Source organism: Thermobia domestica, chromosome 18, assembly GCF_964235325.1.
Source record: "Thermobia domestica chromosome 18, izTheDome1.hap1.1, whole genome shotgun sequence".
Lineage (NCBI taxonomy): Eukaryota > Metazoa > Arthropoda > Insecta > Zygentoma > Lepismatidae > Thermobia > Thermobia domestica.
This window is the reverse complement of record NC_137471.1, coordinates 130,362,166-130,434,254: the sequence shown is the minus strand read 5'-3', so window position 1 is coordinate 130,434,254 and position 72,089 is coordinate 130,362,166. Positions and strand designations below refer to the sequence as shown.

Here is a 72,089-nt window from a genome sequence, read left to right as displayed (position 1 = left end):
CGATGTGCAATCCTCCCAGCACCAGAATTTGATGGTCTTCGCCATATAACTCTGGCCGATTCCATTGAATTCGTTTCCCCAAGGTAAATAGTGGTTGATCCATTACAAGAACCGAAACTTGTCCTTTGTTGACTTTCTCTTTAAGTTCTCGTAGAACATTGATTTCGTGCCGTATCATGGTAACAGATTTAGAGTCTTCCTTATACAACGGAAGCAGGCAGCATATACTTGGCATTTGCAGAGTTTCAGTTTTCGAGGCATGGTGTACAGACCAAGTGCAATAGTGTCGTTTTCTAAGCATGCCTCAAACCGACACTCCCAGTTTTTTTCTTTCTTCTGTGAAAAATCCATTTCGCGGAAGAACTTTCTCTACAAACTGCGGATTCTGTTGAGGTAAAACTGGTTCCTTATTAGTGATATAAGCAGGAGGTACTAAAGCAGGGATGCAAATAACCACTCGTCCACTCTCCCGCGGCGAGTGGTTCATCGGTGCGGGCGAGTATTTATCATAACCAAGGTAAGTAAATGATTTCTATTGTGGGATGTAGGCTAGTAGCTTTTTTCTTGGGTGAGTAAAATTTTGTTGCTTATTTGCATCTCTGTACTAGAGCATAATTATCGGGGAGAGCAGGAGCAGTTCTCATTTTTATATTCACTTATCCAGTGAGACATGGTCACGTCGAATGCCAGGGTTATCTTTAGAAGGATGCTGGAAAACAGAAATGCTCGTACCATGAAAAGAATCCTTTTATGTTGTGCTAGAAGGATTGTAGTCAATATTATCTAATGCTGCAACGGTTAAAATACCTTGACAAAGATTGGAAGGACAAATCCATTTCGTCACTTTGATTTATCAAGCACTGAGAAAGACTTGAAGATATTTCCTGTGCACGTGTAGACGAATTGCCTTGTGAATGCAGTTCATTTATGAGAGATTTTTTACGAGTTTTAGCATACACGCTCAGCCCAACATAGAGAGGAAGAGGTGGCTCGCGATTGCTTTATGCTTTGCTGCTTCTGTTTCAATATCGCCTGCTTTCTGATAGAAGTTATAAAATATAGGTTGCCTTGCTATCAGGCGATAAACTTGAAGTTGCTTGATTTGCGTTACTATCAGGGATGGCAGATGAATCATAAGTAACATATTAACAGCAGCTATTAGTGAAGGAGGAACAGAATCTTCATGGCAGTGATTCTCATTTTTTTCTGCAAAATGACTCTTGTGGTTTGCCATATCCTTTCGAAGCATCTTAACAACACGACTTAGTGCCATAGCATCTTCATCAATGTCTTTCTCCAGCTCACTTATGTTGGATCCTTCTGAAAGCAAAACATCTCTGCCGGACAAATGAGGTGTTAACTCTGGCCTGTGACGAAGAATCCTTTCAGGAAATTTTGTACTATGAACTTCTATTTTTTCTGATTCAGGCTTCTTCATAATCGTCTTTAACCGTGTTTTGTACAATTTAAAAACATCGTTTATTTTGATTCGATTACTTCTTGGTAACACAAGAATTGTGGAGGCGCCTCAAACTTTTCTTTTTTGTGGGATTCCGAACTATTTCAGCCAAAACATTACACGGGATTTACGCCATTCTTACCTTAAATTGAAATACTTCGAGAATAGTGCAGTTGTTATTACTCCAAGTTTTCTAAACACTCAGTTCTATCCGATTCTTTTGACGTATTTCGAAACGTGATTTGGAGTTCATTCCTTCCCATACTTACACTGTAGGGCAGAAGGATGGGGGAAAGAAAAATGATTATTACTTTGTCGTACTTGTTTATAAATCTAGATATTTCAATAAATAATTCGAAAAAGACTTAACTTTATGGATGATAATTTATGGCCATCATATTGAATTCATGTAACCGGGCTCGGTCAGGCTGTCTTGTGCTCTGGTGAAAATGGGACTTATGAAGAACACATCATAAGAGAATGATTTGTTTCGTACAATGCAGCATCCATCAGTGATGTTTGATTACGGTAAATGAACTCTCGCTCGACATTTGAGAAAATAAATCGACTCAATGCGAATCTTTAAATTGTCATAACGTCGTTGTTTATCAATCAATCTTAATGAAATATACACCATACGAAAGATAATGTAACACTCTTTAAAATGGTATACCACATCTTTTTCGATAATCCCAGCCGTTTACTTGCAATTTTAAAAAATATGAGTAAACTCCATCATAAGAAATGTAAAGTTCCAAATTAAATAATTTCTGTAGGTGTTAATTTCAGTGTTAGGTAAAAACTTTTGTTAATTTATTAGACTCTGTTATCTTCTACGTCGTTTAGTTTTTGAATCGTGAAGATTGGACTATTAGTTAAGGAGATATATGCCTCTAAAACCAACACTATGAATTCGCAGAGGCGGCCATCTTTGATAGCCGTCATATTGGATTCTGGCCACCTGTCGGTGTGGGGCCACTTCGATTCCTGCTTAGTTGGATCAGGGGAACAACATATCCGAGTGGCACCTTTTTAACACAAAGTGCAGGGTTTTGCCCTTTTTTTTGCCTTAAGCTCCCCTACTAGTGGTTTAGTGGTAGAGCGTTCACCTATGATGCATGGTTCCCGGGTTGAACTTCCCAAAACGCCATGTCTTTGTCTAATACCATGACCAAATTTTGATAACTTTTTGGCTCCCTTGTCTGACCCCCCCTTCCCACAGATCACAGATAGACAGATATACAATTTATTTAAAACTATCATATGATATTATCAATGGCTAATACATACATATCTTCGTTTCGTCTTGTTCTGAGACCATGGCCAAATTTTGATACCTTTCAGGCAGGGGTCCTCGTTGGCTCAGTGGTAAAGCGTTCACCTATGGTGCATGGTGGGGTCCCGGGTTCAAAATCCTGTTTCCGACAAGTGAACTTTGTTGTGGACAAACGCCGTGTACGGGGAAGGTCATAGGTTCAAAATTCTGTTCCAATCAAGTGAACTTTGTGGTGGACAAAAACCGTGTACGTGAATTTCCTCCAACTATCTCCTTTCCAACATTACATTCATTTCTCATCACCGTCTCTATTAGCATAGCGACGTAAGTGTGGGACGTAAAACTTAAAGATTTCCTATTAGCCTAATTGTCATAAGAGTGGGACGTAAAACTCAGATTTCATTTCATTGTTTCTATCGTTCGATCTTAGCTCGGGGATTGGGGGTATCGGTGGTTCAGTGGTAGAGTGTTCACCTCTGGTGTATGGGGGGTCACAGGTTCAAAATCCTGTTCCCATCAAGTGAACTTTGTGGTGCACAAAAACCGTATACATGGAAGCTCGCAGGTTCAAAATCCTGTTCCAATCAAGAGAACTTTGTGGTGGACAAACACCGTGTACGTGAATTTCCTCCCACTTTCTCCGTTCCAACATTTCATTCATTTCTCATCATCACCGTCTCTATTAGCATAGCCGACATAACTGTGGGACGTAAAACTTAAAGATTTACCATTAGCCTAATCGTCATAAGAGTGGGACATAAAATTCATATTTCATTTCAATTTTTCTCTCGTTCGATCTTAGCTCGGGGGGTTGGGGGTGTCGGTGGTTCAGTGGTAGAGTGTTCACCTTTGGTGTATGGGGGTCACAGGTTCAAAATCCTGTTACCATCAAGTGAACTTTGTGGTGGACAAACACCTTATACATGGAAGGTCGTAGGTTCAAAATCCTGTTCCAATCAAATGAACTTTGTGGTGGACAAACACCGTGTACGTCAATTTCCTCCCACTTTCTCCGTTCCAACATTTCATTCATTTCTCATCATCACCGTCTCTATTACCATAGCCGACATAACTGTGGTACGTAAAACTCAAAGATTTTCAAACGTGGAACGTAAAACTCAAAGATTTCCCATTAGCCTTGTTGGCATAAGCGTGGGACGTAAAACTCATAGGTTTCATTTCATTGTTCAAAGATTTCATTTACAGACAGAAAGACAGACAGGTATGCATATTATCAATATTAAAACACTTAATATACCTCTTCTTTTTATAATATTTTAACGTTAAATTATAAGTAATACGGCTTTACCAGTACATTTACTATCTGCGTTATACAAGTCTCCAGACATTTCTTACGTCAGCTGATATCTAATTGCAATGCGAGTCAGAAAACATTCAAGAATTCCATCTTATCATTTTCTCAGAATTCAACGTGGAGGAACAGAAGCATCATACATCATACAGACTCGCTTATATGTATGTGTTTTTTACGTTAGAATTTCATCTCATTATCAAACACGGAAACGCAAAGTAAATACACTGTCTGGAGTACATTTATAGTTAAATGAAGACCTAACATATTGTTTTATTCTTTCAGGAATAATCATAGACCGTAATATTTTAATAATATATTTTTTACTTACCTATTTTAATAAAATCTTCTGATGATAACACTTATTCACAGCTCTAGACATCCAACGGATCAACCACGCACAAAGACACACACTCACTATTACAAACATGAAGTGAAAAACAACGGACTAATTACAGCGTTGAACACCAATGTTTTTTCGCGGAAGAGGATCCACACACACAGGTTTACTCTTCTAACTCTGAATCACAAATGTTCTCTGTGTACAAACACACACACACACACGTGTTTGCCTTAAAGAAACATGTCACAAGTTCGATCATGCCTACCATAATCGAAAACATCTCGTTACGATTTCAATACATAAGGTAATATCTTTCACATCAAGACTTGGGAAAGTCATGTTTCATTTTGTTTATACAGGTATCTCTATAGGACTGTATTTCAATTCTAAATTTCGATGACGTAGTTTTTTGTGCTATGGGAATATATTGCAATATCTCATCACGGCTTTAACAGAAGCAGCAAATTCATTTGGCATAATCTGATCTTTGATTTCTCTACATAAGTGATTCTAATTACTTGTCATAACAGGCATCATCAGTGAATATCCATATAACACTTTTCACATGTAATACAACATCCTATGTTTAAAAAAACATTATGATATGCTATGAGAAGCTTCTCCTATTAGAACATGCTCAATCGATGGAATCCAACACTTTTTAAAAGAATCATGAACTGCACTATTGGTCTTATCAACTCATTTTCCTGAGTTGAGGTCTGGGGGGATGGGTGTATGGGTATGTGTTTCGTTATGAGACTCATATATTGTTTCTTATCCCACGTTTTTTAAAAAATCGTGAAATACAATATTTACCTTAGCAACTAAGGCCAATTTCGTACAATCTGCTGAGAAGCTTTGATCATTTGAATATCACGTCTTCAGTTCATAACCTACAGGCACTTCGTGGGAATAGGACCAAGGGGCTAAGCAACACGATTTTGTATGGGTATGTGCTTCGTTATAAGACTCATATATTGTTTCTAATCCCACGTTTTTTAAAAAATCATGAAATATAATATTTATTTTAGCAACTAAGACCAATTTCATACAATCTGCTGAGAAGCTTCGATCATTTGATTATCATGCCTTCAGTTCATAACATACAGGCATTTCGTGGGAATAGGACCAAGGGGCTAAATCGCTTATGCTCTTTGGCTTTCCAGGAGGAGAAGGGGGTGGCGGGGATACAAATAACTACACAATATAAGATGAGGAGACGAAAAATGTCATGTTTCATCTTGTTTCTACATCTGGTAGGCATCCAAGACTATGACCATACGTATATCAGCTTAGCAACAGCGTCCAGGGAACGTTCCCATGGAAAAATTTTGAAAATTTTCCAACGTCCGACCCAAGTAAATTCTTCCTACTATGACAACCACTGCAAACATAGGGAAGAAAACAAGGGACGACACAGAAAAGCAGCCAACATATTAAATGAAATGAAATGAAATCTGTAAGTTTTACGTCCCACGGTTATGCCGGTTAGGCTAAAGGAGACGGTGATAATGAGAGATGAGTGAAATGGTGGAATGAAGAAAGTGGGAGGAAACGGGAGAACCCCGAGAAAACCCACGAGCACGGTGTTTATCCACCACAAAGTTCACTTGGCGGAGGCTGGGATCGAACCCGGGACCCGAAGCACCAGAGGTGAACGCTCTACCACTGAGCCACCGCGCCCCCCAGCCAACATATTAAGAAGTGGAAACAATCTTAAACCAAATGAACAAAAAGGCCCCAGGCGAAGATGAGATAACAATAGAATTAATAAAAATGGCAGGCGTTACAATTAAGAGAGAAATCCATGAACTGGTTCAGCGCATCTGAGAAGAAGAAGGAATGCCTAAGGATTGGCAAGGAGGAGTTATCTGCCCAATACACAAGAAAGGAGACCGCACAGAATACAGCAATTACAGGCCGATAATGTTACTGAGCATGCTGTGCAAAATTTTAACGAACATTATTACCAAAAGAATAAAAAATACACAAAAACAATAATCAAAGAATACCAGTGAGGATTTAGACCTGGAAGAGGCACGACTGATCAGCTATTCGTTCTAGAGCAAATTATAGAAAAACATTACAAATACGGACTTCACCTTATAATTCTATTTGTTGACTATCGCAGAGCCTTTGACAGTGTAAATAGAAATCAAATCATTAAGGTGATGCAGCAAATGTACTTTCCCGATAAGCTGATTAATTTAACACAAATGATAATGCGCCAAACAAGCGCTAAGGTAAGAATAGGGAATGCTGTAAGTCGAGAATTTTAGTATTACAAAGGAGTCAAGCAAGGAGAAGGGCTATCCATCACGCTCTTTATTATAGCACTGCACGCAGCTGTACAGGAAGTAGACAAAAGAGGCTCAATTATTACCAAAAGCACCCAGATATGCGCATACGCAGATGATATTGCAATAGTGGCTAAAACAGAAAAAGATCTGACGGAAACATATCAAAGATTAGAAGAAGAAGCAAATAAACTTGGATTTGAAACAAATGTCAACAAAACAAAATACATGATTGTCACTAGGAAACCAGAGAAATTTAAGGAGAAAAGCATAGTTGTACATGGAAAAGAATTCGGAAGAGTGAGCTCGTTTAAATATTTAGGTATTTCAACCAACGAACAAAACAAAAAGGAAGGAACGATAAGAGAAAGGATACACATGGGAAACAAGGCTTACTACGCAAATATGCAACTAATCAGTAGGAAACTCGAAACAGGAAAACCAAGGTTACTATCTACAAAACATTAATCAGGCCAATCGTAACGCACGGAGCAGAAATATTTGGCATGAACAAGGCAGAACAAGAAGCTCTACGAAGATTCGAAAGAAGAATAATACGCAAGATATACGGCCCAGTGAAAGAAGACGATATATAAAGAATAAGGAGCAATGAAGACGTAAACAATATATTAAAAATGAAGATATTGTAAAGTTCATTAAATCTCAGCAAAAAAGATGGCTATGCCACGTACAGAGAATGCCAGAATCGAGAATACAAAGGAAAATAATGAAAAAACAAATATATTCTGTAACAAGGAAAGGAAGACCAATGACAAGGTGGATAGACGACGTAACGGAAGACCTAAAACGATTAAAAGTGAAGAGATGGTGGGAGATCGCCAAGGATAGATAAGCATGGAGGCACATTGTTAGGGAGGCCAAGGCTCACAAAGAGCTGTAGCGCCAGTTGGTAAGTAGTAAGACTTTTCACATGATGCGACAGATACGGGCAGTGCTATCAAAATCTGAAGAGCGGTAGCCAATCTTTAGTAAATTTCAAGCCCCATACATATTTCAGTATGCGTTGTGGGGAAGCTTTCTGAGTACACCTTAGTAAACGGATTATATCCTTACAATCCTGAAATAATTCTAAGCCATCCAGGTCATTTGGGTAGAATAAAGCCAAATCATAGCAACATGCTTTTAGCCTTTCCTTGCTCTCACCATCTAGCTGTTGCACAATGTTGACCATAGAACACAGGAATCCACATCTGTTTTCAAGTTGATGCATCTGAGTAAAATGATCATACATTTATTGTCTCATCTAATCTAGAATTTCGTTGTTTGAGTGCTTCATTTCGGAAAGTGCATTCAGGGGTTCATTCTTTGCTTCTCCAAGCATGCATCTCCTTCTCCTACTGTATGTACTCACAGTTATGTTCCATGCCCTGCAACTTACTTTAGCTGCGGATAAGATTTCCTTGCTCAGCTCAAGTCTCCAGGTATCAATGGTGACAACCATGCTCTGTAACTGAATAAGAGTGTGAGTGAGTCATATCCTGAGATTAAAGGCATTTTTGGATCAGATCAATATATGAGAGATCTGCAGACGAGAAATATAGTAAAGCCATGAAGTTAAATGACTGGATGTTCGCAAGAAGAAGACCATCATCTACTCTAGTATCAAACGTTTCAATCGAAGTGCCACGCAGATCTTCCAACAGATCAATTACTTCATAAAATTGACTAGAAAGTGCCTTTCAAACTTCTGCTTTTGAACTCCATCTAGTGTCAATTTCACGTTTCAGATCAATCTTTACATGATTTTACAGCACATTCCATCGGTGAGTAGATCTAGGGAAGAATACCAACAAACGTTCCATTGCCCCAAACAAAGTGACCACCAGAACATTAACGTGCGCAGCATGTAAGCCACAAGGTTCAACGAATTATTGTTACGAGGAATGAAAATGATCAAAGGACTTATATTCCGTATCAAAGTTGGAACTCCAGAATATTGCCCACCCATTGTAGCCTGACTATCACAAGACTGTATCTGCAATCTTAATATCAAGCCTATCACGTTGACGTTTCTTCAGTATTTCAGGAGAAATACTCCCAGCAGTCTTTCCTTCGTCAGAGATGAAATCAATAAATGCTTCCCGAACTTGAACAGAATCACGTATGTCAACAAATCGATGATTTGTGACAACTGTTCCAGAGAAGAACAATCAGGAGTTGAAATAAATATAATGCTGAAGTATTTAGAATATTTGAACACTTGTTTTCTTATTGAATATATTTACTTCACTCTAAACTTGTAGGCTGAAATGAAAATTCATACGCCAAAAATCAAGAGCAGAAATGGAGAAACCAGACTCAGCGACTATAGCGTCTGCACCAAAGAGCTTTTCGTTAGCAACAGAATGCTAGTACCCTAATAAAGCATTATGTACGTCGATCCCTTCTTTCTACCCTCCTCTTGAATTGATATATACACAAATAAATAAACAGTGATATTTTAGGAAGCAGGGTAGCAGATGAGGCCCCATTACTTGCATCATAAGATCTTAGAATGCAAACAACACAATATACTTTTAAATTTCTCTGAGGTTATTGAGCAGAGTGTAACTTTTATTTTATTCATATTTTAATCCACATACATTTTTTTCTTTAAATTTCTTTGGGGCTCCAAGAGACTAAAACTTTATATATTTTTCACCGACGTTGAACTTTTTCTTTAATTTTCTTGGGGCCCTAAGAAAGTGAAACGTTTGCTTTATTTTTCTACCTGCGTTCAGCCTTTTCCTTTAGAATTCTTTGAGGGGCTCCAAGAGTATGAAACGTTTACTTTATTTTTCGCCTATATTCAGAGCTTTTTTTCTTTAAATATCTTTGGGAGCTTCCAGGATAACGAAACTTTTTATTTTATTTATTTCTAATCTACATTTAGTTGTTTTTTAAAATTTCTTTCTGGTCCCCAAGAGAGTGAGGCCCGAAGCTTTTAGCTTATACAGAAATTTAGCATTGGTTAGATTTATTAGACAGATATTTCTGCTGTTTCATCCGTTATTTGGTGTAATATTCATTTAAAATTACATGCTTTTATATTTAGGGAAGGTGTAGATTATAAACCTTCTATGGCTCATGCTGAAAAGGTTCCTTAGTAATTATTTATTACCTACCGCCGGGGGCCCCGCTCGCCCCGCCTTTACGCCGGCACTGGTCTTCCTTGCCCTTTACATTTTCTTCAGGATGTTACTTTTTTTAACACAATATTGTCTTCAAAAACTGCTGTAGATCCTACACAAACATTTTAAATATTTTTGTAAGTTTAAGATATAATAATTGATTTTTAATCATTCCCTGCTGTTATTATGTTATTAAACGCTGCCTATTATTTTTATTTTCAGAAACTATGTAACACAAGAGAAACGTAACTAACGATGAGATCGCGTAGATTATTGAAATTTCGCTTCAACATGCCATACAGAGATGAACAAGAAAATCAGTTAAGAATTCAGCTGCAGTTCCACAGAACTTTAACTGACAATTCGCAGCGTCGAAATTAGAGTTAGTTGTGGTAATCAAAAGTGCCATTATAAAGAAGCAAATATGTATTTCTGGTTATCCAGCAATGTGTTATTTCTTACAAGTAGCAAAAAAAGTGCCATTTCGTGAAAAGATTTATTCCCCATGTGCCGTAGATTTGTAGAACATATTTTCAGCAATATACGTAAATATTGTCGTAGTTGACTTTTATTTAATTTGCGTGTCAGTGACATAATTTCCTAGAACAAGTGTTTACAAGTTAAAATGTGAATTTCTGATATTTGAGAAGATTGTTCTTAATGTATAGAAACAAAATAATACGAGCAGCATGAAGATGCTGCTGAGAAGAATTTAAATAAATAAAGCCAGAATAGTGTACATTTATATTTTTATTTAACTACTAGCCGATATAAACTGATATATATATATATATATATATATATATATATATATATATATATATATATTACACTGGACAGTGTAAAGTATAACTGCATAATGTTAGCTTGCTCTCATAATTTTAAGCTTTTTTTATATACCCAAAATCTTATTTACACACAGAATGTTTCTACTGTTATGTGGCTACGCCGTGTATGTATGTTGAGGTGTCTTATGTGATGTTACGAGGTTCAGATTGCAAGTTAGAGTCTTCACAATCATCGCGTGCCAGTTTTCAAAGCGGCTATATTGGATTTATTATTTTTAAGATAGAAAAAGGATTGCCAACAATTGTTTCTTGAATTAGATGTCAAAACTTCAATCCTTTTCGTATTTTTTTTAATGAATCCAATACAGCCGCTTTCAAAACTGGCAGGCGACGTTTGTGAACACACTGATATGCTGTTTGAATCTCATAAGACACCCCAACATATATGCACGGCGTGGCCACATACTAGTAGTACCAGTAGAACACCCAGAAACATTCTGTGTGTAAATAAGATTTTGAGTAAAAAAAATGCTTAAAATTATGAGAGCAGGCTAACATTATGTAGTTAAAATTTACACTGTTTATTATTATTATTTATTTTTAATTATTTTTTTTGGCTGAGTCTGTGGGCCGAATGGTTCCTCGTCATGAAGACAGAATGCGGCAAAGGCGTCTAAGCAGGTAAAATTGTACAGAAGAATCTTATGTTTTTTTCCAGCTGCTATGTCACAGACTGCCCGCCTTGTTTTCAACCCACTATTTGTTCCCAGCAAGAAGCCGTTATATATACAGAATGACGCAAAAGTCCAGAGCTCATAGGCCAACTCGGTTACTATTGCAGATATGAAAACAAGGTAAGATATGTAAGGACACTTTTAAGTTCCAGCAAAATTTTGTTTTTGTACTAGTGTACCGCTCAATAAAGAAAATGCGTTACCATATATCATGTTGGGCTACACGAATGAAAGAATGTGTGGTTTGAAATTAGCTACACCGAGAAGTATTGAAACGAGACACAGTAAAGGATAAACATGCAAATGCAATATCCACGCCAGTGGCGTAGCAATCACGGTATTGGGGGAGAGCAGAAACGAAGGACGCGAAATTGGATCTTGCACTATATTTTTCATATTACATCTATAACATAACTTATTATTAATAAAAACACTGACACTGTATTGTACGTCAATTATTAAAACAAAGAAGTGTCAAAAATTAAAAGTAAAAAATAAAAACTACTAAGTTATATTTAAAATTCTAAAATAAAGTCATATTTTAAGATATGTATTCATTATAGCTTTCTAAAATCCTACAGATTAAAATATGTTTTCTATTATGCGGTTGCAATAAAGTTTTTACGCTTGTACCATATATTGGAACTTTAAAATCAACATTTTTAAAAATATAGTCTAAGGTATACTGGGTGTTAAATAACTTTTCTACAAATCCAGATTCAATCAATTTTCTCCTGTCAGACAGTCGTTTCAAATTAAGATACGTTATCCAATATTCATACGTGCAAGAATAATAGTCAAGTCCTAACTTAAAACAGAGTATTCTAATAAAACACTTTTGCACCATCTCGAGTTTGTGTACGAGTTTTTGTTAGGCTGTTCCAAGTCACTGATGCATATTCTAGTTTCGACCTTACCAGTAATTTATATAGGAGTACATATGTATTTGATTGATAGAAAGCAGGCCATTGATTACACAGGTAACCGATTATTTTTCTTGCTTCATTACACACATTTTGTATATGATCACCAAAGCGTAGTGACCTGTCGAATGTTACACCTAAATCCTTTATTGTGTCACCTTTCTGTATTACAGTACCTTGTATTTCGTATTGACTTACATAGTATTGCGATTTGTTACTGTAAGTCATGCAATTAGTCTTCAGACAATTGATACTTACCGTTATCCTTGCACCACATAATGCTTCTATTTAAGTCATCTTGCAACCTATCGTTGTCCTCAATATTATTTACTACACTAAAAAGCTTATTGTCATCAGCATAAAGTAAAACATTTGAATGATTTAAGACTGGTGGTAAGTCATTAATACATATAGAGAAAATAATGGGCCCAGAGGAGAACCTTGAGGAACACCGTTACTAATACTGGCTGAATCTGACATGATATTTCGAATTTTAATTTGGTATGGTCTACCATCAAATAGCTTTCAAAAAATTTTAGATACAAGGGTGTTACACCTGTATTTGATAGTTTTTTTTAATAGTAATCAATGGTCAACTGAATCGAAAGCTTTATCATGTCAATGTATATGACATCAGTTTGTGATCTACTTTTCATTGCATAGTAGATAAAATCCGGTATTTCACAGAGATTGATTACAACTGATTTCCCTTTATAAAAGCCATGCTGTGAGTTTTGCAATATATTTTTTACATTAAAAAACAAGTGTTTGTGAATGATGGTTTCAAAAATTAAAAAAAAAATATGTTCAATAAGGTTATCGGCCTGTAGTTGTTCGGATTTAACTTGTCATTATTCTTGTAAACCGGTACCACATGTACGTTTCCATTTAGATGGGAATGACCCTGTTCTTAATGAGGTATTGTATATTTTTGACAAAACTGGAGCTATTTCTTTCGAACACGCTTTAAGGATATAATTTGGAAAGCTCCCAGGTCCTGAAGATGCTAATGGCCGAAGTTTACCTATTACTTCAGTAACATCATTTTCACATATTATTGGAATCGTTATATTGTTGCTGTTCAGATTACTAATTACAGAACAATCTAGGGTATTAACTTTTAAATTAAAATTATTGTAAAATACATCTTTTAAAACTTCAGCAATTTGCTTTACTCCTGTAATGCTGGTACCATTGAACAAAATTCTATTTGGTACACTTTTGTCTTGAGACTTTTTAAAGTTATTCCAAAAATACACTTTGATGGTACAAATACTATTTTCCAACTGCTCAAAATAACATTTTTTAAAGTTTATTGTACATTCTTTTAACATTCTTTCTTAAAACCGAAAATTTTTCATAAACGATTAAATTACCAGTTTTCTTAAATTTTACAAGATATTTTGTTTTTCTATTAATTAATGCTTTTAACTCTTTAGTAATCCGAGGAGCTTTGTATTTCCTCTTTTGTATAATATACTTTTTCGGTACATTTGCTTTCAATATATTTTCCAAAAAATCTTGCAGTAATACCGTACTGTTATATACATTTCCTGACAACCTATCTACTTTAATATCATTTTTAATGTCCTCGTATAATTGATAGAAGCCTGCTCTTACATAGTCATATAACTCACCTTGAGCTTGAGCTGTATCTGCATTTAAGGAATTTAACTTTTCGTCAACCTGCCATTCGAATACGAAAGATGGATGAAACCTATCTACCTTGACTAACGGACGCACATCTAGGGCTGTGCGATATCGAAATTCGATATTTTTCTGATATCGATATCGAATAGTTATATCGATATCGACAATATTGGATATCGATATCGACATCAAATATCGATATCGACAACATCCAATATTGATATCGGCAACATCAATATGGATATTCAACATATTGATTGGTCTTGAATATTCATGTTGATGGAGGCCGCGGTGGTTCGGTGGTAGAGCGTTTACCTCTGGTGCTTGGGGTTCCGGGTTCGATCCCAGCCTCCGCCAAGTGAACTTTCTGGTGGACAAACACCGTGTGCGTGGGTTTTCTCGGGGTTCTCCCGTTTCCTCCCACTTGATTCATTCCACCATTTCATCCATTTCTCATAATCACCGTCTCCTTTAGCCTAACCGGCATAACCGTGAGACATAAAACTCAAAGATTTCATTCATGTTGATATAAACAATCTGGTCTCAAAATGTTTCAATGGGGGATATCTCAGAATACTTGTTAGTCACAGAAAACAGACTTGTGTTCCTTCTAATCCACCACTCTTTTCTCCGAAAAAGTTAATAAAAATATTCATTGAATTGTCTTTCTCAGTTATCATATTGGTCATCATTGCGGAAATTATGAGAGTGAAACACGGTGACATAGAATATGCGTGTTTTATTTGTGTGTATGTGTTTATTTCATGTATATGCATTTGTGTTGAGGATACTTGGATTGAAATTAGAGATAGCATTAAAAGTTCAGCAATATAAAAATTGGGACACGCGAAAATAGGTAGGAACAAACCATGATTCGACCAAGAATGCATTAAACTAGCAGAGAAGAGAAAACAGACAAAATTACGCTGGCTACACAATCCGAATGAAATAACTACACAAAATTTCGCAGATATCAGGCGGGAAACTTCCAAAATTTTTAGAACAAAGAAACGGGATATTTTGAAAGCTAAAATTAAGGAACTTGAAGATAATAGTAAAAATAAAAATATTCGGGACATGTATAAGGGGATCAGCGAATTTAAGAAAGGCTATCATCCTCATGCTTATATTTTAAAGAAATCTGACGGAACAGTTCTCACTGATACGGATAGCCTCTTAAATAGATGGGAAGATTTCTTTGACGATTTGCTGAACACGCAGCCAGAAACTAATGTGCGCGGAGAAAAGGAGATACACACCGCAGAACCGTATATTCCAGAACCCAATCGAGTAGAAGTGGAAGCCGCTATAAAGAAATTAAAGAAACACAAATCTCCGGGTGTAGATGAAATTCCGGCTGAGTTAATTTTAGCTGGAGGCGAAAAATTGTGGAACAAGGAAGAATTTCCACAAGAGTGGAAAGAGTCACTCATTGTTCCAATTCACAAGAAAGGCGACAAAACGGACTGTAATAATTATCGAGGCATTTCTCTTCTGTCAACATCCTATAAAATCCTTTCAAATATTCTGTTAGCAAGACTGACCCCATACGCAGATGAAATTATTGGAGATTATCAGTGCGGATTTAGACGGAATCGATCAACTATCGACCAAATATTTACCATTCCCCAAATACTCGAAAAGAAGTGTGAATACAATACAACGGTACATCAACTATTTATTGATTTTAGAAAGGCTTACGACTCGGTTAGGAGAGAAACATTATACAACGTTCTTACAAAACTTGGAATACCGAGAAAGCTAATTAGATTAATTAAGATATGTTTAAGTGAATCCCAAAGTAAAGTCCGGGTAGGAAAATTTTTGTCCACGAGCTTCCACGTCGAAAATGGCCTGAAACAAGGAGATGCGATGTCGCCATTATTAAACTTTGTGCTGGAATACGCCATTAGGAAAATCAAAGATAGCAACCAGGACCTAGAGTTGAATGGCATTCATCAGGTTATGGCATATGCTGATGATAAAAATTTAATAGGGGATGATAGGAGAACAGTAGAAATAAATGCAGAGATCTTATTAAACGCTTGCAGGGACATGGGTTTAGAAGTAAATGCAGAGAAAACTAAATACATGGAAGTGCGTCGGGACCGGAATACGGCAAATTATAGATGCGTTAAAATATTAAATAATACTTTTGATAAAGTGGATACTTTCAAATACTTAGGACCAATATTAACAGACGAAAATCATATTCACGAAGAAATTAAATGTCGACTAAAAGCAGGGAATTCGTGTTACTATTCGGTTCAAAATCTCTTGTCGTCGCGAATTCTGTCGAGGAATTTGAAGCTTAAAATATATAAAACGATAATCATGCCTGTTGTTCTGTATGGTTGCGAAACATGGAAGAACATAGACTGAAAGTATTTGAGAACAGGATTCTGAGAAGAATATTCGGACCCAAGAGGAACGAGAATGGGGAATGGCGGAAGCTTCATAACGAGGAACTACATAGTTTATACGGTTTACCCAACATTGTTAGGGTTGTCAAGTCTAGGAGGCTTAGGTGGGCAGGTCATGTAGCTAGAATGGAAGAAAGTAGAAACGCTTTCAAAGTCTTGACTGGTAGACCCATAGGAAAACGACCATTAGGAAGACCTAGGCGCAGATGGGAGGATAATATTAAGATGGATCTCACAGAGATAGGAATACAAAGTAGAAACTGGATGCAATTAGTTAAGGATAGATGTCAGTGGAGAGCTTTTGTGAACGCGGCACTGAACCTCCGGGTTCCATAGGCCACAGAGTTAGTTAGTTTTATATGCATTTGTGAATGTGCACGTGTGGGGGTATGCGTTTGAGAGAGAGAGAAGTTCTTTCTTCAGCATAACACGTGCGTGTGTTGTATTTTAAGCTCACGCACAAACAATACTTGATCCAGATATGGATGATAGAGGCCGTGGTGGCTCAGTGGTAGAGCGTTCACCTCTGGTGCATAAGATCCCGGGTTCAAACCCTGCTCTTGCCAAGTGTACTTTGTGGTGGACAAACACCGTTGCGTGGGTTTCCTCGGGGTTCTCCCGTTTCCTCCCACTTTCTTCATTTCATCATTTTCATTCATTTCTCATTATCACTGTCTCCTTTAGCCTAATCGGCATAATCGTTGGACGTAAAACTCAAAAATTTCATTTCATTTCAGATATGGACGAATGACGTACCCGATCAACAAAAGCAAAATCGGGGAATCCCCGTTTCTCTTTCGTGCTAATCATTTGATGCATCACTGGATCAGGAAATCGATGCATATCTTTCAGTGCCATCTACAGACAGTGGTGCTATTCAGCCGGTTCGCTAGAACCGGTTGTTAATATATTTCGAGTTTGCTAAACCGTTTCTTATACCCAGGCATAACAGTAAATTTTATTCAGTTATACCCAAGAACGAGCAAGTTTTAGTTTGTTTAGCTTTGTTCTTAGAAATTCTTACAGCTACAGGGTTAGATATATGATCTCTCAGAATAAGGTATATGCGATTTTTTCTTAATTTCAAATGGGCTGGTTAGATATCAAGAATGAAAACTAGGATCACATGAGTGCAGTGGTGAGAGTTATTTACATTTGAAGCGCATACATACCATTATTAACAATTGTTGATCCATTGCTGGGTTAAGGTGTTTCCAATACTTCTTGACAAACATCTATTTTGGATAATTCGTTTCCAAGATATTCGCAGTGCTACCTAATTTCGTCACAACACCTTATATTGGGTTGCTGTGTAGGTCTCTACTTGTCACTTGTGGCATCCAGTGAAAAATTTGCCTTTGTCTATCCTGTATGATTTGCTTCCTAAGAGAGAGGGAGAGAGACAGGGGCGTAAATAAGGGCCCCGCATCTGCATTGCGGGGGAGCCCAGCCCATCGCGGGGCCCCCAAATTGTGATAGGACGTAGAAAAGGGGCCCCATTCCACGTTGTCTGCGGGGTGGCCCCCAAGCCCTTAGTTACGCCACTGGAGAGGTATCTTTCTATGTATCCATCTACTATCTCTCTCTCATATATATATATATATATATATATATATATATATATATATATATATATATATATATATATATATATATATAACCGGTCACCAAAAATTAGAATAGCACCATAACCTACAGATATGGAAGAAAACCTCCTTCACTGGAGGAAATCTCATGACAGTGAATTTCCAAAATTAGCTCTTCTGGCTCGTAAGTATTTGTGTAGGTACCAGCGTTCTATCGGAAAGAGTATTTAGTTGTGGATGCAATATCGTAACTGATGCTCATACTTCACTTACAGTTAGTGCAGAACATGCGAAACAACTGATTTTCTTTCCATGAACAAAAGAGCTCGTTCCTAAATAGCAGTGTCATGAACTTCAATGCATCATACATTTCTAGTTGAATACTCAGTGCTAATAGACATATTTCTAAACAAGACAGTTATTGTTCATTTTTCTCTGTATGTGTGATGTGTGTGTTTGAGTTCTTCTAAGTTAATCCGTTGGCCTTACAAATTTAACACTTGGACTCTATTTTAATATTCAATTAAAAAAAGCACGCGATCAATCGAGACCTCTTTCATGTTATTACTAAATTGATAATCGTTTTGTATTAAAGAGCTTTACGCAAAGACGTGACATCTCCCACATGAACTTAAGAGGTTTCTTGTTATTGGTTTTGTGCAAACTCATATCTAAAAGTGTTCATGTTTTTATTTAATTTAGGCTAAACCTTACGTCTTAGACCATTATTCAGTTTTGCTGATGAAATCAATTTAGAAAGGTTCTAAGTCATTCCTAATAACAGTGCACCTAATAATGCATATTCTAACACTTAAGCAAATCCAAAGAAATAGGGAAGTGTTAATACTACCTAAACAGAATATGTAGGTCTGTGCAGTAAAATGACAGAATGGAGGCTTTTGTTTGTTTTAGTGGGCTAAGTTATGTGGCTCAACTTACATCTAGTAACCACATACAAATAAACGGAAAATTACTACTTTGAACAAAAAAACTAGTAAATTCTTGTCTCCCTGTCTGTTTAGATTTAAGCAAATTTTAGCACAGGCATTTGATTTTTCACTCGCAATGGCAATACAGCACAAACATTAATTGTAGTGAGGATATCAAGTTGACTCGGTTAAGGAATGCAGCCATGTTAATGATGATAATTATTTTGGAGGACATAGCTCCCCGGCTCTGCACTGGTTTTGGCTTTATCTTCGAAAGGAACATCATTTCTTCCCAATACAATTTTTGCACAAAGTTTGGTTTGATTCGGTGAAGAAATGTAGCCGATAATATAAGTTAAATACACAATATGTAGGTGGATTAAGTAGACGTAGAAACATCCCTACCCCACCGCCGCCGATTTGGACTATCTTCAAAAGGAACCAAATTTTTAACCCATACTAATCCTCTGTAAATTTGGCTTCATTCTGTTAAGAAATGAAGTCAAAAGCGAAAATTAAATATTAACATGGAATGTTGGGAAGCATATACCCCAAGCCCTACATTAATTTGACTCATGAAACGGTCATATATATATATAAAGCAAAACCCGCCGCAATTGTTTCGAGGAAATGTCAAACACCAATATCGAATATCAATATTGACGATATCGGATATCGATATCGAATATCAACGATATCGGATATCGATATCGAATATCGACGTCGATATTTTTGCGTTATCGATATAAGATGATATCGATATCGACGATATCGATATATCGACATATCACACAGCCCTACGCACATCAAACCATATTGAGCATTCACTAATATCAGTTAGAACAAGATCCAATATATTATACGGCAACTGAGAGTCGTATGGTTGATTATACTGCTTTAAGATAATATAGACGCTAACTCTAACATCTTTTCATCTTTTGTTTTTAGATGAGAATGCTTAGTTCTTACGATTCCATTATGCCAATCAATACCTGCTGAATTGAAATCTCCAAGAAGCAACATTTTCAAACTTTTTTCAATTAATAACTTATTCAGCCAATCACAATAATTTACAAATTCTTTGGGTGGCAAGTTAGGTGGAAGATACTGCAAACCTATTAATATTCGGGGATTATTGGGTATACATAACTTTATAATAATCACATCTAGGTTCGGAAACGGTACCTGCACTTCTTCATACATTAATCTTTTATTTACAAACATAATACAACTTCCACCTGTACTTTTATTTGTAAGTTGAAGGTTTCTGTCTTTACGTATAGTGTTATATTGCTCAGTAAGTTGTTCAAAATGAACTTTGTCATGTTTATACCAACTCTCAGATATGCATATTAAGTCATAATCAGTGCAATTAACTTCGTCAATAAAGCCTGATTCTTTACTATTTAAACCATTTACATTTTGATAAAACAATATAATTGACTTATCTAATTGATTGCTCATTATGTTTCTATTTAGTTTAAACAGTATTTACGCACACAATATTATCTCTGAGTCTTCCATAGAATTCAGTAAAAAGTAATCCTTCCGGCCATACATTAGCATTCAAAATATCATCAAAATTGTTTGACAAGACGGAAACATAAAGAGAAGAGTAGCTGTTTTGTCTTTAATTTTACACATTTTTGTACGTCTATATCAGCACTGTCTTTAACAAAATTCGATAATTCTTCACATGTAACGGTCGGATCAAGTCTTGTAACAAAAACTGCTTTTGTTTGTATCTTTTTGTTTACTTTTAGCTTATCACTGAACTTTCTTCCTTGCGCCAATGTTGATCTAGTTTTTAATAATAATAATAATAACAATAATAATACTAATAATAATAATGAGAAGAAGACGAAGGAGAAGGATGATCTTGTATTCAGAAATCACAATTACAATGATACTTGACCTAAGTAGTTCTCAAGGTTACTGGCATCTCTGATAAACACTTTCTGTACCAACATTCCGTACGCACAGGGACTGAAAATCCTTTTTTGAACTTCGTGCGGAAGAAAGTTTGCTTCTGTGCCTGTGTAGCCACACTATCTCGTTTACGTGTTAATCAGCAACATAGACAGCTGCGGTAGTAAAGCGTTGACTGTACGAGTAAATACGTGTGTTTTTGCTTTAGTTTAAAGCAACAAAATCTACTTATTTACACTTTTATTTCTTATGCCATTTCGTGATTTGTTTTCGCTCTTACCGGCCATACGATGGCATGCCCAGAGGAAGACAAAGTGGAAATAATTTTCCTTTATAAGAAATGTGGTTGAAACTGCAAAGCAACTTCTAGAAGGTTGAATGAATAGTTCCCTGAGCGACCAATCGATCACAAGTATGTATCCTATTTAGTGAAGAAATTTCGCGAAACACAAAGTGTAAAAGATCGGCCGCGCTCGGGTAGACCTCAAGTGGATGAGGGCACAGTACTAGAACTTTTTTTGCAACTCTATTAAAACGCCCCAGCAATCTTTGAGTGAAATGAGTGCCTCCTTCAGCATTCCCAAGCCCACAATTGGGAAAACCCTGAGAAAGCATTCGTTTCATCCATATAAAATGCACATTACTCACGAGCTCAGTGAGGATGACTTGGATGTCGTCTTGAGTTTTGTGAAGTAATGACTGCCGGAATAGTTGCAAATAATCAGTTTGTACACAACATCTATTTTAGCGACGAAAGCACGTTCTTTCTTAATTGACGTACTAAAAAGCAAAATGTGTTACTGGAGCGATGCAAGTCTCTATATTTTCAGAGGACATACTTAAGAACCACAAGAAGTAAATGTTTGGGCACGTATTTTAGAAAACCATACCATAGGGTTTCTGTTCATTGATGGCAAAGGAACCTGGAAAAGATATTTAGATCTGCTCGGAGAAGATTTTGACCGACTGCCATTTTGCAGTGTTCGTGTGGAGACTCTGACCCGGTACTATCTTATTTCTTTTAACAGTACCTTTCCAACGATATATTACTTTCCCCTTGCTGTTTGAAAATTTTAATTTGACTCCACCTAGAACTTCCCATGGGACCCTCTAGCAGAACTGTTTACCTCGATATGTTGTACTTTTGAAATGATGTGACACGTGTTTGCCTGTGAAATCTGATTCACTGTTTCATATTGCTAGAGGTGGTCACAGAATTTGCAACTCACAGTACTGACATTTTGACCGACAGCCATTTTGCACAGGGTTCGTGTAGGGGCTCAGGATAAGTATAATTTTTCTAACAATACCTTTCCAAGACTAGTAGGCCTCTTCCAACTTTCTCGATAAATTAGGGTACGGCTAGTTATTAAGAAAGAGGCTGATGGCGGAGTCGAACTGGTGTGCTGTGGGTAATAATAATAACTCTATCTTTATGGTGGAAAAGAACGCGATACACTAATAAATTGGTATCCAATATGAAAAAAACGACACTAAAGAGATCTCGTTTAGTATATCAAAGGAATGAGTTCCGCCATTGACAAAGAGGCCATTCACTGTCTCGGGAATTAAACTCAATATAGTAATAACTTTTGAGGAATGTCACAGAGGGAAGTTGACGAAATTATTGTTTCTTGTTTCGTACGGCGATAGAATTCCAGCGATGTTTTTACCTTGTCCGACGTAACGACTCCTCGCTTTTGAAGTTAGTACCACCCAAAAACAGTACACGGATTTACAATCGTAATGAAGGCTGCGAAGTGTCGTAAAGAAAATACAAAATGTGGCTTAAGAACTGGAACTGAACACGGTTCTTAAAAATCACTAGAAATTCGATACATTTTTTCGTTAATTAGTCAGAATATAATGTCAACTTATTTTTCAAATTTTATAGTAATTCACCCAAACAAGGAAAAGGAGTGGAGGTAAATAGAAGTACTAATATAATAATTGCAAAAGCAATCAAATCAACTTAAGAATATAATAATCCAGTGCGTAAAATTCACAAGTTAAATGTATCGTAAGAGGTAAGAGAAAAACTCTATTTTGCAAGAAAAGAGCAAAGAAATTAATAAGAATCAACAATAATTCATATGCAAAATGCAATTAGCATAACAAAATCTCTATTTAACCAACGCAAGAGAAATTCTAATTAATAATTAACATTTCTTCTTTTTAACTTTAATTCAGCTAGAGTATCTTCCAAAGAATTATTTTTGCAAACTCGAGGTAACAAATTTAACAATAAAACTAATTTTGCTTTGACTAGTTTGAATTTTGAACAAAAGAGTTATAGTATAATCGAACAGCACCTAAATATGAAAATCTTAATAGAATTTTACGCCTCGATTTCTATACCACAATTTTATTTTCTCCTATAAATTCGTATACTTTTGTTACAAAATTATTTCGCACTATTCCCTTATTGTAGTCAATCTTAAATCGATCGTTACTCGTTTTGTGCAATATTTTTCAGAGAAGTAATTATCTAATGCGATAAGAGAGTAGTACTTCAATGTGGATATATTTTCTCTACAGTAGGAATAATAACTTTGAAATTTTTGAAACTAATTGTCGCCAAAGTTATAATTTTAAATATACTAAACATTTGATTATTCCTTCCGAATAGTTATTGTATATCCACAACGTGACGAAGAATCTATATTCTTGCAAGTAAGTGGTAACGCAAAATAGAAACGTTGAGTAAAATTTTGCTTTCAGAACAAAGCTGAAAAAGGGAACAAATTCCGAAGGAAAACCAGTCAACATGGAAACGATTTCTGAACGAAGAAACACATTTAGCAACAAAGAAAGATGTTCTGCATGATCTAGCTACTTTTAATTTACAGTCTTTGCCAAGGCCCATTTAGTGGTTCTCCATTTTCTTTCCTATATTATCACAATTAACCTGTATAGGTAATTTGCAATAGACTGAAGTGCCTCAAATGGAATGTAATTTTAGAAAATCCAAAGTGAATTCTTGTTCAGCTTTGCGGATAATATAGCTTACAATCTCCAATCAACACTACACACACTAACCGAGATAACTTCAAAAGTAAATCAGTTCCTAATTTCAAATATTATAACTTCAACAACGAATAACACGAAACTCAAGTAGTAGCATTCTTCTGTTTGTAAATCTGATATTTTTCCTTCAACTTTAATAACACCCTTTCAATAGGTATCCTTATGATTGCTTCCCGCTTGAATATAACTTACAATTAGTGACCCAGTAAGAGCCAAGCAGCAGTGACAGCTGATCTTGCCTTCCTACCGTTGTATTATAAAAGGCTTATTCAAATATATTTAAACACACGTGCTAACAAACACCTTTAAATACGTGTTACGTGCAAACAAATACTCTCTCTTTCCATTCCGTTCTATTTTTTTTTTAAATATTCAAACCTTTTTTTATTTCTCTTAATTTATTAAATATTTTATTAATATTGAAAAATAAAATTCTTTTGAAACTTCTACTGCGAAATATAAGCGTCAGTAGCTATTTCTCCTATCTAGAAATCGTATCTTCTTTAGTAATACTAGATCTGAATTCGTGAAGAGTCATTGTGGTCAGGAATATCTTCCGGCAAAAATGTCTGGTTCAAAATATTCGAAAAAATTAAAGGAATTCTTTATGTTCTATGTCCTAGGATAATGTCGGCTAGGCTAAAGGAGACGACTATGAGAAATAAATGAAACGAAGAAAGTGGGAGGAAAGGGAGCACTCCGAGAAAACCCACGCACACGGAGTATATATTCACCAGAAAGTTCACTTGGCTGGAGCTGGGATCGAACCAACCAAAATATTAGAATCTCGCCTTGCACATAGTGATGGGTAAATTCCCGGGAAGATATTTTTCGGGAATATTCCCAAAATTGGAATTTATCCGGGAATTTATTACAATCAGAAAGAAAATTGCATTCTATTACTATATTATGATTTTACAGTGGAATTAATTTTTATATCACAGCATATTATTACTGTTGTCCACAGAGGATTCTTTAAAATGTATATTCTAAACGGTGCTATGTTACTTTATTAACACTTTCTTATATTTAGAGAGTACGCATAAATGTATATTTATTTACAACATATTATATCAATAAAATATGTGTGAAAAAATTATCTAGTAAATTATATAGTAACAGTTTATATGTAAGTGGGTTTGCTCAACTTGACTATATTACTGATATTATTTATTTTATTTATTTATATTATAAGCACATTATATTTATAAATGTTATAAACCAATTAGATTGGGTTAATGCTAGAAGATACATGTCTCATTAATTTATCAACATTTGCGCATACATATTTATGTTCACAAAATTTGCAAGATACTTACTTATCTTTATATTTTAACACGTAACATTGCCATACAGGGCCTATCACTCTACCTATTTCTCAAAATTCTATACGTTAATTCACATGTAAAAGAAGTTCCAGTACCTCTTTGGAAATTCGAGACAGAGAGAGGAGACAGCGACGTCAATTACTAATGGTGGTTCAGGGTTTATTAATAGCACTTCATCTCTATTTCTACACAATTCTAAATTACTTTTAAAATAGTTCCTTTTCATCATTTGTAAATTAGTACTTTGCTAATTTTGGCTGTTCTTTAGCATTGGGGGCCAGCATTTGCACCTACTTTTTGCGATATTTTATTCCGATGCGGTTGTTTTATTTTTTTCATACGTTAAATTACGTTACCAACATTAAAATCAGACAGCATTGCAGCGCGAGCGTTAGCGAATGAAGGCGGGTTAGAGCTCCCCCATGGCATGTTGTTTTCTATCTTCCATACCGACAATTCACTTTCTTTTCTCACATAAATCACTTCCACTTACCTTTCCGTTTTGTATAAGTCCCCTACTGCCCTAAAAAAATGTGTTCGATACTTTCTTGACTACTCGAACATCAGTATCAACTCATCTTTTCCGTAAATCATCCTACTTTTTGCTAGTTTTGGCCTCCCAATACAAAACAATTACCTTACTTTTTAGTGCAAATGGAAATAGAACTTAACAAATCATATTATTAGTTATGTAAAGTACCGTCAAATAATTTTAAAAGTTTTAACCTCTAAATTCTTTAAAACCTAGAAGTAAATCATCATATATTAAAATAAAGTAATTAGTCATACGGTTCTTATAATTTGGAAGATGAAGTAAAGAAATGGAAAAAATTCCTTCCCGGGAATTTATAGGCCAGGGAAAAAAACCAGGAATATTCCCATTTTTTAAATTCCTTCCCACCGGGAATATTCCCACTGTCCATCACTACTTGCACACGTAATATTTGCTTTCCATTAACTCCCATATTTGAGCTATTATTGCAAAACTTTAAACATTGAACGGAACAACACAATTATTACGTAAACTAGCGGGTAGTTAACTATTAATAATTTCATTGCATGTTAATATTTTTAATACTCAGTAAATTATTATAATTTCAGTATTGAAAAAACATTGTAAAGATCTCAATAAATATCTGAACTATGAGCTAACGCATTCCAAAAATAACAGAAAGCTAGAATAAAACACGAATTGAAATCACTCGTGGTCATATGATTCGTATCCTGCATACAGCTGTAAGTCCATGACTCTTATAGCCTTGATACTTGATGAAAAAGTGAAATTATTGAGGTAACGAAATAAGAAGGCTGGACACTTTAAAAGTTAAGGGAGATATTGCTTAAGGTTATGAAGAATTAAAATAATTTATTAGGAAACGACAGAAAACGATATTTCCTCGAAAGTAATGGATGTGATTTCCTATCTCTCATCATTCAATACAGAAAAAATAAAATAAGAAGTGAAAGATTCTACTTCATTGTAGAAATAAAAGTTTCTATTTACATTTGTTGTTTTCGAAACATTTCTCGGTCGAATATATGTAGCAGAATTTTCAACCTGGCAATTCTCAGTGAAGTTTTGTAAAGGTTATGCACATTCATACCAGAGAAATGTCGGAATAATACCTAGTATGCTTATCATATACAGGAAAAGCAAAATGTGTTCTAGAACTTTATATCGTATTTGGAAATATGCGCGTTAAATAAATGTGTCGTTTAGTACAATATATAACAATTGCATCCGGTATCTTAACACAGATTCATTCAATACACTCTAAATACCATTAAACGGAATCAAGAACTTATTCGAAATATTGATCCGTTATGCGTTAGAAATCAAATTTAGAAAATCGAGTCATTAAACTAAGTAGACACATGATATAACTAACTTACTTTGAAACCACAACTAACTACAGAGTTTTCTATATATATAAGTTTTAACATATTAGAATAACATGTTCGGATCTTATTAGATACGCAAAAGCTTTTTCTCAATATTAAAAACAAATTTTTAAAGTTAATCTGCTGAAAATTTAACAAACTGATTCTCTGTGCTATCAAGAATTAAACTTTGAATTTTGTCTTCAAGGATTACATCAAAGTGGATGTAATTTCTCGCATTAGTAGTGAGTTAATTTTGTAAGCCTGAACATTGTTCGCTTTCATAACTAACATTCTCATACCTCTCCAGCCATCATTTTCTAAATAGCTTGCTAAACACTGACGTAAGATTCTTCTCATTGTTTCTATAACTTTTATCGTAGGTTTCACTTTGCCTTCTCAGATATAGTTGAATAATTTCTTTTACACCACTAGTATTGAAATAGATCATGTAATAATTTGCCACAAGCTTTCAAGTGGTGTGTTTGTAGAAAAGAATGTTAAGCTGTGTCAACTCAATATAAATTTTAGAAAGCCAAATTTTTAATAATCGCTCGTTTTCCTACAGGGACGTACATATTGCTTTGTAAATTATTTATTATACTGCAATGGGCTTAAACGTTTTGAACAATAGAGATACTGAAAAACCGAAAGGCAATATAAACAAAATCGTAATTAAATGCGTTTTTAAACTGCTAATAAAACCAGAATATTCGAGTAGGGGTTTATTCTATTTTTTTTTCACTATAATAAATGATAGCTAAACATATAAATGTATTCTTGGTGTTAATACGAACTACCACTGAACACACATGATAAATGTGCGTACAGTGTTTGATTTGAAAATTAAATGAAATTTTTGAGTTTTTCGTCCCAACTATATGCCGCTTGTGCTAAAGGAGACGATGATGAGCAATAAACGAAATGCTGAAATGAAGAAAATGGGAGAACCCCGAGAAAACTTGCGTACGCGGTGTTTGTCCACCACAAAGTTCACTTGGTGGGTGCTGGGATCGACCCGGAACTCCAAGCACAAGAGATGAACGCTCTACCACTGAGCCATTGCGGCAGCTAGTGTCTGGTTTGAGTGACGTAGTCAGTGTCTTATTATAAAATGGTTTATACACCAAAGCATACGTACTATATATATAATATGAGCTCGAAAAGTATCAACAGTAAGTACAATGGCGTTCAAACTGCCGGAAATTAATTCTGGTATAAGAAAAGATTTGAATTCTCTCCCTAATATATAGCAAAATGTTATTTTGAGGGTCTTAAAAATGATTTAAAAACAGTACTACCGTTACAATTGAACGTCTCTCACCAAGCTTGAATTAGAACAAATCTTTCGCACACTAGAAGTGCCTATTCTGCCTCTCGTTTTTATGTATAAACTTTTCCTGCACTTTTTGACTGGCCCTTGAGTACTTTCTTGCACTTCCGACACTATGGAGGTAATAACTTTATTTATATTAAGTGCATTTCCAAACGTAATTTTCTAATATGTACTTATCATAATACTAACACATAAGAGAGTTCCATTCTGAATGTATTATGTGTGTTCCTTACTATGAACTTTCAGTAAATTCTACAGAATTCCGGAATATATTATCTACTTCATCTTTAAGTTTTAACCTTTGTTTTTAAACTAGAACTTTGACGAAATTTCTTTATGCACCTCAATCACGTGTGAATTTTCCATCTTCAATGGTTAGCATATATGTTACCAAACATAACCTTTCACTAGATACTACCGCAAACTTGGTGCTTGTGAAATTTTACTAGTGTAATGTGATTTTTCACTATATGTTTTTCTATACTCTTAACACGTGTGAGATTATTGACCTGAACGTATTAAAATTTGTCTTGTCAAACTTGCTCTGTACAGTAAATCTCTTGCAACACTCTTGGCACCTTACAGGTTATTGACTTGTGTATGATGTTGCTGTATGCATTAACATATGTGTTACCAAATGTGCCCTTTGCCTAAATCCCTTTCCACACTCTTGGCACAAGTAAGGTTTTTCACCGGTATGTATTAACATGTGTGACGCCAAGTATGACTTATGTCTAAATTTCTTTCCACACTCTTGGCACGTGTGGGGTTTTTCAACTCTATGTATTAGCATGTGTTTTGTCAAAACTGACCTATAAGTAAAGTCCTTTTCACACTCCTGGCAAGTGTGAGGGCGCATTCCTGTATGTAATAACATGTGTGATGCTAAATGTGACCTCTGCCTAAACCTTTTTCTACACTCATTGCACGTGTAAGGTTTTTCACCTGTATGTATTAACATGTGCACTGCCATATCTGACTTACAAATAAACCCCTTTCCACAATCTTGGCACCTGTGGCGGCGCATTGCTCTATGTATTAACGTGTGCGTTCTGAATGCTGACCTATGATTAAATCCCTTTCCACACTCTTGGCACATGTAAGCCTTTTGACCTGTATGTATTAACATATGTGTTGCCAAATGCGACCTCTGCTTAAATCCCTTTCCACACTCTTTGCATGTGTGAGGTTTTTCACCTGTATGCAATAACATGTGTGTTGCTATTTGTGATCTCTGCTTAAATCCCTTTCCACATTCTTGACACGTGTGAGGTTTTTCACCGGTATGTTTTAACATGTGTGTTTGCATATCCGACCTATAAATAAATGACTTTCCACACTCCTGGCACGTGTGAGGTCTCATTCCTGAATGTGTTAACATGTGTTTTGCCAAATTTGACCTACGGCTAAATCCCTTTCCACACTCTTTGCACCTCTGAGATTTTTCGTCTTTATGTATTAACAGGTGTGTTGTCAAAACTGACCTCTGAGTAAAGCATTTTCGTGTAAGAAAAATATTTGCTTGTTTGGAAACAGTATGTTTATGGAATCTGTAAATGTACAACAAACAAGGAAATGGAAATTGATATAAATAATATGAAGCAAGACAGAAAATGCAACCGCTTGTATATAAATACAGTAATAAGGGGATTTTTTTCCATATTATATTTGTTATTGCATATTAAATCTTTTCAATTCCCAGAGTCTCATACTCTATTTTCCGTAATAAAGGGAACCAGGAACTAGCGAGACTTCTTCCTATTATTTCAATTCTCCAAAGAAGAGAATGTGCTTTCCGTTATTATCTGAAATTTTATCTACATTATATATATATATATAGATAGATAGATAGATAGATAGATAGACATGGTATCAGACTTAAATGCATACCAAGCTTCATATGGTATATTATAGAACGAATATCATTGTTAAAGGTGAAAATGGATATACAAAGTCACTGAAGACGTTTGTTTATAATATCGTTAATTTTACTGCCAGAAAATTTAGTACTTGCCCGAAGATCCTCCAATTCTCCCTACCAGAAACAGTCAATATAATGCCCAAAAAAAAAAAAAAAAAAGGAAGGCACTAACAACTTTTAAAATTTCAGAACAAAAAATATTATTTTAAGCAGTAAACCAATCTCCATTAGTGTTTTTAATATCCTCGAAATGCTTTCAGATATTAAATTTTAATGCACTTAACGACCTTTACGTCTATGCAATTCTTAACCTATGCATTAGAAATATCTGTTATGATTGTAGGATTCAAAACTAAGATAATCAGGATCTCAACTATTTGTCTTCCTCTGTTGTTACTCTGACAAACTTCTGGAATATCCAAGGTTAACATGCTGGATCATTATTTGTTTGCTACGTAAAGGAACAAGTGTGCCAGTATAAATTTTCACTTCATCTGACGAAATGCTATTAAATAAAATTGTATCATGGCTTTGCAACACTGCTATTAGAGGTATGTCGAACATCGACTCCAAAGTGTCATCTGAATTGTGAAACACTACTACGTTTACCGTTCCTTATTTTAAATGTTAAATGAGCGTGTCAAGACAAATGCTCCAATCTGTATATTAAAAACTGACAGAATGCTGTTACAATTACATTATAAAAGTAAAGCAGCTGAACTGTTAGAAATAAATTTTCATATATATTAAGTGTCTACCTTCATTTGCGTTCTTATCATGTTACTTTTATCGTAATGGTATTGTAAGGAGAGGAGAAGTATTGAAAATCTACGTCGAAATTTATCATATCAAGAATCAAGACATACCACATAAGCTTAAAATTTAAAATAAACTGTCGCGTCCAGCAGTATTTGAGAAATACCGCATTTAAGAGGGATATGAGGAGCAATGTCTCAGTTCTTAAGCTTGATGTTGAGCTTGCCTCTAATGCGAAAATGCAAAATATACGGTAGTTGGCATATTACGCCCCCTCACACAAATGTACTGAAAGGAAATATGGAATCTTTGAAAGAAATTTGTTTATTTAGAACGAAAACTAGAAAATTAGGCCTATCTACCTACGAATTAGAATTGACAGCTGTAGGCATAAAGCAATGAATAATCTAGGTATCCATTATTCTATGCTAAAATTAAACATTTTAATTTACTGTATATGGCATTGAAGTTTGCAATTTACGTGCAAATATTTCCATTACCAATAGTGCATTTATCACAATTAAGGTAAATAAACCATGCAACATTTAAGTACATATTTCTGCATTGCATTATATAAAGAAATTATTTTATTTCTCCCTACACTGTTTTAAATTTCATTCCATAAACAAAGAACATAAGCAGGTTTCTTATTTGTGTAACTTTTTCTATTCTACTACTAAACTCTCTAACTTAGATATGCATCAACCAATTTATTATTATTAGATCAGCACACAGAAATATTCACCTCAACAAAAATATTTAAAATATTCCTTTTATTATTTTATTAGGTCATTTTACGAGAAACCGTCATGTTAAGCACACTAGTATACTAACGTAGTGTACATCCTCGCACAGTACTCACTATGCACTAGCAGACTTGTGAACTTGGACCTTTTGACGCACACTACGTGGTGTCAGTTCAAAAAATTAACGTACTTTGATTGCGCATTTGTACCTTCTGGATACGGACTTTATCTGCATTCTTCTACTAACACTACCTTGTAAACACAAATGAATTTAACTGTGAATAGGATAACTTCGATTTAAGAAAGCCATTTAGACCTTTTATGGTTTGCAGGGTTGTGAATTCCCTAAAAAGATACAACACAATGCAATTCTTCATATCTCAGATTCAACTAGCCAGATGCAGGGGACTTCTTGTTAGATGATGAAACAAATGCTGAAGGATTTAAAGACACGACGTATTGCAGGGTACACAATGCTTTACATTACTTGTTTGTTTGTAGACAACTATTAGTTTAGTGTTCTCATACGTTGTGTTTCAACACTATAGTCCATTTCTTTTATGTTTTTTTTATTATATTTATTATGTATCTCTAAATTCTATGCACACAAATTGGATAAACGACCTCTTTATATTTGAAAATATATAACAGTAACACCTTTACATTCGTGGTGGTGGAACAAAATATCGGAAGTTGACAACTCTCTCAACGGTTAGCTTGTTAGTTAAACGGTTACTGCAATCGCATCCTAGTAGGAGAGCGGAGTTAAAATCCGGCAGACAATAAGGAAAGGAAAACATTAGTATATTGAGAGGTTTACTGGGATTCTAATTAAAATGGTTACTTCTCTTTTCTCATCAAATATACAGAAAAGGGTTAAACTCGTGGACAGATTTGGTCTGTCCCTTCAGAACATGCAAAAACGAATCAAATATCGCTGATTTGCATTTGTGGTGATTCTACAAAATGTTTTTAACTGCCAACGCACAACGGTTTTTGGGTTTTTTGATTTCTAAACTGGGTTCAGAGGCCGCTTCACGAGATGACTACTTACGGAGAGAAACTAAAGTCTTTGCTTGCTTTTGTTAGCTTTGCGCAAATCATTCAAAGTTTGCATTATAGTTCTACCGTTTTAAAAGCACTTCTTTCGTAGCAACAGGTAGTCGAAAAATTCTCCGGAAATTCAAACGGATTTGCCTTTAGTTGACATGGTAAGGTTCATCACAAAATAAACATACTCTCCATTGCAGTTAGTATTTTAGAAAACTTAAAGAATCTTGAGACTTCAGAGAAGTTTTATATACTATTTGAAGTATTACTAAGTGATCCTTTTACTTGCGACCATTTTTTTTATAAGAAGAATAGCTGCTTACATCAGTCAGAAGCGTGTCTATATTTAATCTTGACACTAAAGACTTTTAAGAAAAGGCGGTTTATGCCGATTTTCCGCTACGTTTGGATACATATTTCACTACTGAACTGTCTCACCTCTTGCAAAGCTAAGCATCAGATTGCGTTATTTTCTTATATCAAATATTAACAACTCCATTAACTCAGTTTAAATTTAAGAAAACAAAAATGAATATTAAACTAAGTATTGGAGTGTAGAAAAAATATTTATATATATATATATATATATATATATATATATATATATATATATATATATATATATAGATCTGATGAAAAAAATGCATTTAAACGTACCTGGGGGTCTGAGAATTGTTACATTCTTCTCGATTACCAATTACTTCAATGTCTTCTTCGTCATCGTTCGTACCTCCAATAGTGGCTGAGATGTGGCTGCGTGATTCTTTCGTGTTGTGTGTAAGATCGGAGGATTTTGGCTTCATGTTACTGTGAAAACTTTTGGCATTTACTAGTACTTCAGCTGTTGACAAACACTTGACTAAACATATTGCTTTCGAAGTTAATTTCCAATCTGATATTGTATCATTCTCATTACTTTCTGAAGCTATATTCTCTAGTTCCATTGCACTTTCCCGTTTCTTACATTCCAAAGGTACTGCAAGAGGATCCTTTTGATCATTAGTGTTAATAGTACATAGCTCATAATTACATTCCTCAAATGCCTGGCTTTCTGTTTTTATTTCAAGATTAACAGGAAGGTCCTCTATTTTCATTTCCATTTTAATACAAGCAACTTGAAATAATGAAAGGCTTGTCGCAAAGAATCGTTCAAGTTGAAAATTTAAAACATTTAGAGTTTAATGTTAAATGAATCCAAAAATCTGCAAGTAATAAAAAAAAATTTTAACGCAGCTTAAACAAAATTTATGAACGGGTCGGGAGCAGAACAGGGTAGGTACCATTTCTGGTGGAATGGAGCTAATGGGTGGAATGGTTAGAGTTAGATTAGGATGCAAAAGTTGAAACCAATATTCTCAAAATTCAGAAAATTTGCTAGAACTCGTGCCAAAACATCGTTGTACGTAAATACTGGAAATACACAACCATACCAGAATATCGAAATACAGTATTCAGTATCCAAATTTTTCTATACTTTTCCATTTGCTAAAGCAAAATCTAATACATTTTTGTTCTAGTTCAAATATCAACAAAGGGCTGCATTCTGTTCCATGTACATTATTTTTTTCTCTTATACATAGGTACATTTTACCAGAGTACGATTCTTGCGTTTTTGTGACTTCTTTTTAAATAATTTTGGGAATTCTCAACGCACGATCAGTGTTGAATCAGTACAGAAAATGCCAAATCTCACATTTTATCCGTTACATTACTAGTTTATATTTCTAAAGTAAAATATGAAAAGCAGTGTTTTACCAATTTCCTACTTAAAAACATACAACATTTTCAACGTTACCGTAAGATTTTGAAGAAAGATTTATATCTTTCCTCTAGCCTTTATCTTTACTCAAATAAATGAACGCTAGGAATTTGTAGTTACATTTATTTTGTCCTCCTTGTTGTTTGTTGTAATGTGTTGATTTAGAGGTCTTGTCCACTTTCGGTATTTTTGTTCTTCCAGTAGTTAATTGTCACTGGATATTTCTTCTAGTAAATTATGGTTTTGGTTATACTGATGCCCATTTTAGTACTAATGTTATGTGAGACATTTACTGGTTAATTTTGAATCTTAACAATAGGAGTTTTACCAGAACTGAAGGAATTTTTAGCACAGAAGGGATTCAGGCTAACAAAAACAACTAGAGAGCTCTTATGTTGTGTTTTAATAGGGCATATACCCACTTTAACTTTTGAGAGTTCAGCATAAAAACCTTTAAATTAACGAAAGAACAGACGTATTACGAGCGTAGGTATATGGTATATTTGAGTGAAATAAAACGTTACATAAAACGATATTCGCTCTAGTGGTAATTTTGTTTAACCATGTAATGACGTTTTTCGATATTTAAAATACCGATGTTAGTATCTCCAAACATTAACACTGAGCAGTTCTATCGGTATGTGTGCTAACGTAAAATTTCATTTCTTTTGAAAATTAAAGTAAAATAAAAGGTGAGAGAAGTATGTTACCATACACCTTAACCAAATTTTTAAAATAAGTTTATTTTACTAAAATAAATACTTATTCGTATTAATAACTTTTTACGATTTAAGGGCATATCTTTCTATTTTCAATGCCAGTTATTTTTCCAATCTTACAAATAAACTATAAGCGATGGCGCAATTTCGAGCGGAAAAAGGAAAGCAAGAAATGAAGTTACAAATGTGAAAACTTCAGCAAATAAAAATAAAAGTATATAAGTTCCCGTAGAATGATATGCAAGCATATGAGCAAACAGGTGATGACGCAACACCACGAACTGCACAACACTCAACAGCAAAGCTAGTCAAGGTGCGGACGGTACAGGGATTAGTTAAGTCTATTCTGTTGCTTCCTAGATTCCAATCTGTGACCAAAGTGCAAAGTGAATATCGCCGTATGTACAACATAGCACCAACACATGGAATAACATTACTTCGTGAGATACCCAGTTTAGGGATACTCCTAATTTGTTGGAGAAACCTTGTTTTGATAGTCTGTCGGTAAGTGACGAGTCTGTAGTGTCTATACGGGAAAGCTACCTACGCAGATGTAAAAATTTATGTGTGCGTGTGCTCGAAAATTATGCCTAAACAAAACTAGGGTTTTTCGGGTAATCGACTAATCGATAAAAGTTTATAAAATTTCAAAACTGTTTCGTCGATGAAGAATTTTAATTTGATCGAATTATCGAACTTTGAAGACTCTCGAAATGTTCGAGACATTCGAAGCACTCGAGACTCGAAATTTTCGAGACACTACAAGTGTTCGAGACTCGTAATATACGAGATATTCAAAATGTTTGAAACATTTGACGAGTGTGAGATATTCGAACTGTTCGTGAGTCTCGGATGGGTGGCAAGCAGCACATGCTTAAAGATATCTGTGTGATCTTATTTTATCTAGTCGTTCGAACAATTTGACGAGTTACGAATTATCAGTGGGTTTGAAAGAAACAATGCAATCGAAGTTAACATAGGTGTACATAATATGTACCTACATTGGCCTATATGCAGGATGTTCATTTTGAAAGTTGCCTCCCTTGAAATGAAGTGAAAGAAAAGTTCTTCCCGCAGGTCTTTACGACCAATGTTCTTGTACAAGGCTTAACATCAGGAAAGGGTGACATAGGTGACGGAAGGAAGTACTTTAAGATTGAAGATTTATCGAATTTTCATTTTGAAAATATATTATTCGGCACTTGAAACCCTTCAAATTTTTGAGATTGTCGAAATGTATAACATACAAACTTCGAGTATCAATGAAACAAATGTTGAGAATTTCGGGTGCGTGGCTCCTAATTATAGATCGCACTGTCTGTTTATTTGTATGTGACGACCGACAGAAGCTTTCGAACAGATTGTCTAATTTTGATGAAACTTACTTTAACCCTTAAGAGATCCGGGGTTTTTGGGCTATTTTTTAGACTTTCAGTCAAGCACGTACTGCATCGTCACTATTTATCCTAGGATCATGGTTCATACCTCATTCTCTTCAGAATGGAGCTGGCTTTCAAATGATAGCACTTGCATGCTCATACCATATATCAGGAGCGGGAAAAATGTCAAAGGGAAATTTTCGTAGGGAAAATTTTTTTCACGCACTTATGGGCCTACCTGGAGCGACCCTGTGTGAACGTAGCCACCTAAAAAAATTTGATAAATAGTACTTGGTATACTGAATGCGTGTGCCAAATTGCAAGTTTCTATCTTGAATACCAAAGGCGGGAGAAATTTTATCAGGAATTCCCACCATGCCCCAAATTACCTTAAAACACCATGATCTAAGGTAAAAAATTTCCTGAGACATCCCTAATTACCCTAGGGTCACGTTTCTCCCATCATTCTCTTCAGAATAGAACTCCTTTCAGGTGGTATGACTCACGTGTTTCCATCATGTATCTAAGGCGGGAAAATGAGGAAAAACGGGATTTTTTGGGTCTAAATATCCTTTTTTCAACTTTCAGCCCCCTGGACCCCCCTGTTTTAACGCAGAGATCTGAAAAACATCTGGTAAATGCTACTCGGTGGGCTGAATGTTTATGCACAATTTCAATTTTCCAAGTGCAAAAGTAATCCCGCCAAAAAAAAAATATACCGACAATGTCCCATATTCCCGTATACAGAGGAAAATTTTTAAACATTCCCTGAGACATCCCTAATTACCCTAGGGTCATGTTTCGCCTATCATTCTCTTCAGAATAGAACTGCCTTTCAGACGGTACCATTCACTTGTCTCCATTATGTATCTAAGGCGGGAAAATCCCATGAAAGAGATTTTTTGGTAAAAATTTCCCTTTTTCAACGTTTAGCACCTCTGAGCCCCCCTGTTTTAACGCAGAAATCTGAAAAAATCTGGTAAATACTACTCGGTGCACTGAATGTGCACAATTTCAATCTTCTAGGTGCAAAAATAAGCCCGCAAAAAAATAGTACCGAAAATGTCCAAAATTCCCCTATACAGAAGTATATTTTGATAAAAATTCCCTGACACTTCCCTAATTACCCTAGGGCCATGTGTCGCACATCATTCTCTTCAGAATAGAACTGCGTTTCAGGCGGTACTAGTCACTTGTCTCCATCATGTATTTAAGGCGGGAAAATGAGGAAAAACGGGATTTTTGGGTAAAAATATCCCTTTTTCAACTTTTTGACCCTCTGGATCCCCCCTTGTTTTAACGCAGAAATTTGAGGAAAAACTCTGGTAAATACTACTCGGTGGACTGCGTGTTTGTGCAAAATTTCAATTTTCTACCTGCAAAAATAAGCCCGCCAAAAAATACTTTACATAAACCTCCCCAAAAAGTATTACACGAAAATATAAATTTTAGACTTATGACGTCATCACCTCCTATGTCTCGACACAGGAAGATGTGAAACCATCCGTAATGTCTTCTGCAATGCCTCTGGACTTGAAGAACAAACAAAAAAAAAAAACGGACGAGAAAGCTCAAATAAGAGAGTTATAACGCAATGTACCATGAAACACCCCGTATTGTACAAATTGTACCATAAGATCCTCAAAGGGTTAAAATGTTCTCCTCTGTTTCGTCATACGCCTGTACTTTTTGATTGGCTTACAACAAGCGCAATTATTGAGAGCGAGCATTCATTCCTATATTGAGTGTATTCGTGATGTTATAACTATAATTAATATTATCGTTTTCTCACTATTATTATTACTCCTATTATTTCGATTATTAAAATCTTTTGCTGTCATCAACGTCTGACGTTTATACGTTTCAGTAGTATACTTTACTATTTTCTTTATTTTTTCTGGGCTTGTGGTGGGATGTAGGGTATGTGAAGTAAGAACATATTTCACCAAATTACTGATATATTTGGTAATACGTTAAATACAAACCTAATGAATTATTAATTACTATCAAAGAGGATGAATACTGCTATTGAAACAGAAAACTAAATTTCAATAGGTTAATAAATATTTCTTCCCATCAAATACTTACCAAACGTGATTGAAAAACAAGCTAAGTCCACTCTGCCACTAGCGTTTACATTTTCCTGTTTGCCACCATCCTGTTACATTTTTTTCTTTGCTGCTAATTGGAAGTGCCTAAGATCACGTCTTACAGTAATACTCAATGATTAGAGATCGGGTATTTAGACCGATGTTCTGTTATTGGCGCAGCTCTCTACGGCCGAAATTTTCTATTTGGCAGCCATCTTGAAATGCCTATAAACACGTGCAGCGATTACCGAACTCACGCTGAAATACCCCCATTTTTGCTGTTTCCGAAAACTCCTACTGGCACCTGCTGGAGCCCTAGCTCCATGAAACAATTAGCCTGTAACCAGTAGCTGACAAAGGTCAGTAACTATGCAAAGAATTACTTGATTTGGTTCACCGTTTACCATATTACCGCAATTATACTTCGTGACTTTCTTCGTGCCTCTATTTTCTTTTCGGTACGATCATGAAACAAAATGGTGAATCTGACAACTTGTGCGCCCTAGTTTTATTGTTTGTGGCATTAACTACTGTGCATACAAAAGCGCATCGCTTTATCTGGTGCCCTTCGCATAACACAGACACATAAATACACGGCGCGACCCGTTACATTAGTCGGTCCCTTCTTATAAGTTGTGCCAGAAAGAACACAAGAAATGAGTCAGAGTGTACAGATCGACGCCTATAAGGTTTGAATCTGAACGATTCTATTATTTGGAAAGCACTTCCTCTCCTATGGGGTGACATTAATGAATTCTAAACTTCTCAAATAATACTGAAAATGCCGCAGTGGTTTGCTTGAGTCCAGTGCAGTGGTGTGGAATATCGAACGTATTTATTTTCGTGTTAAGTGAGTGTGAATAGTTGACCTAACAGTGAGTTTCGTGTATAAATACGCGGGACTTTTTAAAAAGTATTTTATAAGCGACACCAATAATGCAAATGTCGTCTTCTGGATATTGCCAGCATGCTATCGTTGTTCAGAATAGGCAAAATACGATCGAATTTTCGTATATTGTAATAGAAGCGGATCACGAATTTTGTACCTTTTGAATCAAAATTGCTTTGAATCAAAATACTTTTTGTAAGAAGTGAGCCATATAAGGATCACAATAATCAAACCAAGATAGAGTCAGTGTTTGTGTCAGGAGTAGCTTGGTATCTTTGGACAGACAGTCTCGTATTTTGTAAAAGTTTCATTGTATTCCCAGGGCTTTTGAACAGTCGGTAGAAACGTCATTATTCATAGCAAGTTTATCATTAATTTGTACTCCAAGGCTATTTACACAAGGTGAATATCTAATGTTCTAGTCCATTATTTGTAATTCAAATTTTTCAGCTACAATTTTATTCGGCTGATTAGGGGAACCTAGAACAGTATAAGTACACTTAAGGGATTAATAACAAGGACGTTGTCAACACACCAGTTACTGATAGTACTAAGATCTTGATTGAAGATTCGAACCTGTAGTAAATCCTGATGCAAGGCTTTTTATAAACAACTGAGTGTATTCCGCCTAACAGTACACTTTTGAATGCTGTACAACAAATACCAGATCTACAGCATATAAAGTAAACAAAACTGGCCGTAAAATTGAGCCTTGTGAAACACCTCTATGAAGAAAAGCAGCTACAGAAATTTTGTAATGAGAGGAACTACGTACAGCAGATTGATGTTTTCTTTTATATAGATAGGATTCGAACAGTTTTATGGTATGTACTGAAAAGTTATACTATTTCATTTTTGCTAAGAGAACATCATACTGGACTAAGTCAAATGCTTCTGAGAGGTCTAACAAAACTAACATTATCACATATTTTTCATTTAGTGCAGGAATCACATCTCCTTTAATACCTAAAAAAGCTTTAGAAGTGTTGTGAAATAACGATACCCAGATTGTTCGGACGAAAGTATGTCAGAGATATCAATATATGAAGTCATTTGCTGAAGCATTAGCTTTTGGATTACCTTTGAAAGAACTGGCAGTAAATTTACTGTCCTAAGGACACTAATTGATTTAATGCAAGGCTTTTTTGGTAATAGTAGAACTTTAGCTATTTTCCAAACATTAGGGAATTTACCATTGGATAAGGGTAGTTCAAAATATTAGTTAAGGGAAAAGTGGTAACATGTAAAGCTACTTTAAGCATATGTGGGGCTATTTCATCAAAACCTGCGCCATTGGACTTAACGTAAACAACTACTCTTTTAGCTTCATGTCCATGAACAGGTCTTAACATTAAAGTAGTTCCACGGTGTGTTTTAGTGAACTGTACCGATTTATTTCTTTATCAAATGTATCGTACTTGTTACTGCGATTTCGAAAACCTTAACAAAATGACGGTTTATGACATCAAGACAATTTAGTTTTTCAAGGGGGTTCAACGTTGAACTTTTTCCACCTATTCCCAAATTGTGGAACGTCCGCCAAGTGTCTTTATTGTTTTTAGCGTTATTTATACAAAAGGAAAAATACGCAATTACTTCTTGTCGAATAATTGCCGTAGTAAAATTGCGAACCTCTTTGTACTTATCCCAGTGTTACTGCAACTTGGTGCGTTGGAAGTTACGGAGCGCACATTTTAATTTGCAGCTTTGTATTTCTAGACACATACGGTAATTTGTTATTTGAAACTTTAACTGTTTTCATCGACGCGTGCTGATCGAATAGATGTTTTAAAGAATTCTGGAAAAAAATACATTTTAGCACCTACAGAATCCTGAAATTCAATCTGTTTCCAGTTCAAGATTTCGACATTTTGTAGAAATGCGTCGCGCTTAAATGTATTAAAGTTGCAATAACGAATAATGTGAAAACATTTTCTTGGTGGGGTTTTAATGTTCAGGATAGCATGTCTCACTGAGTGATCGGAGACTAAAATGGGTGTATAAACGCGATTTGATGCTATTATATCAATTTTATCGGTAATAATGAGATCGAGTAATGATTCAGTGAACTCTGTTATACTGGCTAGTTCTTTAATGAGTTGGACAAGATCAATTATATTTAGGATACGATCCACATATTTTGTTTCTGCTTTGTCAGGACAAAGCTGATCACAATTAAGGTCACCTAGTATATAGATAATCAACTTGCTGATACAAGTGTGTAATCAGATCCTCAAGAACAGACGATTTGGTGTAGGGGGTAGTTCGTGGTCTACAGGGTTGATATGTTTAAAACAAGTGTTGAAAACATGTTCAAAACTGTGGATGTTGTTTTATTGTTTGGTTCAAACGTTTTAAACGGATGTTGTTTTAAACGTTTTTTTTCGATGGTGGTTGGACATGTTTAAAACAACTAAAATATCAGACCGAAGAAGCTAATTTCATTTTCTAACAAACAACCCATCCTCCGCAGGATTTGTGCATGAAGTAAATTATAAGAACAGTTATATACTTACTATAACAGCAATTACTGAACGAAATTCTGTACATCAAGGTGCGTATAACTAAACCAACAGAAATTGAAGTGAAGTATTTGAACATTTTTCAATTTCCAAGAATAATTGAGCTTAAACACACTATACACTATTCTAAAATCCAAATTCACAAATTCAAAACTTGAGTATTTTTTGGTCACTATCATTTCCATAATTAACGGTTCTCACATCATAAGATAGAAGAAATACTCTGACAAAGACAATACAACTCATAGGCAAGAACAGTTGACTAGTCTACAAGGAGGAAATGACATATTTTAACAAAACAGTTTTCAAGGTACATCTCTATCTGCAACAAGGATAGCTAACAATGATTAGTGTCTACGACATAACAACACAATTAACCTTTAGACGCCCGCCAGGGATTTTAACAAAATGGTAGACTCTCGCGTTCGGGGCTCTGGTGATCCTTCTAATTATCCCAGAGTCATGATTTATACACAGTTGGAAAGCTTGTAGACCACAGATTCCAACGAGGTAAAATTTGTGAAATTCTCGCCATATTTCTAGAAACGAACAGACACAAAGGTCATTAAAAAGTATGAATATATTAACTTTGCAGGACCCTGGTAACTCTTGCAATCACCGCAAAATGCTGTGACAAAATGCTGCTAAAAATGTGTGCTTTTGCGCTGACAAAATGATGCTAATGTGTAGGCCATATACTTGTGACGATAATATAAAAAATGGTAGCCAGTGCTGTAATTGCGCAACGAATTCGTTTTATGTAGGAAGTATTAAAAAATGAGCAGAAAAACATTCATTGAATTAGACATTCTCCCCCTCCCCCACGACAGTACCACGTCCATATGTAAATCATTTTTGCTGCATGATACGAACAAAAATTATGCTTCTAGACCACTTCAGTAAAATATATTTTGCCTTATATGGAACCGTTCTGGAACCAAATGTAAATTAGCAAAATTTGACCACCTCCTCCTCTATAAACAGAAGTGCATATACAGGTTCCTATCACGTAGGATACTACTTCATTGTTCACAATAATTTTTGTGGATGTACCACAAAGGGGGAGGAATGGCCTCCAAAATCTGATGAAAAATTAAAAAATGAACTTCATCCTCCCTCTCTCGGTCGTACATAAATACCCATTACATAGATAAAATGTAAAGATGTGCACGAGCGAGTTCGAGCGAGTTTTCATTCAAACTCGACTCGACACGAAACCGACATCATTGAGCTCGACTCGAAAAATTTCCTCCAATTCGACTCGAGTTTCGTGTCGAGTCGAGCCAAATGCTGTGTGTAGTTTCAAGTACTTTTTTCAGCTATCCTACATAGACAATATAATTATTATCAATGATACTTACTATTACTACAACTTATTATTATTATTATCATTATTATTATTATTATTAACACCAGCGTGCATAAACATGAATAACAGGAGGTTTGTATCTGAATACTAAAGCTAGTTGATAGCTGACCTCGGAAAAGGTGAAGTCAAGGAGGGAAGGACATCGTTCACGAGGTAGTGGGTTTCAGTTCCGGAAGAGCAAGTATCCAGGCTCGAACCAAAAATCATTAAAAGTTAGACTGCGTCACCAAACATGTTCAAACTTGCTTGGCTCGGGTTCTCAACGGCTCTAGCGACTTGGCTCACAGCTCATTCACTATCAAACCTAGCCAACAGCTCACCCAACCGAGCCGATGGCTCACCTGAGCCGAACCGGTGCCTTATCTGAACCGAGCCCGCTCGAGCTACTCCTCAGTTGAGCCGAACTGAGCCCGTTAACACCACTACCTAGGTTGGGCTTCTGCTTCGCCTGAAAAAAGATCGTGCAGGTCTCAGCCTTGGTGGTAAGGACTACAGTATATACAGGTGTTTACATTGGTGTTCACATTTGAGGCTGTCTCGTTATAAAAATCCACAGTCATCCTGGTAATCGGGACGAGACGAGATGCGAACAGTGTCCCATCTTCTGAGCAACAATAAAAATGTTCCATATTACTGCTCACATTTCTTATGATTTTCGATTTCCAGTCTAATCAAGCCATGATCTCAAAACGAGTTAAAACGAGCTAAACGAGCGAGCCATTATCATTACCGATCTCAAAACAGTGACTTGACTCGAAACTAGACTCGAGAATATTACCTTTGATTCGACTAGAGAAAATTACCTTTGATTCGACTCGAAACTCAACTCGAATTTGCTTCGAGTTTCGAGTCGAGTCGAGCTTTTGCCCATCCCTAATAAAATGCATACTAGCGGAATGCTTCATTCCTCAGGAATGCTTTGGTATCATCTCTCTGGCTTAATTAGGAGTTGCGCTATTGATGTTTGTTGTAAGAATAAATGTAATTTATGTCAAAAAGCTGAAACTCGAAAATTTGCCTAACATTGCCCCTCCCCCTGCTCCCCCATATAAGCAAGAAGTACAAATACATGACATTACTATGTACTGGCCTTCATTCCTTCATGTACCAACGTTTATGAATATATCCCCCAAGAGTGGAAATGGCTCCCAAAGAACCGTTTAAAAAGAAACAAAAGAACAAGATATTTACACTCCTTCCACCTCCACATGGCACCCCCACATAGATGAGATGCACACCAGCGGAAAGCTGCATCCTTCAGGAATAAATTGGTTCCAAAACCACCTTCCAGCCTTAATTAGGTACTGAGCCATTGAGGTTTAAAGCCCTGATACAGCAGTTGCGTCAATGGGCAAATAAAGATGAAGAATGCAGACGATCAGTAGAAGCTAACACAAAGAAACTACATCTTCAGTGAACAGAAATTGGTAAAATGCCGATTTCTTTCTCCGGAATTGAACATTTGCACGGATCGAAATTACGGAAGTTCCAGAAATTTGATCTAACGATTGAATATAGATGGCAAGCAATACCTGTGAGCGTGTAAAAATGGAATATATATGCCTATTTAGATTATTGTTTCAAACAAAATAAAGATTTTAAACCTGTTTTTTTTTAAAAAAAACAAAGTACTTTGTTTTAAACGTTAAAAAGGTTTGAAACAAAAAAAAATGTTTGTTTTTTTTAACCCTGGTGGTATATACATTGATAAGATATCTATGCGTAGCGAATTTATTTTGACATTCACCGTGATTCTACTTGATCTGAGTTAGTTACTTCAACTAGTTTTACATCTTAATTTTCAAGATAATACATTAAAATTCCTCCAGCACTATGTTCTCTGTTTTACCGGAGAATAGAGTAACCAGATGTATTAATGAGATTTGTATCAGTTGAATTGTCAAGCCACATTTCACAAACTATAGAAACAGCATACAGCGATTATAACACTAGTACGCGTATTTCGTCTATTTTAGGTAAAATGGAACGAATATTAGGATGCATATTCAAAAACTGAGACTCTTGTCCCACTACAGACTCAAACCTTTCCTGAAAGATTTTGTTGATTTAAATGCTCATTTGTACTGTGCCCGTGGTTATGAATGCTCCATTGGGGTTATGTGAAGCAACATGTATGTAGCGAACGCAATAACGACACTAATAATCTTATACAGAAAATCACAGATGTTATTCATTCTGTTACAAAACAGGTCCTTAAACGTGTGTGGAAAGAACATGAATATCGCTTAGATGTCTGTAGGGAAACAAATGGAAGCGACATTCAACTGCACGGACTAGCTATGAAAGTTGGGATATCTTTTTCTATTTGCTGAAAATATTTTTCTACCTTGTTTCGTTGAATTCCTGTGACCGGTTAAATGTGCACCAAGACTTTACGGAAAACTGTATAATACTTGCAAGACAATTTCCATATAACCTGTCAAAGGAATTTCTTCTTCTACGACAGTGAATACCAGCTCCGGAAGGTACGATACCCTTCCAGTTGATTTTTCCGAAAGGACTCAATTAGATAGGGCTCAATTTTTTCTTTCAATCTCTCAGAGACATCTTCTGAATTTAACACTGCTACAGCTAATTATTCGAATAAATTATTAGCACTGTACAGCTAGTCACATATATATAGTGAGTGGCTAAATATAAGGTGACTGTGATCACATATAAACATGTCCCTCATGTCAAAATTCATTTGGTTTTCTTCTAAACTTTTAAGGAGTTAGGATCTTGTATTACCCCTAAATTTCATAAACTGTTATTTACTTACTCGATAAAGTGCCAATGTTTTTGCTGTTCTGTTTGTGTTCTTATCCGATACTGATGTGAGTGTTGTACTACGGCAAAAATAGTGATATCTATGAGGCCATACTCGTAAGAAATTAGCGAAAATGACGGTAGTCTTTTAAATGCAGAGGTATTTCATATATTTCAATTGTTTTGGTCAATATTTGCATTTTGTACTACAAAAATACCAGCAGCATGCTGTTGTTTTTGACTTCATGAAAATTATTTTCAAGCTATTGATTGTACAATGAAGATCAATGCAGGAAATTTTTCAAGATATGCAGTTACTAGGCTGATCTCCAGAAAGCAAATATTACACGACACTCTATCATAAAATAAGCACTTTCTAAAAAAAAAAAAAAAAAAAAAAATGACATAAGAGTGCAATATGTGCAGAACATTCATAAACCATACCTCAACGAGCCCTGTAGGGCTCCTCACGACTTTCCCTCGGTAAGCTACGGCTTACGAAGTAACAGTGGAGAACGGGAAAATTATAATTGCAAGATTGGGAGAAATACTAAAAGATACAAAAATAACTTGGTCTGCAAAGAGTGCATTGTATCCGAAACATGCTTCGATATTTTCATTTATGAAAAGAAAATCTATGAAATTTTTCAGTTTTACGTCCCACACTTATGGCGGTTAGGCTAAAGGAGACGGTGATGATGAGAAATGAAAGAAATGGTGGAATGAAGAAAGTGGGAAGAACCGGACAACCCCCAGAAAACCCACGAGCACGGTGTTTGTTCACCACAAAGTCCACACAGCGCGAGCTGGGATTGAACCAGGGATCCCATGCCCTGGAGGTGAACGCTCTACCACTCAGCCAATGCGCCCCTCTCATTTATGAAAAGAATTTACATTATGGGTTGATATAATGAAGTGGAGTGAAAATATGTTTGTTTTTGTTTAGAAAAAAATATATATAAATAAAACACAGTAAATAAAATATAGTGCACCTGCTTCTGTGTATGTCTCGTTAACATTTTTATTTGTACATTTTACGTATTATGACATGCACTTTTTCTTATTGCCATATTCTTTTAAAGTGAAATAAGATACACTACAATAAAGAAGAAGGGGGCTAATTTTTAGAATACAACCCAACCTAATATTAATCGAAAATAGCGAACTTGCATATTTATTTATTTCTCATTTTAGGAAATGCCTGACCATTATTTAAGATTCGTGCTTTTTGGCCACTTAGAACAAGTTCGTTTGCATGTTTTGAATTGTAACTTTGGCCTATGTTTAGTTAGAGTGGTTTATATTTCTTGGTCAAAATTACCGACTGGTACTTCCCGTATAGGGAAAAATTACCGGAAACAAAAGACATAATTTCATTGGACACCTGGCCTCCATCCTTAATGGTACTGATAAAAACTCCCTCGCCGACGACCTAACCGAACTACTATCAACAATAGAGCCCACGAAGGCTATTATATTTATTTATTTATTTATTTATTTATTTGCCTGTTTTGCATACAAATGAGAGTATTCTCGAGCACGCATACAGTTGTCAAAATTACAAAATAATTACATATATGGTATAGAAAAAAACTTAGATAAAATAATACATACATAACTATGACTTTTTAAGCTTATACAATCATAATATAATTAACAAAGAAAAAAAAACATTTATACATTATCTTCAAAAAACTCATTTACCGAGTAGTAACATTTATCTACTAAGAACTCATGAAGATCCGATTTAAACATAGAATATGATTTGTTTTGTTTTAGAAAGTCAGGTAACTTATTGAAAATTTTTGTACAGTTAATATATACGCTTTTTTGAAAAAACGAGAAATTTTGGGGGATAACATGCAAATTATTAACGAATCGAGTATTGTATTTATGGACGTTACTGTTTTCTATAAATAAGTGTTTGTTACTTACGGTAAACAAGATAACTTTATATAGATACGCACAAGGTAATGGTAATATTTTTTGTCCTCGAAAGATGGGCTTGCAAGAAGATTTTGGTGACAATCCAAACACAACCCTTAGTGCTTTCTTTTGTAAGCGAAACGTGCTAATACATTCAGTAGAATGACCCCAAAAAATAATACCGTAAGTTATTAAAGAATGGAATTTTGCATAGTACACCGAAACTAAGGCCTCTGTTGTGACATTACCTCTTAGTCTACGGAGGCCGAAACAAATACTACTTAATTTTTTGTTGAGTTGAGAAATATGCTCATTCCAAGTTAGTTTCGAACTTATGGTGACACCAAGAAATTTAGTTGAAACAGAAAAGTCGACTTTTTTGTTATTTACCATTACGTAAGGAATAAATTTATTTTGAAGAGGATAATAAAAATTTAGCAAGGAAGTTTTATCATTGTTTAGAACTAACTTATTGTTACTTAACCAGTTACTTAATCGTGAAAACGCAGTGTTTAGATTATATTCAATATCATGTCGTGAGTTACCTGTAATAATAACATTGGTGTCATCAGCAAATAAAACACATTTATTAGGCAACATTTCATGTGTCAAATCATTGATGTAAATAAGAAAGAGCAATGGACCAAGCACTGATCCTTGAGGTACACCAGTTAGTATTGTACCTTTATAACTACTAAACTTATGCATTTCGCCATTTTTTTCGTTCGTAATTTGAACTATCTGATACCTATCCTTCAAGTAAGACTCGATCCATTTATTGGCAGTTCCTCTTATACCATAAAAGCTTAATTTTTTGAGTAAGAGATCATGATTTACAGTGTCAAATGCTTTAGTAAGATCAACAAAGAGTCCAATTGCCCATTTATTATTATTTATTGCATGCATAACAGTACTAAGAAAATCGAAAATTGCAGAATCAGTAGATTTGCCACTTAAAAACCCATGTTGAGATAATGATATTAGATTATTGGAACGTAAGTAATTCCTTATCCTATTTGACATTACCGTCTCAAAAATTTTTGAAAATACAGATAAAACTGAGATAGGGCGATAATTCTTAATATCGTAACGACTGCCTTTTTTGAACAAGGGAATCACTTTAGCCACTTTTAACCGTTGTGGGAAAATGCCTGATTGAAGGGAAAAATTTATTACACGAGTCAGGTGAGGAGCAATTATCGAAGCAGATTGTTTTAAAATAGTGGACGGTACTTCATCAAGACCTGCAGAACTGCTATTTCTCATCTTTCCTATAATTGCTAATATTTCATCAATAGTTACCGGGGTAACAAAAATACATTTTGGATAAGAAGGCATATTTGAAGAACCACTTGTACCAGCTTGGTGGGATAGAGCACCAAGAGCTACCTGAGGAGAAGTTATAAAATAATTATTAAATTTATTTGCAATTTCAGCAGGGTTTGTAATTCTTTTATTGTCAAAAATGACGTGATTCAAATTTGCAATATTACCCTTCTTTGTATGTAGTCCTACCGACTGGTGAATAATATTCCACATAGTTTTAATTTTATTTCTGGAGTTATTAATCATTTTCGAATTATGCATTTGCTTTGCTGTCTTAATAACTTTCTTATATGTTATCTTATATTTTTTAACGTAATTTCTGAATACATCAGAAACATTTGTATCATTAAGCAGTTTAGCATACTTAATTAAATTTCGTTTGGAATTACGAATACCAGTTGTAATCCAACTCTTCTTAATTTTATTACATTTACTAATTGGCATGAGAGGAAAAGCTACATTAAAACAGTGCAAGTATACATCTAAGAAGGAGTTAAATTTTTCGTCCATAGTGGAAGCTGAGTAGATTCCATCCCATGGCTCAAGAGCCAACAAATAACAAAAGTAACTAATGTTACTCGGTGAAAATAACCTTTTTTCAATTCTGGTAGTATTTTGCAACACTGGTAAGTTAGTTGATGGAAGCGATAAGCTAACTAATTGCGCATCATGATCTGAATAACCTGGGTTGAATATTTCAAGTTTGTGGTTATGACACTCTCTGCTTACTATTACTTGATCAAGTGCTGATTTTCCAAATCTGGTAGGCGTTTTAAGAATAGCTTTGAGATTAAATGAAGTTAATAGGTTTTGTAAATCAGTTTTAACTTTAGTGTTAACCATCCAATTTATATTTATGTCACCACACAAAATGATAATATTGTATCTTTTGCACAGATGGTCAAGAAGAAGTTCAAGATTTCTAAAAAATACCCGTAAGTTACCCGAATTAGATCTATAAATACTACATATACACACTTGATGAGCGAGACTTATTGCAACTACTTCAAAGTGAAGTTCCAGATTGAACATCGATACATCAACTTCATCAGCATTTAATTTATTATGAACGAATATACAAACTCCTCCATGAATCAAGTTAACTCTTGAATAATGACTTGCCAAATCAAAACCTTTTAATTTTACAGATTTAATATCAGTACAGCTTAACCAATGCTCCGTGATGCAAATAACATGTGCAGTTGACAACACTGTCTCAACTAACACATCCATAAAGTCCAGCTTATTGCCAAGACCCTGCACATTGTGATGGAATACTTTAAGCTGATTTACCTTACAGTGTTTCACTGTATTGATATCTGTACCGGGTTTTATGTTTCCTACATCACGTAAATCATCTAGCATCGCTATTTCTAACATAAGCCTTTTTTGAGTGTTCCACCCCTGCACATTTTGGTGATATACCTTTATTGGAATTATGTTTGGTTCGTTTTGTTTGTGCTTATCATCACTAAAAAATCATCTGATAAGTTTTTTGGAAGCTTTTTGTTTCTCATTGGTTTCTGTTGTTTTTCTCCCTTCCCAAAGTTTGCATTTGGGTCGGTTACAACCTTTGCACTTGAATCTTTACTTTTTACATTTGCACTTGAATCGTTACTTATTGCTGATACCTGGATATTTGTACCGGTCATTACTGGCATATTGGTCTGACCATCAGAGATGATTGGGGAATTAATTTCATGCCATGGCAGAGGAATTGGTTGCAATTTGGTTTTATTTTGTATCATGTCTGCTAGTGTTTTTGCCATTTTTTCTTTACCTATTTTATTTAGGTGAAGCCCATGTCTTGTGAAGCAAGATCTCTCTACATCAACGTCAACAAATGTACAGTTTGGGTATAGCTTCACCCACTTCCTGAGTTTGTTATTTACTCTACATATTTCATCATTTACACAAGAGAAATTGGCTAGATCATGTCTATAAGGTATACCTACTACAATAACATTCACCCCTTTCACAGATTCTAAAAATTTACACATTTCTTTAAATATCTCAGCCGATTCATTTTTTGCTACATCATTAGCTCCAGCCCACACTACAAGATAATCACATTGTACTAAAGAATGACTTATGCTCAAGATATCTTTCGCCCTTGCACCCGGCTTTACTATACCACATACTTCATAGCCATTACCCAAAATATGTTTGATTTCTGGAGCACAATCACGACTATGGCTATCACCAATTACATTTACCTTGGAACGGTCTGCTGTTTCACTTATAATCGTTCTTTTTACAGTAACACTGCTTGCAGTCTTTCTCAAGAATTGATCACCCTTCTTAGCACTAGACAAATTTGAAAATGTTTTACTTCTGTACTCTTTTACTCGTTCATTTATATGGGCAGGATGTTTTTTTCGCGATGGTTGAGAGTTAACTTCAGTCACTTGTTGATTACATTTTACTGGCATTTTGTTTTTCTGTCCCAAATCTTCAATGAGTGTTTTCCCAGCTTGTAGATTTTCATTTTCAAGACAGTTCATATATTTATTCACCTCAGATTTCGGTTTGGAAGAGACCTCGGTAAGTAAGTCATATCTATTTCTGGTGCTAACACTGTATGTTATTTTCTTTTCTCCTTTTGCGTTACAGCCAGTTGAATTTTCGACCCTAATTGTTTGCTCATTTGAGAATAAACGATTTGACGTTCCAGTACCGAACTTAATGCGGGAAGTATTTGCCTTGCACTGTACAATCTCGCTCCAACTATGGGGATAATTTTTTCCACTTGCACTAAGGGAGTTTTCACTTTTGCACCTACATTTATTGTGTGAGTCATTTATGTCATTTTGTATTAGACTTAAGATTGAACGCAATGAGTCCAGTTCTTCTCGTAGTTTTTGCATTTCAGAGAAGATGTCACTCTGTAATAAGTTAATATCCCGATCTTCATTTGTTTTCATATGCACTACGTTGACACCACTATATCTATTTTTGCAATTTTCTTTACTTGCGCAGTCACAGTGATCTGATTGACAGGAGTTCTTGCAGCTACTACAATTAATAAAGCTTTCACAGGCTTCTTTACTATTATTCTTGATGAGTTCCTCATGAAATTCATTTTGTTTCTTAGTGCGATCTCTACAGCCCTTAACACTTGACGCCATGATACCTAGACCTATAACATTACCATTTCGTATAAATTCTTTTAAAGCGGATCAAGTAAAGAAATTGACTCCTCGGAACAACCATATGCAAGTGGTTAGTAAAAATAACAGTAATGACAATGTTAACCGAAACATACGTCGAAATGACCATAGTGAGATACCGGCTAAGAAGACAGTTCACAAAGAAAACGAGAATGAAAGAACAAGTGACAATAATGAAATATCTCCCAAAGGTGTCATTGTGACAGATAAGATCGCGACTGTTGTCCAAAATCAACAAGCGTCAAAAGTTGAGAATGGAATTAAAAAATGTTCAAGTGGAAATGAATTCACCTTACAAAATAGAAAATCGGCAAGGTGTAAAAAATCAAATACCTTTAAAGACGTTCTTATATGGTGATTGAAAAGCCGGGTGAGTTAGTAATATACCATCAGGTTGTGCAAGGGTTTACGATTGATAATATGTTGGACGTGTTAATATGTAAATTTAATTACATACAGGATAATGTAAATTTAATATTTTTAACTGAGCACTGGTTGAATTCAGATGAGCTGAGCGTAACTAACCTTCACGGTTTTAATCTAATTGCTAGTTACAGTAGATCTCCTAAGAATAGGTGAAAACAGGTTTAGAAAATAAGATCGTAACTAAATTGAATTATCTAAATATACAAAAAGATTTTGAATCATGTGTAGTAGAAATACCATATATGAAGCTAATTACTTTGTGTGCATATAGAACACCAGACGGGACATAATTATTTTCTTGAAAAAAATAGAAATTATCCCTGAATCTTATATTTAAACGGGTAAGCAAGTTGCCATAGTAGGTGACATTAATATTGACTTTTTAGAACCAAAAATAAATGGCTAACTTGAGATTCTGTTGCAACCATATAATTTAACTGCAGCAGTCAGAGTACCAACCAGGTTCTCTAGAAACAAAAACAGTGCAACAGATCAAATTTTACACAATACCGCTCGACTTGCCTGTAATGTTCAAGTATTAAATAGTGGGTTTTCAGAACATGAGTCGCAGAATTTTACAGTAATGTTAAAAGGTAACGAGATTACTAACCATACAGTACATAAACGCGGTACAAGATTATTAACGAAAAGAAACTTTAATGACTCCAGCATACAACAACGAGCATACTGTCGTTTATACAACGAAACTTGGTAGCAGGTATATACGGCTAAAACATGAATCAAGTGTGGGATCGCTTTCACAATATCTTTGTAAATTATTTCAACGAAGTATGTCCCAAAAAAAATTATATATATATACACTCTGTTCCTACATCTACATGTAATGAAAAAAATGGGTAACCACCGGTATTAAAATATCAAGCAAAACACTAAGGTCTTTAAATATGACGTATAAAAAAGGGAATTTATCTCCTGAAATGCAAGAATATTATCAACGCTACAAAACCGTTAATAAAAACTTGCTTGAATTTGCCAAGAAATCACAAAATTCAAATTATACAGATAATTGTAAAAACAAACAAACAGCTATGTGGAAGGTAATAAACATAAGAGTTAAAACATAGCATCAAAACGAAAAATGAAAGTATTGGATATTAATGGGAGCAAAGTTACATACTCAGACCATATTGTAAACGCCTTCAATAATTATTACACAGGTTTACATAACCAGCACGCTCCTAATGATAAATCGCACCCAAATATTTGCAAGATAAACACAAATATCGGTACCATGATTTACGCCCCACTTCAGCAAGAGAGGTACATAATATAATCATGTCATTGAAGTCAAAGTGGTCTTCTGGTCTGGATGAAATACCAATATCCATCATCAAATATGCAGCATTCACATCTTGGAACCAATGTCCTACGTCATCAAAATGTCCTTTCAGACAGGTATCTTTCCTGAGAAATTAAAATATGCCAAAGTTAAATCGCTATATAAGAAGGGGGACAATACAAAAATCGAAAATTACAGAGCAATTTCCTTCTCTTTTTTCAAAAAATTATAAAGAAAGACTTAATCAACCAAATCATATCATTCCTATCTAAGCATAACATTCTTATCCATAAACTTAACAGTTAGGTCTAAGAGGAGTCGCTAACTCATGGATTATATCTTATTTGCAAAATCGCACACAAGCTGTTAAAATATCCTTTTCGCCAGACACAACCGAATCAGCAACTTATAAGTCTCAATTTAGAAGCATCTCTACCGGCGTCTCTATACTAGGACCCATAATATTTTTGTTATACGTAAATGATTTGCCACATGACGTATCATTAGCAAAGACAACTATGTACGCAGATGACACAAGCTTAACAATAACAGGTACAAGCTATGATATTGTCTGCGATAATATTGACGTGACAACTCCTAGTTCAGAAAACTGGTTTGCCCAAAACAAACTAAAATTAAACAGAGACAAATCTCAAGCTCTAAATTTCCAACACATTCAAAAAAAGCAGTGCGTAGAAATTGATATAATGTTAAGTAATAATAAAATCATCTACTCAAACTCAACCAATTTTTGGGACTCTGGCTAAATCACAATTTCTCCTGGGTAACTTACATATTTTCACTGGCCCAAAAACTCAATAAAATGTTCTATGCATTAAAATCAATGAAAACTGTTTTACAACGAGACATGATTCGTAACTTATATTTCGGGCTCTTTCAGTCTTTACTTACATATGGCATAATCTTCTGGGGAAATTCTCGAAAAAATAATATGTTATTTCTAACTCAAAAAAGGCTTTTAAGAACTCTAGCAGGGACCAAAATAAACTGCACATGTAGGCCAATATTTAAAAAATTTATAACATTGCCCTTTTCCCTCTCTTTACATATTTCGACTGCTGCTCTTTGTCAAAAACCACATTGACTTATTCAACACACCATCAACACATAAATATACCAGGCGTAAAAATGAAATCCCCAGCAAACACTGCACTAAGTTATATTCATATTTATTTGCCTGTTCATAGCTTACAATATGAGAACAATCCCCAATTAAGCATTACAGTTGTCAGCTATGGTTTACATTCTCTATATGTTATCAGTAAGATATGTTTCCACAGAGTAATAGCTTCTTTCTAACAATAATTCTAACACAGTTCTTTGAATATCCATTTTTCGTTAATGTCTTTATACTTTGATGGTAATTTTGTTATATAATTTTATACAATTCCTATATACAGTTTTGCTAAAATTTACATAGTTATGCTGGATAATATACATATTACAATTCTGCCTAGTATTGTATGACTGAAACGTATTAGCTAATGTAAATAGATCCCTGTGTCGATTACATACATAGTTGTGCGACATATATATATAAAATAGGTAATGTCAATAATTCATATTTTTAAAAAACATTTTACATTAGGATTGTTCAGGCATACTAAACATTATTCTAATAACTTTCTTCACTACTCGGAATATACTAGCACTTATTCTCGAATTCCCCCAAAATATAATACCATAGTTTATTATTGAAAAACGCTTGCTATAAGGACATGAAAGCTTCCTTGCAAAAACTACCTTGAAACATACGGAATGCAAAACACAGTGAACTGAGTTTAGCATTAATGTATTAAACATGAGTATTCCATGTTAAATGTTCATTACAAATACTCCTAGAAATACAGGGTCAGTCCTTGAAGTAGTAGGGCTGATTTTTTTCTTTTCTTTTTACAGAATGACGGCAGTTACTCCACCTGTTGTTGGTTGAGGTGGGTCTAAGGAAAACAGGAAGCAGCGCCAGTCGGCTGCCAACCATAGCAGGGTAAAGATCGCTCGTTATCGTAACCTCTGCGAGTGACCCTCGTCACGCTGCGTCATGGCCAATCTTTTGGAACAGCATTACGCCATCAAATTTTGCGTCAAGCTCGGTAAAACTGGGGAGGAGACTCATGAAATTATCAATACGGCGTACGGAGATAACGCCATTGGAAGATCGATTGTGTTTGAGTGGCACAAGCTGTCTAGATCACGGCACGGTCAGGACGACCTTTGAGCTCCAAAACGGAGGAAAATGTTGCAAGAGTGAAGAATTTGATGGAGTGGCCGAAGATTAACGTCCGCATGATTGCCGATGAACTTTGCATTGCGAAATTGTGCACGAACAATTGCAAATGAGGAACATTTGTGCAAAGTTGGTGCCGCGAGTGCTGACGCGCGAGCAAAAGGACATTCGCAAACGGATCTGCCAGGACCTTCTCGAAAAAGTGAGTGAAAATCCAAACTTGTTAGACAATGTGGTGACTGGGAACGAGACTTGACGTTTGAGTATGACCCTGCGACCAAACGTCAAGGCGCGGAATGGCACACCGGAAATTCCCCACGCCCTAAAAAGGCGCGCATGACGAAATCAAAAGTTAAAGGGATGCTCATTTGCTTTTTCGATTCACAAGGTGTGATCAGCAGGGAATTTGTTCCACACGGACAGACTGTCAATGCAGTTTTTTTTATCTCTAGGTCCTGGAACGGCTGAGGAAACGCACCGTCGCGTCCGCCCAGCCATCGCCAAATCCTGGCGACTGCATCATGGCAATGCGCCGAGCCACACAGCTTTCCGAGTGGTGTCGTATCTTGCCCAACGTAACATTGCAACCTTGCCTCATCCACTCTAGTCCCGACCTTGCCCCACCACTTTTTCCTCTTCCCTCGCCTTAAAACCACCCTGAAAGGGCATCATCACGGCTCGGTGGAAGCATTACAACAGGCCGTGACGAGGCAGCTGAACAGCATTTCAGTTTCCCCCTTCCAGGAAGCGTACAAAAACTCGAAATCCCGCTGGCAGCTGTGTGTGGATGTATGAGGATCATATTTCGAAGAATATTAAGCGTAAGTGTTATTTCTGTCAATATCTTATTTTTAATTGACTCAGTCCTACTACTTTAAAGACTGATCCTGTAGTTGTTGTTTGACACAATTCTACAGTGGATACAGTCATTGGTACAAGTTCATTTCTTTGGGCCGGAAATCGAAATTTGAATGTTAGCTTTTCCAAAATTCATAGTTAATTTATTTGTTTAATCAACTAATAATTTTTGTTAGCGTCTTTGTAGTGAGCCTTTTGCTTAATTTACTGAGTCTCTACTGACAAGAACATTTATGTCATCAGCATACAATGTTGACTTCACACAGCCTAGACAGTTAACCAAATCATTAATATATACAACAAACAAAAGAGGTCTTTATGGGTATGTCCATGGTAACTCACGTTACGTAATGACGTATATTTTGAAGGATACTAACCACAATAAACTTAAAAGATCCGTTTTTTTAAAAAAAAAAAGGAAAGTCCTTATATTTAAACAGATAATTACCAAATATCGTCATTTTATATGATACAGCAAACCTAGGAGAAAAGAAAATACTATAGTAACTCACGTTACAAATTTTTTCCCCACATTCAAAACCTGTGATTTTTTAGTACATTTTCTTTTGTCCAGGCATAGCTATGTGCATGAAATTACTATGTACGATAGGGACACACATAATTTAATTATGACAAAAATATTAAATTTTTATTTACATTTTATGACTACTTATTTTAGTGGAATATGCACAGATTCGGGTACCGCACGTTACATTTGTCAACGGTCTTTTATGACTACGTATATGCAACATACATTTACAATAATATCAAATAAGCACAGTTTAGTTAAGTTGAGCATTCAACTTTACTTTAAGAAAAGGCTTGATCAGTTAAATGAAATTTTACTTGGGATACCGACCGAAAAAAGTAAGACCTATGTAATAATAAATAAGGCTTGTATAATATAATCTACATTAAAACTTAGTAGATGAAAGGTAACCTACGGGGAAAATAAGAAAATAGTAATTCTCTGAAAAAAGTTTAATGATGCCAGCCACATACAACTATATTTTTTATCAAAAGAACAACTTGACTAAAAATTACAACTATATTTCTTTCATGAATTTTTGCCCCTATTTCCGTGGACATACGCTTATGAGGATATGAAAAGAATCCTATGTTTATGGGTACCATATTGTACAATAAACTTCGTCAGCATATCCGAAGGACAGAACAAAAAGGAGAGTTCAAGAGGTTAATTGAAACATATCTTCTGCAGCACTGCTCTTATTCTGTGAATAAATTTTTAGATATGTAAGTGAATTTGTCTATTGATAGTTTTGGAAATATATATTGTTTTGTACTGCTTTTATATCGTAGACGTAGCATAGTAGTTTAATTCAATAGGTATACTTTTGTCATTACTATGTATTTTATATATTTGCACCTTTAACGAGAATTATTCATACGTACGTAACCGTGCAATATGTATTACTCTAAGGACGAAATAAATGAATGAATAACATGCGCATCTACCGAACCTCCAGTCTTTGTTATTTTTAGGATCAAAAACTGGTTATTTGATAAAATTCCTACAAGTGTGTACTTTCAAATGGAGAAAAATTAGAACAGGAATGTAGAAAAAATGGGCAAGTCTTCAATTTCGCCATTTTATGTGGAGAAAAATCTCAAAAACGCCCCGCAGGGCTTCTAACCTGTTCTTACTACTACTACTACTTTTATTTCTACTACGTGTTCATACATTTAGTACTGCTACTTACTATATGGATCCGTACATTAAAACAGTAAGTTTTTGGTGAGGCATTAGCCTCCTGAGGCCCCGCGTCGAGAGGTCCATACATAAATTCTGTGTATTTTATTGTCGCAGCTGGCAACACTGTGCGTGCACATTGTGCTTCTTCGGTATATTGACTCTTAATTCTTAGTTTTGCCACCAAATGGTTCGTCTGCATAGGCCACTTAGTTGTCAATCGCTTTTATTGAAAGGAGATTGTAGGCAAAATGGACGCCGTGTAGGCAAAATGGAAGCAAATGCCATCTACAGAAACCATTATCTTAACTAGGCTACCGAATGAAGCAAAGCGTCTCCTCAAATCAGGCACTACACTAAAGAAGGAAGGCAGAGGCAGCCATGACATAGTTGTAGCGAGTGATGGTGCTTTGGCAGCAGTTAAATAGTATGACAACAGGAGTGTTGTATTGGTATCCAGTGAAGCAGGAATTGTACCACTAGGCACATGTGAGACGTGGAGCAAGAAAAAGCAGAAACATACTTCAGTTCCAATGCCTGCAGTGGTTGCAAAGTATACTAAGTTCATGGGGAGAGTAGATCTATGTGATCGCATGTTGTCATTCTATCGGATGTCACCAAGAACTACAAAAATGGACAATACGCTTGATTTTTCATATGTTTGGCTTAGCAGTTTTAAACAGTTGGTTTCTTGGTTGTAAATGAACATGAATCTCTCGAAAGTAATCAGGAAGATGAAGAAATACGGGCAAGAGGGAGACCTATCAGTCCATTGCCACTAAAACCGAAACGAGTCTGCGCAGCAAAACATATGCTGACTATCAATGGAAAGATTAAGCACTATCCCAGATGCAGAAATGAGAAATGTAACAAATTTTCCAGAACGTATAGCATAGAAATGTATTTTTTTTTTCAGCCATCAACAAATTGTTTCTCGGAATTCCACAGAAACCAATAAGGTTGTGTTAGTCACTGAAGGCGAACAGTAGTATTGTCAACACCCTATAGGTATGATTTTCCGCATAGGCCGAATGGTAGTGTAAACAGATCAATATTTGAATTTAATATGCAGGTGAAAGAAATAATCTCTAGAAAGTACAGCCATGTTAAATTTGTTAGTTTAGGTGCATTGCGTAGACAGGATTACACTAGTCACGGCTTACATCTAAATGCAAAAGGAAAGAAAAGGGTCTGTGATTGGATTATTGAGGCAGCAAATGCTTTTTTATAGGTTACGAGTTCTGCACAAAAACGAAATTTATGACGTGTACTTCACTTCCTCAAAATAAACATAGAGAAGTTTCCTGTAATTGTTATGACAAAAAAAGTAATATAGGTTATGTGTGTTGTGGTATGTCCTCTTGTATCTCGGATCTAAATGTTGTAGGTAATGTAAGTTGCCAAAGTAATACTCCCCTACTAAAAGCAGTAGATATAACTACCGGTAATGTTCCTAATCAAAAAGTAGAAGACGTAAGTGAGTCAAAAAATACCAGTCTCCGAATCCTGCACCACAACGTCCAAGGATTAGGAAATAAAATAATCGAATTAAAAATTATTTTGGAAAATGAATTAAGTAAAATTGATGTCTTGTGTATATCGGAGCACTGGCTGAATAAAGAAGAAATAGAAACAATTTCACTCACAGGTTTTAAACTATCTGCGTACTTTTGTAGGAAAAATATATCCCATGGCGGTATTGCCATATTCGTCAAAGAGGACTTTCGTATCAAAATTCTAAGGAATACCCTTACATTGAACGTTGAGAAAACTTTCGAATCTGTAGCACTTGAATTTTGCGATCATAATTTAATACTTATCTGTCTCTATCGCACGCCAGACAGTAATGTCAATGACTTTTTGAATAAATTAGAAAGGCTTATATCGGAATTCTCGTCCTCTAAAAAGTCGTTAGTAATTTGTGGTGATATTAATATTGATTTTTTACTAAATAATAGCAAAGAAAAAGAAGATCTCATTTCGCTCTGCACATCATTTAATCTGAAACCTATCGTCAATACTCCTACCAGAATAGGCAAAACAAGAATCTCTGCTCTTGACCAAATTATAATTCCACGTGATGATTTTGTATCTCATGTTGATGTACTAAACCTAGGCTATTCTGATCATAATGCTCAACTTCTCTATTTTTACACAGAAATAATTAATAAGAATACAAACGTGGGCGTGGAATGGTCTGAACGGCGTTCATTTACACCCACTAACGTAGCATATTTCAGACACTTGTTGAAAACTGAGTTGTGGGAGGATGTTTATATTGAATGTAATGTTAACGACCAATTTAATTCCTTTTTATGTATATTTACTCATTATTTTAATATTGCTTTTCCTAAACAAAAATTTAAGATAAATAAATCGGCAAATGTCAGTTCGAAGTGGAAGACTTTTGGAATAAAAGTTTCTCTAGAAAAAATGCGCTATTTACATCAACTATCCCGACGGTGCCGTACTCCCGTGTTTAAACGATACCACAAAATGTACAGACGAGTTTTACATAAGGTCATAAAACAGGCAAAAATGTTAGAGAATGATACTTACATTGGGAAAGCTTCCAATAAAATGAAAGCTACATGGCAAATTATTCGGAAAGAATCTGGGGAACGAAAACCCTCCTCTAAGATAACTAGCGTTTCTTGTCAAAATAAAATTATTAAAAATCCGACTGAAATTGCAAATGCTTTTAACGATTACTTCACGAATGAAGTGGAAAAGCTTATCACTAATAACGTGAACAATAAACTACCTAGCAAACAATACGTTAGTAGACATAACGATATTTTCGAAAAATCATTGTTCTTGCACCCAGTAACTAGTCAGGAAATCTTAAATACTACACTGAAAATGAAAAATAAGAGTTCTTCAGGATATGATGAAGTTCCTGATAAAATTCTAAAGCAATGCTCCTATGAAATTGCTGATATCTTATGCTTTATAGTAAATAACTCTTTTAGTAGTGGCGTTTTTCCTGAGGCATTGAAGCTAGCAGTTGTTAAGCCCTTATATAAAAGTGGCAAGAAAGATCTTACATCGAACTATAGACCAATATCATGTCTGTCTACCTTCTCTAAACTTTTTGAAAAACTTATGTATATAAGACTAGTTAGCTTTCTAAATAATTTTAACTTAATATCTCGTGCTCAAAATGGCTTTAGATCAAATAAGTCTACTGAAACTGCTCTTTACTCCTTTCTCTATTCTGCTTTAAATTCAATAAACGCTAAGAAATATACAACCGGCATATTTCTTGATCTTAGCAAAGCTTTCGATACAATTGATCATCAAATTTTACTTAAAAAATTGCAAGATTATGGTATTAGGGGAAATGCTTATGACTGGTTTAAATCGTATATTTCCAACAGAAGGCAAACTGTTGAAATTAACTGTCAAACTCAGGGAGTAAGCAAATGTTATTCAGATACAAAAGAGTTAAAATTTGGAGTTCCTCAAGGTTCCATCTTAGGCCCTATTCTATTTTTAATATATATAAATGATTTGCCACAATGCTTAGACTCTGCTAAAATTGTTCTGTATGCTGACGATACAAATATTTTAGTAACTGGAGAAACTTACGTTGAGTTATGTAATGCAGTAGATTCCACCATGTCTGCCGTCAGTGACTGGATGGATAGAAATAAACTAATACTAAACACAACAAAGTCTTCGTGCATGTGCTTTCACGTAGTAAAAAACGAGATAAGAAAACGCCCTTGTGTAACAATTAATGGCAAAACGTTGAATTACGTCTCGGATATAAAATTTCTTGGTCTTTGGGTGTCAGATACATTAGATTGGAAAATTCACATTCAAAAATTATCTAGTAAATTGGCTCAAACCTGTTACATGTTAAAGCTTTTACGAAATAGTGTCAGTCAGCATGTTCTGCTCACAACTTATTTTGGACTTTTTCATTCTAAATTGAAATATGGTATTATATTCTGGGGATCTACTGCACTGCTAAATTCCATATTCGTTTTACAAAAGAGAGCTTTAAGGTTTATGACCGGAAGTAAACCTCGAACTTCTTGTAAACCTCTATTTAAATTTCTTGAAATCTTACCTCTTCCATGTTTATATATATATGAACTTCTAAAATTTGTAAGAAAAGATATACAGACAGATACAAGCAGCTTCCGGTTGAACTCAGATATTCATATGCATAATACAAGACAAGCCTCTGATCTTCATGTAGAGTCCTCACGTTTAAAAGTACATAAGAATAGTACATTTCCTATGGCAGTGAATATTTATAACAAGCTTCCTTCCACTTTAAAAAACAAAACATCTGGTTTCAATAAAGCAGTCAAGTCCTACCTACTCGAGTACTGTTTCTATTCTGTAGAAGAATATCTCGCCTGTAGTAAATAAGGTTTAATGTATATATATTTTGTATATCTATAATGTAAGGTTTTATTAACTGTTTTGTTGTTTTATATCGATGTATGTAAATTAGAATAATGAAAAATTGTACCTTTTTTTGTACATAAATTCACACTATTTTAATATTGCATGTAGATCTAAATGTATACATATGTACACATTCAGTGTTCTTATGACGTGTCCAACTCATACGTTCACATTGTGAACAATTTGTATGAAAAAGGATGAAAATAAATACAATACAATACAATACAATACAATGATTGTGGTGATTCCGAAAATAACCTTTACTAAATACATATATTTTGTAGTGTGTTTCTAAAAATATTATTAGGTTTAGGGACATAAACAACTTCAAAATATTAAAGAAGTGTTATGGTATTATATTTTGTAAATGTGAATATGCCTGAAGCAACTATTTGAACTATCATTTAGAAAAAAAGAAGATTGTTTGTTAAAAGTTTAATATTACACATTTTATTCTTCTCATATTAAAAAAAAATGCACCATTTCAAGTAAAGGCCTAATGTAGAGAATACTCTACATAGTGTCTCACGTGACGCAACAAAGTTTTTAAAAATTTTCCTACAGTTTGTGTTTCTTTGTTTGTCTGGGACCCTATGTATCGTTAAAACAAATAGAAATTACCTTCAAAAAAAATCTTGGGCCTCAGGAGGTTAGTGTTTTAGTGGCCACCGAGCACAGGCTGGTTGGTTTAAAATGACTTGCTAAAGTGAACCTTCACTAGAGAATGCAAGAAGAAACCGCGAAAATTATTGCTGAAAGTACGAACAGTGAAACCACAGAGAAAGATCTTTTTCTTTCTTTTTTTTTTTTATTGGATTTCTGTGTGGATCCGTATAGTAAAGCTACAGGACAATTTATTTACTTCAATTTGTTTTTCCTGTAGATCCTCTATTTTTATGCACTCCTGGACCATTTTAGCTATACATAACTCTATCTTTTATTATTATTATTATTACTATTGTTATTAACTCACTATTGTCACGCTTATCTTGAAAAAATTTACTATTTAACAATTATTTCTGGTGGATCGCGTGAATTTCATGTATGCGAAATAGAACTCATGTGCCGCAGTGGGGGATATTATAGAGGACAATGAGAAGGACTGTCAGAAATAAGAGATCTAAGCGTGAGGGTGAGACACCAACCTGATTTATAAATATTTATATAAATTCACACTGGCACATTATGAATTGCCGAAGGGAAGTTACAAACAATGTCACTTGTCTTGGAGATCATTATCGGTCATATAAGTAGGTGCACCAGGTCGCTATCATGTGAGCTACTATTTCAAAATGTTCAAATGTGTACCTCACACAGAGGATTTATTACTCAGAAACAAAATTGAATAAAATACAGGACACAATTGGGAATAAAGGACACAATCGGGAAAAAGGTCAAAAGCGGGAAACAAGTTCAGACAGCGAAAGAGGGCTGAAAGCCAAGTTGTACAGAAAAAAATGGTAGAGGAAAGTAGGAAGTGTAAAATGAAAAAGAAAGAGTATAAAAACGAAGGGGATGTATGTACGTATAAATGTAACATAAAGTGTAAATGTAATGTAGGTGTATAGGATGTAGGTGTAGGTAATGTAATGTAAGTGTAGGTAATATAGGAAGTCCCACTTAACTCTCTTCCTCACAGAGAATTCCACACACGAGGCACTCGCCGTAACGGCCACTGACGAACTCCCAACAATGTCACTGGGATAGGGTCTCCTAGACGCAGGGTGCCAGTACCGTGTAACTTATTTGGTTCCGATAGAACACTGTGCAATGAAGTAGAGACATTCTGCAATAGTTTGCGTCAAGGCTACGCTAATCTTATGTTAATCTGCATAATAGTTATAATAACATTTACGCCGCCTAAAATAAAAACATGTTTTCATCAATATCATGCTCTATTTCAACTTCAATTTCACCGTACACATTTTTCGGTGTCAATAGAAGATTCTCTGAAAGACAGTGGCGACCTTCAGTAATTATTTGCGTAAAGGCAAATCTAATCTTTGATAATCTGCACAATAGTTATAACAACATTTACATTGTCTAAAATAAAAACATGTTTTCATCAATATCATGCTCTATTTAAACTTCAATTTCTCCGTGGGGGGCGCGGTGGTTCAGTGGTAGAATGTTCACCTCTGGTGCATGGGGTCTCGGGTTCAAACCCTGCTCCCGCCAAGTGAACTTTGTGGTGGACAAACACCGTGTGCGTGGGTTTTCTCGGGCTTCTCCCGTTTCCTCCCAGTTTTTTCTTTCCCCACTTCATTCATTTCTCATGATCAACGTCTCCTTTAGCCTTAATGGCATATACGTGAAAACTCAACGATTTCATTTCATTTTTTCAATTTCTCCGTATATACTTTTTGGTGTCATAGATTTTTTCTAAAGACAGCGGGCACATTCATAAACGGTTTGCGTGAACGGAAAGATAATCTTGCAATAATCGGCAATGCAGAGTCGTTCTGAAGAATGATTGGTGCCATACTAAAGGGTTCGACTAACATATGTTTCTAGCAGTAGTCAGGCTTTCAGTATGATGTTAATCATGCTTCAAAACAACTGTGCATAAGGTGGAGTTACATTTTGTTCTTGTGTGTGTTACGTTGCTGCAGGGACGGACTTTTGGGGGCGGTTGTAATACTGCTACTTAGAACTACTTCTAGGATCTCCAAACTCAGGGATGGGTTTTATTTTTATAAAAAAAAATAAAAAGTTTCCTCTTCTGGGAAGCAATCGCCACGATCGCCTCCCTGGATCCGCCCCGGCGTTACTGTACGCAGAACTTTTTGAAGATTGGTACGGAATGAACCTCAGCATGAATAAGTTTCATACGATTATCCTTTTAACCTCATGAGGCCTTATGCAGACTCGTTTTGACGTATGGTTTGGTATGCCCTTTACCAAAACCCACCCATAGCATATGTAGCCAATGATGAAGATGACCAGGATTATGATCAAAATGTTATTCAAGGTTACTACTATACATGTGAAAGCGGTGCTCGTACATTAGGTACATGTGCGCACGTTGCAAGTGTCTTGTGGTATTTAGGCCATGCACGACATTTACAGAATATTAGATATCCCGATGACTCATTGCTAAGTACCACATTAGATGCTGCAAACCGAAATTATTAAAATAATGAACAGATAATTGATGAATTATTTTAACACCGTTCAGCATTAAGATATCTGTGGTGGGTTTTGGTAAAGGGCAAGGGTGCAGAATAATTCTACATGGTGGCTGAAGTATCAAGGAATGTTGCGTACTTAAACAGCGATCTAAAAACACTATAGCCTACTACGATTTGTGGCTTCGACGTTTTTATCCACCATATTGGATCTGCAATCTTGAATTCAAGAATTTTGACCTCAGGTTCGTAACCAACGACCCAAAATACCCTAGTAAACAGCTATTTGTGGCTACATTCAGGAGTTTCGTGTTTTTGATCCGCCATATTGATCCTCCATCTTGAATTCTAGAACTCTCACCTCAGATTCGTAATCAGCGATACGTGAAACCCATTATATCGTCGGTGAGACCAAACTGTAGGTATTTCAACACATAAGCGCAACTATAAAGTACAGTAATATGGAACATCCGTAAGGTAATTCGCGGGGGGGATATGTGGGGGGAAAGGGCGGTGTCAAGTGGAGTAGTTTGATAGTCTAACATGTGGTTGTTTGGGATCCTTGTTGAGTTGATTAAAACAACAAATTGTTTTACATGCTGAAATCAGTTCAATCCCCCCAGCTACTTGGAGGCGGTTTTTTGGGGGGTAGGATTGGATTTCGGTCTTTGTGCCTATTGAGACTTTTAATCCACATGTTAAGAACTATCAACCAGCGAAGTTTCAACAACATTAGCCGAAAGCCACTTTCCATAAGAAAAGTGCGAGGTCCTTTAAACTCAATGCCAAAAATATTATTATTTTATTACATCGAGAGAAACTAATTTTTTTCCTAAAAATGTTGGCCACCACTCCCTCCTTAGAATACACATTTCAATCGAAGTAACGAGTTCCCCGTGGCTAAGCGGTAAGCGTACGCGCCTTTGGTCTGGCAGAACCGGCGTTCGATTCCCGGTGGTTCGGCTTCCACGTCAATAAGTAAGTGCAAATCTCAATTAACCTCGCTGCTGAAATAAAATGAAATATTTTAGTTTAACACCCCTAGGCATATGCCCTGTAGGCTAAGGGGGACAATGATTAAAGCAACTGAATAATGATGGAAGAATTGGTGGAATGAGAAAGTGGGAGGAAACGGGAGTACCCGAGAAAACCCACAGACACGATGTTGTCCACCACAAACTCACTTGGCCGGGAATCGAACTTGGGACGCCACGCTCCAGAGTTAAACGCTTTACTACTGAGCTACGGTGCCTCTCTACTGAAAAGAACGCTAAACTCAAAATCAAATCAAGTCAGGCCTGTAGCCAACCCAAAAATGTAGGGGGCCCGGTAGAAGTTAAGGAGAGCGATCCAACTATATTATAGTTCATCACCATATTATAGGTCATTTGCAAGCCTACTGTGAAAATTTTAGTTGGGACAGTAAAAATTTAGAGATGGCCCGGCTCCCTTGCCGCCCCTGCATACGGGCCTGAATCAAATCAAAGTAACACAATAAAAACTGAATTCGAAGTGTGTGTTACTATATCCAAAAATACATTTTCAAAGACTCAACTGTTTTCACGTGATGTGATTACAAGATTCTGGTCATTCTTATATAATAGATTTATTGTGTCAGTAATATAATATTGCAATTTAAGAACTGTTTTAAGTACAGAAAACATTAACAGGGGCATCGGTAACATCCATTCCAACCCTGTGTGCTTCCATATAACAAAGTTATTTAGTACATGCAACTTACGTGAAATACATTTCGAATTTTGTACATCACAGCCTTAGGAATTTCCATATATGTATTATACAAGTATCCAGTAAAGCGGTTCGAAAAAACACTTTTTTCGAATATGGCTTACGGCTAGTGCTAATTTTTGGCGAAATTGGCTTAATAAGAAGTGTGCAAAATTCATTTTGACAACTCGTGCGGTTTATAATGCTTCGTCTGCAGCTCTCCTCTTATTTTCAAAAAAGAACACAGTAGTAAGTGCCTGACCTGATCGCGTTTTTGATTATCCTCAATGAGGGGCCCCAAAGCCCGGGGTCAATGACCTAGGGTACTTTGGACCACCTCCTCTAGATTTTGGCAGGGGTGCTTAGTACCACCCCCTAAATTTTGGCAGGGATACATAGGACCTCCCCCCTTAAATTTTGGAAATTTCAAAATCTTAAAGCTTGGTATGGTAGCCTAGGACTATGTTATGTTCCTCGATCAGTATTGGGGGTTTATGATTTCCCTTTAATGGGTAAAAAATTGACAAAAAGTCAAATTTCGTTGTTTTTTTTTTTTTTTACCTAATCTATCTCCTTTGATGAGGTCTTATTACCCTATATGGTTATATGGGTATACAGGGGTTCATTTCCTTTCATAAGACATGTGTATGTTGATGCACCTCTTTAAATTTTGGGAGGAGTACCTTGGCCCACTCCTTCAATTTTGGAAATTGACAAATTTAAACATTTGGTATAATAGTATAGGACCCTAGTATGTATCACGATAAATGTGGGTGGTCCACCTCGTTCCCTTTTAGACGTACAAAATTGCCAAAATATAAACGTAAGCAATACGCTGTACCACGTGTTTTGTTTTTGGACCAACTTATCCCCTTTGATGAGGTCTTATGTTGGTTATATGGTAATGTATAGGGGACCATTTCCTATCATAAGACATAGGTACATTTGTGCACCCCTTTAAAATTTTTGGAAGGGGTATATTGATTCCCCCCTTCAATTCGGGAAATTTACTAATTTAAGCATTCGGTATTATAGTACAGGACCCTAATATGTATCAAGTAGGGACCCATGCCTCATAGCGTTAATGCGAATGAGTCAGAGATAGTTTAGCCCGGGATTGCATTACCTATTGAAATTTTGCTTATGCTTACTCAGAGGCCAGGGAATGCATAGAATTACTCAGGACACATAATATCACCTTGATTTACATTAGGAGTTGGGGGGGGGCGTATAAGATCTCGTTCCCTTTGATGAATATAAAAATATCAATTTCGGAAGTTTTTTTTTCTTAACTTATCCTATTATCTTTCACGAGACTTTTTCGTTATATAATTTAGTACAATGGTTCACTTCTAAAATTAGGGAGTCATCTTGTTCTCTTTTATGAGTATAGTGGCGGCGATAAGGGCCACGCAGACCCCGCGGCACGGGAGCCCCCAACCTGAGGGGAGCCCTACAAAGTACGCTCACCGAGGCACCTTTTACACGTCAATTACCCTATAATTTTAATGCATTTTCAAAGTGTTTCTCCACAGCCTATAACTAATTCTAACAGTTTCACTAACTTAAATAATGAAGTAATCATTAAAGATAAATAATAAGGTATGAGTGTGAGCATAAATGTCAGGTTGATCTTTGCGATTTTCCAAAGATTTTATTTTCCAGTGTAACATTTGTATATTGAAATGTTTTGTAGGTAGAGACAAATAGCGGTCCGGGCGTGTCTTTTCTCTTTCACTAATTTTATTATAAAATTTCTAAGTACAATGTCTTTAATTTTCAAAGAGTACAATGCCTTTAATTTTCAAAAACAAGTTGCATCACGATGCAGACTTCAGTCTTCTCAGACAACTTCCTCGACAATACACAAGAAACCTTGCTACAAGAGTCAGATGGCAGCACTACTAAACTGATTTATAAATAGGCCTGCATTACATTTTTTATATGCTGTAACTAGTATTAAAAAACATATTTATATCAGATGGAAAATTTGGTGAAAAACGTTTTTCAGTATGGATTTCAATTATTCAGTAATTTTCAATTATTTTTAAATGTCACCACCCCCCTTAGGAATACTAATGGAGATTGTATTTGGATTTAAACGGCATCGGAAGTGGCACTGTTCATATCAGCCACTCCGAAAAATATGATTCGACATTAATATTGGTCATTTTCAATCATTCTTGTATATCTTCCCCTTCTCTTCAAAGTGAAGCTATAAAAACCATCCCAGGCCCGAACCTCATCTACGTTAAAATTTAATCGAAATCAGTCGGGTAGCTCAAGAGTTATTACAAATGTACAGTAGTCATTTAATTATATATATATATATATATATATATATATATATATATATATATATATATGTGTGTGTGTGTGTGTGTGTGTGTGTGTGTGTGTGTATGTACAGGGTGAACGGTAACTACGTGAACAAACTTGGGCGAGTGATAGTACATCTAACAAAAAGCAAAAAAGTCCTAGTGAACATGGGGGAAGCCAACAGCTTAAAACAATACATCATAGACAGTGCGGGTAAAAACGTCACTTAGAAAGTCATACCTAGTCTATTTGAAAAATATATGTTTGAAAATGCAGCTATGCGTGCGCACGGGATTCCGCAAAGGAACGCAGGGACTCCCGGACATTCTGTAAACAAAGGAAGTGTCACACTTGTTAATCCCGTGCGCTCACGTAGCTGCGTTTTCAAATATGCATTTTTCAATAGACTACGATGTATTGTTTTTAAGCTGTTGGTCTCTGAAGCTCATGTTCCCACGCTTTCAACACTCTTTTAATCCTAAACGGGAAGGAATTTCCCCATGTTCACTAGTACTTTTTTGCTTTTTTTAAGGTGTACTATCACCCATCCAAATTCGTCCACGTAGTTACTGTTCACCCTGTATATATAGATAGATAAATAAATATTTCCATTATTTTGGAAAGTTGCGAACTATAGCCTATATAAATTGAATCATACAGAAGGGATTCGAAGACGCACTAGACACCAGCATGACTGGTGAAGAACCCTGTGTGTATTACAATAAAATAAAACTCCGTTTTGTGGCTATCGCAGCATTGCATTTACGTCACACGATTTTCTGGAGTTAGTTGTTAGTGATCGTAACCACCGCTTTAAAATTCCTTCGCAATCCCATTTGTATCGCTATTTCTGAGAATATTATTTAAAACTTCCGATTCGAATCATTACCCACTCTTTTCTTCGAAGAAGTTTCGCATGTGAAACAAAAGAAACATTTTTGTCTTGAAATAATATTTTCCGCGACGGAACGATGCACGATTTGCAGACCTAAAGATATTAAAAACCTAATTTGTCGGATATTAATGTGGTACTACTTTTTTATTTATTTATTTTATTTTATTTACTTTTAATTTTTATTTTATTATTATTATTATTATTTTGGATTGGAATATTTCTGAAGAAATCGAGTTTATTAGCACTCTCGCACTGATTTAGGAAACAAAAAAAGAATTTATAAAGTGGTAAACTGAAGTCCGAAGTCC

The 72,089-nt window shown here is 35.4% G+C and overlaps 1 protein-coding gene across 3 annotated transcripts; it reads right to left on the bottom strand.

The window, feature by feature from the left end:
* Window positions 1-18,056: 18,056 nt before the first annotated feature.
* Window positions 18,057-64,949, bottom strand: LOC145675660 (uncharacterized). Of its 3 annotated transcripts, XM_081746228.1 has the most exons (4): window positions 64,857-64,949; window positions 54,421-54,594; window positions 33,483-34,027; window positions 18,057-29,902 (listed from the first exon to the last, which is right to left on the bottom strand). In XM_081746228.1, exons 3-4 carry the CDS (start codon window positions 33,923-33,925, stop codon window positions 28,939-28,941), a joined length of 1,407 nt encoding a protein of 468 aa, XP_081602354.1. In that variant the 5' UTR covers window positions 33,926-34,027; window positions 54,421-54,594; window positions 64,857-64,949; the 3' UTR covers window positions 18,057-28,938. The 3 variants fall into 3 exon arrangements, with proteins under 3 accessions (XP_081602354.1, XP_081602355.1, XP_081602352.1); XM_081746229.1 differs by lacking the exon at window positions 54,421-54,594 and having other exon boundaries at window positions 64,857-64,944; XM_081746226.1 differs by lacking the exons at window positions 18,057-29,902; window positions 33,483-34,027 and having other exon boundaries at window positions 47,316-54,594.
* Between the last annotated feature and the right edge of the window lie 7,140 nt (window positions 64,950-72,089).

What these genes read in the sequence shown, in the direction of transcription:
- LOC145675660 (XM_081746226.1), bottom strand. Translation starts at nt 52,701, where the DNA reads ATGGCGTCAAGTGTTAAGGGCTGTAGAGATCGCACTAAGAAACAAAAT.